Raw genomic sequence first — 72,089 nt, forward strand, 5'->3', positions numbered from 1 at the left:
GCTCAGAGTTGTCAGTAATAAATAGCAGTGTTTTTAAAGCACTTTGACAGGAACCTGAATTATGTGATAAAAATTTAAGAAGAGCTAATTAATTGTAGAAGGGCTTGCTTGATTAAGAGTAGAGATAGAAAGTCAGTCTTTCCACCATGACTTGTTTGTTGTAGAGAATCTCAACATAAGTGTGATAAAAACTGCGAGTACTTAAGAAAAATGGGGTGAGGATGTACTTCGATTAAGCTGAAATGATGCAGGCAGATGTAATTGAAAGATTGAATAGCCCATGGAGTATTCTGATAGTGTAAGTAGAAAAGAAGGATGGCAGTTGTAAAGTGTTGAAACATTATGTTGAACAAAGATGGCGGTAGTAAATCAAATCGGCAAAGAATCAATGTAGTCAATGTCTCAACACTTAACAGGTTATGTGCCATCGACTTTGCTTTGACGGATCTAAATTTGAATTGTGGCAAGTGAAATTCCTGGTGTATTTTAGATACGAAAACTACACAAACTTATTCAATCTTCACAAGAGAATCCTACTGACACTGAATTTATCAAAAAGTATGTGATTATTTTTGCAGAACTGATTCAATGCGTAGGCGACAGAAGTCTGTCTCTGATTATGAGAGATGCCTTGGATGATTGACCCAAAGCATTGAACATATCAAGAGAACATTATTTATCAAAAGGGAAACCAAAAATTATATCTCTATATAAAAAACTAACATCTCTAAAATGTATGGAAGATAAGACGATTACTATGTTAAAAGGGCAAAAACCTCAGCAAATGCATTAAAACTCTGAAATCGAATATTTTGCCACATTCTCACCAATGACAAATTTAACAAGAATTAGAATTTTATTGAAACTTGCCGCTCAATACAATTAAAAAATACATCAAATGGATGTAAAAAATGCTTATTTAAATGCTCTGATTGACTTTGAGATATATATTCCCTCCAGAGGGATTTAAAATGAAAAATAAAAATTTTGTATGGATACTGAATAAATCACTGTACAGTCTAAAAGAAAGCGCTCACAATTAAAATTTTACAATTAAAATTCAACACTCCATAATTATTTAATAGAACAAGAATTCAGGCAGTGTCCCATAGAGGTGTGCATGCATACCAAAAATATGTGTAATAAATACTTGATTTTGGTGTTTTGGGTTGACGATATATTACTCACAACAATTTTGAGACAACACTTCATAGTTCCTCATTATAAAGTTTACCTGTGAAAATGAAACTATAACAATGAACCATTCATTGTACATTGAAAAAATCCTGCTGAAGTTTGGAATGTGAAATTGCCAACCACTGCTATTAAGATTGATATAAATAAGAATATAGAGATCGAAACTAAATTAAGAGACGATACAGAGAAATTATTGGAAATCTAATTTATTTGATAACTGTCACTAGGCCTGATATATTTTACACTGTAACAAAGCTATCTCAAATCTTATCAAAACTGACAATTAAGGACTTAACTCATGCAAAACAAGTCCTTCATTATCCAAAAGGAACAAGCTTACCAGTCATTGATGCCATAGTTCAGGGTGAAAGATATCAGTGTGGCGTTTTAGGAGAAGTACAGAATTTGGGGTTCAAATTAGTGAATGGGGTATATAGCCAGAACTAGGCAAAGTTAAATCGATAAAATCCTAACTCCAACTCGTGTGAGAAAAGTCAGAGCTTGAATTGGTATGACGTCATATTATTTCATTGGTATGACGTCATATTATTTTCTTGGTATGACGTCATATTATAAAAACATTTTGAGATTGCCGATCTAATGATCTAATGATGAAATATGTGGAGTTTAAATGTGACGTCACATGTCATTTTGCCTTTAATAGCCTAAAACCAAAGCTCATAGATATGGTTATACTGGCTTATCTTGATCCTGAGAAGAATTACAGAATGTACACAGATGCCCCAATCATGCGATTGGAGCATGTTTGTCACAAATTTTGCGTCACAGATTTTATCGATTTGACTTTGTCAAATTCTGACTATATGTCCCATTAACAGGAGAGATGTTGCGAGCCTGTCTTTGTTTTATCGTTACTTCTATGGCAAGTGCTCGTCTGAGCTCCAATCCTTGGTCCCCCTCGCTGATCGTTCATGAAAAACACCTGTCTAAAACGTAAATTCCATGAGTAATGCTTCTTTCTTAGAAGTGCATGCCTGTGGAACTCTGTTCAGTCTGCCTGTTTCCCACCTGACTACAACATGGATGTCTTCAAGTGCAGCATAAACAAATTCCTGATGAACCGCCCCCTTAAGTAAGACACTTCATCAAATCTCAATACTAACATACTCTACACGCAATAATTCTTATCTCGAGTGGCTTTCGGGCCTTGATAAGTGGTGATCACCTTGTAAAAATGATCTTTGATCTGAGCGAGGGTAATGATGTTAAAAACAAATTTGCTTCTTATTTCATAAACTTAGTGATATGCAGACGAGATGGTACTTGAGAAGGAAGGACGCTGTGTGTGTGGACGTCTAGTCGAAAAAATGAGGATCCTGGTAGAAATAGATGATAAAAATTATTGAATCATTTTGTTTGAGCCAAACTATTGATAAGGTTATATGTACCGTCACACATTAAAAACAAGTGGTAGTATAATACCAGGACAATAACGGTCGTGGAAAAGACGTTTTATACCATTTAGCAAAAATATTTCTGGTGGTGTTTATTTAAGGAGGCGAATGAATATGTAGGAAATGTATCCTGTCCCAAACCAGAGATCTGATGAAGCAACAACCTCAAATGCAGAAGTGCAATCTGCCTCCTTTTCCTTTCATAAAACTAGCATTGGATATTTTCAGGCCCAAAGACACTTTTGGGTAACCAGTACATAGTGATTTTCATTGATATAGTATATTGGTTGGCTGGAGACTTTTGTGGTTTCTAATAAGAAACCAGAAACGGTGGTGCATCTGTTGTTGGATGAAATTCTCCTCAGATTTGGGCACCAATTAAGCTGTTAACAGATAATGTAAACTAAGTGATGAAGAAGGCATTGAAGGACCTCAACATAATCATGTAACAACATCAGTTTATCACAAGAAAGAAATTGAAAGATTTCATAGGATGATGCATGACAGTTAAGCAATATATATATATATATATATATATATATATATATATATATATATATATATATATATATATATAAACAAAATTTTGGCAGCTGTCAGATTTCATGTGAGCAAAATGATAAAATTATCAAAATTTTTACCATACTACTTGCTCTACAACAGAGACGTGATCCTGCCATTAGATAATACATTAATGCCTTGTAGAGTATACTATGGTGATGAGCAACACGACATCGTTCTAAAAGAGATGAACGGATCTTTTACTTTAGTAAGGGATAACATTCAGGAAGTTATGAAAAACTGATAGTGAACAAGAATAAGAAAATAAACTCAGTAGATTTTAAGATTGGAGATCTGCTTTATTATAAGAACCACAGAAGTTGCATGTGGAACATTTGTGGGCAATGTCACTTAAGGAAAGGTCAATGAGTCGGATAGTGATTGAGCCACAAAACCAGCTGATATCTCAATTTGGAGGAATCAACATCAACAGGAGAAGCCGTTAATGGATCATAGAATCATGACACATAGAATGACATCGAAAATTACAAATAATTTTGACACAAATTATCCGCTGTATCATCATTTGCGGACGTCAAAGACAGTAATAGGATCCATTTGAAATGGCCTAGAGTTGGTTCAGAGTTTGGAAGTGGAGAAAAGGAACCAGTGAGAGGGAATTCTTTAGGTTGGGTAGAATCTATATTCTGTGTTTAAAAGAATATTCCTTTCTCAGAGTTTGTTCTATACGTGACACTTTGGAAGATGATTTCGGTTAACCATTTTGACAGAATATGCGAAGCATTAGGAATGAGTTATGAAAGAAAAGATTATGAGAAAGACAAAAGAAATGATTTTTTCTTGTTTATAAACTCAAGCATGGAAGTCATCAAGTGTCATCTACCGATGTTAAGTTTAAATTATCAGATGATATTCATCATGCATTTAACAAAAGAAAAAAGAAACTTATTCTTGGAAAGAAAAAGTTGAGTTAACAAGACAATAACGTGTTTCTTTTTAAATATTAAGCAATGTAATTCCTTATGTTATGAATGGTGGCCACCACTGGATACATAAAGAATTACTTAGCTTAATATCCATACAACTACTTGTTTGCGGCAATTTTAAATGTGATATTCATTTTCAGCATACCTGAATACCGATAGAATTCGTCATGGTAAAGATGACTGTTAAGGTGGAAAGAAATTAACAATTAACCAAAACGGCTTTCAGGCAGCCCCTCCCCCAAATATTACCGTGTGTCCAGAAAGTGGGCGCTCATTTTACATTAAATTTATATAGAAAAGTGATCCTCACTTTTTGAAAAAATAATTTCTTCATGTCATAAAAACTAATTCTATGCATCACTTTTGAAGTATTTATTCATTTTCAGCATCCTTGAAAACCTATAAAAGTCGTCATTCTAAAGAATATTTGTAATTTTTAAAGATTTTAGACATTAACTTTTTTATGTTTAAGTCATTAGTGAAAAAAAAAGATTTTTTTAAACTTGTGAAACAGTTAAAAACATAAAATTTATAAATTTTTTTTTTTCTTTTTAGAAAACTATTGTTTGTATTGATTTTTTTAAATGATTAAGTCAATATTGAAAACAAAAATAATCGGCAGCAAAAAATTTTCAACGATAAACCAACATTTTCATTAGGATTATTCGCTTTTTTTTCTTCTGCTTTCATGTTTCAATAAAGACACAGGGACATTAAAGAACAATTCTGTACGTGAAAACACATTCATAATTGGCCACCACTGATAACATAAAGAATTACGTATTGACTTTTTTTATGTTTAAGTCAGTATTGAAAATAAAACCTGATAGATTAGTGACCATTCGATAATAATCCGATGAAAAAAAAGATGAAAATAAAAAATACACATACGTGCGCCATGTAGTAATACTTACGTTTTTGTTTTATAATCTGTTTTCGATTAACTTCATCTGCTTTTATAAAGGAAACAATTTTTCAAATGTGATTGACTTTACTAACTGAAGTTAACATTCAAGATGACGAACGGAAGAGCAAGTTCGCAGAAAACAAAATTGAAGAGGAAAAATAAAAAGAAATCATTTCGAAATAGAGCAGATTTGGTGAATATCACGGATAAAATTAGTATTATTTTATTTAAAATTCTAATATTTACATGAGAGAGAACAGATTACAAGTTTCATCTTTATTAATTCTCTAATTCGTTAATTGCGGAAACTGATGGGTGAACATATTAATTCTCTAATTCGATGCACGATAGTTTTTAAAGCCGCCTTTTCGTTTTTTTTTTTTTGTTTTAGATTCCTGTTTTTTTTAATTGTTTTTTTTAAACATTTAGGCCTAAAGTTAATCTGGTGCTTGTGCAGTTTACTAAACACATTAAAAATGAAGATATTGGTGAACATACTGAAAAAGAACCATAGTTAATATTTATACGGAAAAAATACACGTGAAATGTTTTTACGGCGTCGTTAGAAACTTAAAAATCGATACTAAATTCATGTAGTAATACTTACGTTTTTGCTTTATAATCTGCTTTCGATTAACTTTATCTGCTTTTATAAAGGAAACGATTTTTCAAATGTGATTGACTTTACAAGCTCAACTTAACATTGAAGATGACGAACGGAAGAGCAAGTTCGCAGAAAACAAAATTGAAGAGGAAAAATAAAAAAGAAATCATTTCGAAATAGAGCCGATCTATTTGGTGAATATCACAGATAAAATTAGTATTATTTTATTTCACATTTTAATATTTACATGAGAAAGAACAGATTACAAGTTTCATCTTTATTAATTCTCTAATTCGTTACACGTGCAATTTAATGCCGGAAACTGATACTACTTTTCGTGTTTTTTTTATTTTAGATTTCCGATTTTTTTTATTGTGATTAAAAAATTAAATTTAAAAAATTACACGCGAAAGAAAAAATTATAATAAAAAATATTGTCAGAGCAGCGTCAGAAACTGACAAATTCAACTAAATTTAGAAGTTAAATGAATTTCTTGTAAAAATCTCTCGAAAGTTCATTTTTTTTTTAATTAATGGGAGGAGGTGGGGCTTGCCAAGCTTTGCTCATTCATAAAATACGTTTAAATATAATATTTTAATTTGTTAAAACTTCCCATATATTTTTATAGAGTCGTGATGTCAGAAGTAATAAAAATAAGTATTTGGATGACATCAGCTACAATCGAAATCGAAAGCAAAATTGTAGCATTCAAAGCTGGTGACGTTACCACTGTGCAAACGTGGCACGCATGAATGTACAAAAGGTATAACGATTTTTTTTTTTTAATTCTGACCCTATACAACTCATGGAAGTGGTGCCAATTTGTAAAAACTGACCGTGGAGTCACTCACTTCTATGTGTGTGACTCTGTGTTCACCTATTCATAATCAGCATCTATCAATTTTTAGGACCGAGGTTGCAGGACTGCAGGAATCTCTTGAAGTCGAAGGTAGTAGAGCATCTGCAGGAACGGAAAAATTAAATTTAACAAGATCTCCGATTAATAGAAGGTTTCCACCAAGTCACATCCTCCCATACATAAAATAAAAATATAGAAATAACTCCGGAAAATTACGACACTTGACAAAGAAATCGACATCACTGTATTAAGATGAAATAACATTTATTTACGTGTTAGGAAATAGCTTTTTTATATAAAAACGTCGGTTATGCACTGTAATTCACTGATCTCAATGTTGTATGCATGCACAATAAACAAATCTACTCCTCTGTGAATGACGGTGCAACCCAGCAGAAATAAATCCACTTTTTTTTTTCACAATCAATAAATTAGTAATGTGTATGCGTGTAAATCAAAACAATTACGAATTTATTTTCTTTCTTGACACCAATGTTAAGAACGGCTTTCGGGGTAGACACCCCCAAACCCCCCCATGTTAAGAACGGCCTTCCTAATGGACACATTCAACTTCCCCATGTTAAGAACGGCTCTTAGAATGGACATCCTTAACCTCCCCATGTTAAGAACGGTTTTCGGAATAGACACCCCCAAACTCCCCATGTTAAATGCTTTATTTATTAAAAAAAAAAAAAAGCCAGAAATTCATGCGTTATCATTTTTTTTTTTTTTTTTTTTTACCTCAAAGGATCGGTTGATTTTTGAAGTGAAAAAAAAAATAATTCGGAGAAAATTGAAATTACCACACAAAATATTTTTTTCTAAAATTTGCATTTTTTTTTTAGCAATTGAATTTAAAAAGACAATAATTTGCGATTTTAGTCATCATATCGGTGTCACTGGACACATGTATCCATAAAAATAAAACTGAAGAAAAGGAAATAATAACATCCATTCAATAATTGATATTTTAAAGTTTATTATCCATTTTCACATTAAGTTAAATGAAATGACAAAAAACAAAATAAACCACGATAAAATATTTAGTTTAGAATACAAATAACGATTTACTAAACGACGTTTTATTTACTGGATATTTTTCCGGCATTCACCGGAAGTTATTATCTCCCTTAGTAAGTTCGATTTGTTTATATTTTAAATCCCTTTAATTAACACACGCACATAATCATTGTAATTTTTTAATATTTAAAAAAAAAAATTTTTTTATGTCTATCAAGTGAAGAGACGATTTGGTAAATAAACAATATTTCTAATTTAATGAATTTCGAAAACAACAATAGCAACAACAACAACAACAATAATAATAATACCGTTTATTTTCTGTTATTATATGTAGTCTTTTTGCATATATTTTAATAATAAAAAAAAAAACAACTCGCAGTAAAAGAACAACTAAATTTGCAGGTTTTCCATCATCGCTGAATAAACTGATCCCCAACTTATAAACAAATAATCCAATACAGTTATTTTTTGATGAACACTTATCCCCACCTTTTTTGTTTTGGCATTTTGAAAGTCAAATGTCATAGATTTGTATTTTTTATCAAGGCCCGGAAGCCACTCGAGAATAAGTGTTAATGTGGTCAAGGGGGAAATATCAGTCACCGTTAGGAGTGGAAATTTGGTAAATTGGATTACTTAAGGGTATGGCTCATCAAGAATTTGTTCACATTGGACTTGAAGACTACCATATTGTAGTAAGTTGGAAAGCAGGAAAACGGAACAGTTTCACATGTGTGCAGTTCTAAGAAAGAAGCTTTGTTCATAGAATGTATGTTTAGGTTTAAGCACAGATAAAGAGTGGGGGAAATTATTGATAGTGGTTTCAGCTAGACGAGTGCTGTTCGTGTGGGGACCATAGATTGGAGTTCAGAGGAGTACTTGCCATGAAAATAATTATAAAGCAGAGACAAGCTTGCAACGTCTCATCTATGGTCTATTTTGAACTCTGTCAAGGCAGGACAAGCTGCTTCTAGCAGCTCCAGTCCAGATGTGTCAACAATACTCCATCGTTGGACGCACTTGGCTCTTATACATGTAGAGAATTGCATCAGCAGTGAGACATCTGCTGGAACAGTGGAACGATCCCACCATTTTCCCAGCAGCCCTGGCAATGGATTTGATGTACGTGTTCCATCTCAGATCAGGAGTAAAGGTCAACCCCAGAAGTTTGTCAAAACATGGAGCCTCCTCAAGATGAGAGCCATTCATTTCAATTGATGTCAGACGGGGATCACAGCATTGATGATGGAAAGAAATAAGTTTGGTCTTAGATGCATTAAAATTAACTAGCCACCTAATTCCCCATTGCACCAAGTGCTCAATATCAAAGGAGAGAGAATCAGAGAACTTGGTCGTTTACGACCTTTGAAGTGTTTTCATAGATGGTAGTGTCGTCAGCATAAATGTCTACAAATGATCTTAGAATGGTATTTGGGAGATCATTGATGTAGATCAGAAAGGGAGTTGGGCCCCGGATGGATCATTGAGTGACTCCAACATTAATTCTGTGAGCTTCAGATTTTTGCCCATCAACCACTACTCTTATGAACCTATCAGAGAGAAATGATTTAATAATTGAAAAGACGTTTCCAGATACACTGTAGCTGGAGTTGTTGTGGAGTAGACCTCTATGCCACACCCTGTCAAAAGCCTTTGATATGTCAAGGGCAATTGCCTTAGAAAGGAAGCCTTCTTCTAGAGATTCACTAATCCTATTGTTACCGCAAATCTTTGCTGTCCTGTTTATTATTTAATTTATTACTATTATTATTATTTTATTTTATTTATTATTTTATTTATTACTATTATTATTATTATTATTATTTTATTTTATTTATTATTTTATTTATTACTATTATTATTATTAATATTTTAATTTATTATTTTATTTATTACTATTATTATTATTATTTTATTTATTATTTAATTTATTACTATTATTATTATTTTATTTAATTTATTATTTTATTTATTACTATTATTATTTTATTTTATTTTATTTATTATTATTATTATTTTATTTAATTCATTATTTTATTTATTACTATTTTTTTAATTTAATTTATTATTTTATTTATAACAATTATTATTTTATTTAATTCATTATTTTATTCATTACTATTATTATTATTTTATTTAATTTATTATTTTATTTATTACTATTATTATTTTATTTTATTATTATTATTTTATTTTATTTATTATTTTATTTATTACTATTGTTATTATTTTATTTAATGTATTATTTTATTTATTACTATTATTATTATTTTATTTAATTCATTATTTTATTCATTACTATTATTATTATTATTTTATTATTATTATTTTATTTTATTTATTATTTTATTTATTACTATTATTATTTTATTTTATTATTATTATTTTATTTTATTTATTAATTTATTACTATTGTTATTATTTTATTTAATTTATTATTTTATTCATTACTATTATTATTATTTCATTTTATTTATTATTTTGTTTATTACTATATTATTATATTAATTTATTATTTTATTACTTACTATTATTATTATTATTATTATTATTATTTAATTCATCATTTTATTTATTACTATTATTATTATTGAATTTATACTTTTATTTAATACTATTATTATTATTTAATTTATTATTTTATTTATTACTATTATTATTATTTTATTTATTACTATGATTATTTTATTTCATTCATTATTAAATTTATTACTATTATTATTATTTTATTTTTTATTTATTATTATTTTTTTAATTTATATTTTTATTTATTACTATTATTATTTTTTTATTTAATTCATTATTTAATTTATTATTTTACTTATTAATATTATTTTATTTTATTTATTATTTAATTTATTACTATTATTATTATTTTAACTTATTATTTTATCATTACTATTATTATTATTTTATTTAATTTATTAGTTTATTTACTATTATTATTAATTTATTTAATTTATTATTTTATTTATTATTATTATGGTATTTAATTTATTATTTTACTTATTTTAATTATTATTATTTTATTTAATTCATTATTTTATTTATTACTACTATTATTATTATTATTATTATTATTATTTTATTTTATTTATTATTTTATTCATTACTATTATTATTATTTTAATGTATTATTTTATTTATTACTATTATTATTATTTAATTCATCATTTTATTTATTACTATTATTATTATTGAATTTATAATTTTATTTAATACTATTATTATTATGTAATTTATTATTTTATTTATTATTATTATTATTTTATTTGATTCATTATTAAATTTATTACTATTATTATTATTTTATTTATTTTATTATTTTATTTATTATTATTATTTTTTTAAATGTATTATTTTATTTATTTCTATTATTATTGTATTTAATTTATTATTTTATTTATTATTAGTAGTATTTTATTTAATTTATTATTTTATTTATTCCTATTATTATTATTTTATTTAATTTATTATTTTATTTATTACTATTATTATTATTTTATTTTATTCATTTTTTTATTTATTACTATTATTATTTTATTATTTTATTTTTACTATTATTATTATTATTATTATTATTATTTAATTCATTATTTAATTTATTACTATTATTATTAATTAATTTAATTTATTTTTATTTATTACTCTTATTATTATTTTATTTTATTTATTATTTTATTTAATTCATTATTTTATTTATTATTATTATATTTAATTTATTTTCTTATTTATTACTATTATTATTATTTAATTTAATTTATTATTTTATTTATTACTATTATTATTAATTTATTAAATTTGTTATTTTATCATTACTATTATTATTATTTTATTTTATTTATTACTATTATTATTATTTTATTTAATTTATTATTTTACTTATTACTATTATTATTATTTTATTTTATTTATTATTTTATTTATTACTATTATTATTTTATTTTATTTATTATTTTATTTATTATTATTATTATTTTATTTTATTTATTATTTCAGTATTATTAAACATTTCTGTTTCTAATCGTTCGACTTTTACTTTTTCTTGTTACTATCTTTTTATGATTGTTTTTACTTTTACGGGTCTGTGTGTTCTTATCAATGTTCTTACTCATGTGTGTGTGAGTGTGTGTTCTTATCCTTACACCGTTTCTTGCCTTGATAGTCTCAAAGACGTGTATGTGCCATGTATAATGCATACATACCTGGTTCCCTTGGCCAGCCGATGATGCCGTCTGGTCGCTGGTTTGCCATCTCGTTGGGAAGTTGTCGCTGCAGACAGATGCATTAATGACAACAAGATGGACTGGAGCTTCACTCTTTTATTAAAAACAGGCCTATATCTCGGACCCTGGTTGTCAGAGAGCCGAATCTCCGATCTGCATTTCTGCTGCTCAAAACCAACTCTCAGCCCATGTCGTCATTAACCGGAAGCCTACGACCATAATTCCCATGTCACCCCTAATTTCCGGTGCATTCTCTCTTGGTTGATACCTGTCAAGCCTAGCCTTTTGTGACCCTTCCAACTTGCTGATGGGAAATCAAAATATACTCACATAATTTTCTATTTCTAAAACTATCTATATAGCAATTAAGCTGGGATTCCCAATGCTACACTATGAAATATAACTGTCAACACATCAGCTGTAGATCTAGCAGAACGGAAACCATATTGCATGACACTGAGGTGGTTGACTACTTAACACAAATTGTAGCAACTTACTCATGACGCACAGGAGACTCATTGGTCTGTATTGAAAGGGAGATGAGCGATAACCTGAATTTTAAATACGGGACCTACTGATGAGGTTTCCAGGGTGGTGGAAATCAATTCTCCTTAAAACAACGTTAAAATAACTTTGTAAGTATGGGAGCTAGTTCTGATTAAGGCTTTTTGAGCACTATAATAGGAATGCCGTCAGGGTATAATTAGCTGCAAAGGTTTTGGCAAAGAGTTTGGCTTTGTCCGATGCTGACGGGATTACTTCAGGTCCATTGATGATGGTTGGGACAGAGCACATGCTTCTATTCAGAACCGTATTATTTATTTGCCAAAATTGGTGGCAAACAAGCTGCTGTTCAGCTACTTAAGACTTTGATGGACTGAGCCTACAAGTCTCTCGCGTTCTTTATTACTTTTTTGCAGTGGTGGCTGGTAGTCCTAAACGTGACTTTAATCTCAGTACATCTATTACATTAGAAGCCATAGAAAAAGTTATTTCTATGCGCAATGGCAGCAGCACATTCTTCAGAAAACCACGGATGGCTGTTAGGTTTTTGCTGGAATTTCTTGGAGGGTATGAATCGGTCTATACCTACAATTAACCATTCAGTCAGGTCTGCTATTATGGAGGACACATTCTATTTAAACATGGACCGAAGAGGTAGATCTGATACAAATGTACGAAAGCTATCCCAGTCAGCCATAGAATATCGATACACTGTACCCCTTCATCACATTGTGAACATTGAAATCTCCACAGCCGTGAATATTAGCCGAAGAATGAGCAACAGGATGTGGTCTATTTTCTCAGATATGCTCTTAAATATACTAACTCCAAAGTTATGGGGTCAATAGAGGACAAATATAAACGCATCTAATCTTGGAGTCAGCCTTACCAATGCTTTTCTTTCGGATTTGATGGCTATGGGTCTTCTTATACTTAGTATACGTCTAAAACAATATTTGAGGGATATGAGTTTTCTTATACCTAATATAGATGTAAGAATATCTATATGGATAAATGCAAAATTGATAGAACAAAAGTTAAAATAAAAAGAAATTCTATGAAAAACAAAATGAAAATGTATAGAATCTTGTTTGTATTGGAGTAGATGGGAGGAAAAACAAAGACACACGACGAGGAATCAGTGGAGAAAAATGGGAGTAATACTCTGAAAAAAAGGAGCTGAACACCACTTTACAATCACAAAGGAGACATCAAAGGAGAGTGAATATTTGACACACAGGGTTCTTCCTGATATTGATGCAAATGTTAATGTTCTTGTGGAGTAAGTGGCTGATGGTTTACACAAGTTTAAAAGTGTAAGCACTATTAAGAAATAGCAATGTGAATACTGGCTGTGAAAGTGAACTTGGACTGGAGTTTCATTTTGGAATGAAAAATATGGATAGCCTTAGTTGTTACCAAAGATTCTCTAAGTAAGGTGAACCGTAGATTTGTATTGTGTAAAGTTGCGCCGTTAAACCAGCTAAGATGGATAACACTGACCATCATGCTCACGTGTCTATGTACTCCTGGGACATACCCACATAACCTTTCAACCAAACTATATAGTTTGATAAATTTTATTGTTAATGTTTATGACAGTTGTTGATTTGACATTAAAAAAGTAGGTAAAACTTGGTAAATTAATATTTATTCATGAAAAACTGGTTGAATTACTTGTGCCGATGTATTATAACATTTTAAAGATTCCTATTTCAAATATATTAAGGCAGTACAGATTATAGTTAAAACTTAAACTCGAATTATTTTTATTTTCTTTCAGAAGAGGAAAGCAAACCAAGAAGAAACAGAAAAAAATGTTCAGTGATCAACTTTAAAGTTTTACACTGGACAAATTTAATTGATTTGTCAGTAAATGTGAGTAAATGTGAGCCGCCAGTAACAGTAGACATTTCTGACAAACAAATAACGTTTAAAATTACTACGTAAATAACGTTTAAAATTAATATGTAAATAACGTTTAAAATTAATATGTAAATAACGTTTAAAATTAATATGTAAATAACGTTTAAAATTAATATGTAAATAACATCTAAAATTAATATGAAAATAACGTTTAAAATTACTACGTAAATAACGTTTAAAATTAATATGTAAATAACGTTTAAAATTAATATGTAAATAACGTTTAAAATTAATATGTAAATAACGTTTAAAATTAATATGTAAATAACGTTTAAAATTAATATGTAAATAACGTTTAAAATTAATATGTTAATAACGTTTAAAATTAATATGTTAATAACGTTTAAAATTAATATGTAAATAACGTTTAAAATTAATATGTAAATAACGTTTAAAATTAATATGTAAATAACGTTTAAAATTAATATGTTAATAACGTTTAAAATTAATATGTAAATAACGTTTAAAATTAATATGTTAATAACGTTTAAAATTAATATGTTAATAACGTTTAAAATTAATATGTAAATAACGTTTAAAATTAATATGTAAATAACATCTAAAATTAATATGAAAATAACGTTTAAAATTAATATGTAAATAACGTTTAACGTTTAAAATTAATATGTTAATAACGTTTAAAATTAATATGTTAATAACGTTTAAAATTAATATGTTAATAACGTTCAAAGTTAATATGTTAAAAACGTTTAAAATTAATATGTAAATAACGAATAAAAAACGGAGTTTCGTTTCGTTTCCGAAGGATAGGATTTCATGTTTTTTTTGTTGCTTCAAGTTCTGCTTCTTGATACAACTTTTAGACGAACTATATTACCTTTTATTTTATTAATTATCTTTGAAATAGTCACAGGAAACTAGTATTTATTTTTTAAGGGATTTTTTGGTTTTACAATGAATTTATTTAACTTCTTAATTTAGATGAATTTGTCAGTTTCTTCCAACGTGATAACAGTTTTCATTATAACTTTTTTTTTTCACGTTATAACTTTTTCCCCCTGTAATTTTTTTACATTTAATCTCTTTAATTAATTTTTTATCGTATAGATTAACTTTAGATTAATCTTTTGAAACAATCAAGAAATAAGCGGAAATCTGTATTAAAAAAAATAAATAAAAATACGAAAAGGCGGCTTTAAAAACTATTAGTTTCAACCAGTAAATTGCACATGCAACGAATTAGAGAATTAATAAAGATGAAACTTGTAACCTGTTCTCTCTCATGCAAATATTAAAATTTTAAATAAAATAATACTACGTTTATCCGTGATATTCACCAAATAGATCGGCTCTATTTCGAAATAATTTATTTTTTTTATTTTTCCTCTTTAATTTTGCTTTCTGCGAACTTGCTCTTCCGTTCGTCATCTTGAATGTTAAGTTGAGCTTGTAAAGTCAATCACATTTGAAAAATCGTTTCCTTTATAAAAGCAGATAAAGTTAATCGAAAGCAGATTATAAAACAAAAACGTAAGTATTACTACATGGCGCACGTGCACGTATGTGTATTTTTTATTTTCATCTTTTTTTCATCGGATTATTATCGTTGAAAATATTTCACTGTTGATTGTTTTTTGTGGTAAATTTTCAGATTAGGTCTACCTCCACAATTTTCTTTTAAATGATCACTTTTAAAGGTTTTCGGCCATGCTTAATACGAAAATCGCATTGAAATTTTGCAGAAATAATTAATTATCGAGATATAAAAAGTTGTATTATGCATTGTATTCTTTGGCGGCCATCTTTGGTACGCGTGTAGATTTGTTTATGGAGAGCGCGCACGTGCGTAAAAACGATGGCCGCCAAAGAATAGAATGCATAATACAACTTTTTATATCTCGATAACTACTTCTGCAAATTTTCAATGCGATTTCCTTATTCAGCATAGTAGAAAACTTATAAAAGTCGTCATTTAAAAGAAAATTGCGGAGGTGGACCTAATCTAAAAAATATACCTTTTTTTTGTTTTCAGTATTGACTTAAATATAAAAAAAATAACTTCTTATTGTTTAAAAAAAAAAAAAAAATAATAATAATTTTATAAATTTTTATATGTTTTTAACGTATAAAACCAAAACATAAGTATTACTACATGGCGAACGTATGTGTATTTTTTATTTTCATCTTATTTTCATTCTGTCATCAGATTATTATCGAATGGTCACTAATTTATCAGATTTTGTTTTCAATACTGACTTAAACATAAAAAAAGGTCAATACATAATTCTTTATGTTATCAGTGGTGGCCAATTCTGTATGCGTTTTCACGTACAGAATTGATAATATTTTTATTGATTTTTGTACTTTAATGTCCCTTTGTCTTTATTGAAAGGAAATCAGAAGGAAAAAAAAGCGAATAATCCTAATGAAAATGTTGATTTATCGTTGAAAATTTTTCAATGTCAATTGACTTAAACAAAAAAAAACTTCTTTATGATTTACAAAAAAAATTATAAATTTTATATGTTTTTAATGTTTCACATGTTAAAAAAAATCAGATTTTATTTTCACTATAGACTTTAACACAAAAAAGTTCAATTTCTAAAATCTTTAAAAATTACAAATATTCTTTACAATGACGACTTTTATAGGTTTTCAAGGATGCTGAAAATGAATAAATATTTTAAACGAGACGCAGAGAATTAGTTTTCATGACATGAGAAAATTATTTTTTTTCAAAAAGTAAGGATCACATTTCTATATAAATTTAATGCCAAATGAGCAACCACTTTCTGGCCACATGGTGATATTTGGGGGAGGGGCTGCCTGAAAGCCGTTTTGGTAAACTGTTAATTCCCTTCCACCTGAACAGTCATCTTTACCATGACGAAGGTTTTCCGGTATGCTGAAAACGAATATCACATTTAAAATTGCCGCAAACAAGTAGTTGTATGGATATTAAACTAAGTAATTCTTTATGTTATCAGTGGTGGCCACCATTCATAACATAAGAAATTACGTTGCTTGTATTTGGAAAACTCGTTATTGTCTTGTTAACTCAATTTTTTTCTTTCCAAGAATAAGTTTCTTTTTTCTTGTGTTAAATATCTTAATACGGAACACCTGATGCATGATGAATACCATCTGATAATTTAAAATGAACACCGGTAGATGAAACTCGGTGACTTCCATGCTTGAGTTTATAAACAAAAAAAATTAATTTCTTTTGTCTTTCTCATAATCTTTTCTTTCATAACTCATTACTAACGCTTCACATACTCTGTCAAAATAGTTAGCTGAAATCATTTTCCAAAGTGTCACGTATAAAACAAAACCCGAGAAAGGAATATTTTTTTAAAACAGAATATAGGTCTTACCCAACCTAAAGAATTCCCACTTCCAAACTCCAATAAATATTGAGATATCAGTTTGTTCTGTGGCACAATCACTATCCAACTCATTGGACTTTCCTCCATCAATGTTGCCAACAGATGTTCCACATGCGCCTTCATGTGGTTTTTATAAAATCTTAAAATCTACTGACTTTATTTTCTTATTCTTGTTCTCTATCAGTTTTTTCCTAACTTCCTGAATGTTATTCCTTACCAAAGTAAAAGATTGATGCATCTCTTTTAGAGCGATCTTGTGTTACTCATCACCATAGTATACTCTACAAGGCATTAATATATTATCTAATGACAAGATCACGTCTCTGTTGTATAGCAAGTAGTATAGTGATAATTTCATTGTTTCGCTCACATGAAATCTGACAGCTGCCAACATTTGATTAACGCATAAATCCCATGACAACTCATTGTTTCTGATGTTTTTTGCTTAACTGTCATGCATCATCGTATGAAATCTTTCCACTTCTTTCTTTGTTTGGTGATAAAATAACGTGGTCACATGATGTATGTTGAGGTCCTTCAACACCTTCTTCATGACTTTGTTAACATTTTCCGACCCATTGTCTTTTAACAGCTGGGGTGGTGCCTTGAATCTGAGGAGAATATCATCCAACAACGAATGCACCACGGTTCTTGCCTTTTTATTATTATTTTATTTGAACACCTGATACTGTATTTCTTGTTGTTATTATTTTATTTGAACACCTGATACTGTATTTCTAAAACATCATACAACATAGCTTTCAACCTGACTTGTACTCATGTAAACTGGCTAGTAGTACCCTATCTATGTGATCTAAGTGACTTTCCATAGTATCTTAGAATATTAAAATATCATCCAAATATGGTAATGCCCAATCTTTCTGTCTGTCTAGAACTATATAAATTTATTCCTGGAAGATCCCGGGGGCGTTTGTGAGACCAAACGGTATCAAGTTAAAGTGAAATAAACCCCAGTGGCAGGTGAATGAAGTTTCCTCTTTATCGTTCTTATTTAATGTAAACTGAGAGTACTTTGATGCACCACTGTTTCTGCCTTCTTATTAGGAACCAGAAAAGACTCGCCAACCACTATACATATCAATAAAAGTCACTGTGTATTAGTTACCCAAAAGTGTCTTTGGATCGCGCTCGAAAATATCAAATTTCAGTTTTATGAAAGGAAGTATTTTTGCTTAATGGTGTGAAATGCCTTTTCCACAACCATTATTGTTATGGTAATGTACTAACACTCTTTTTCTAAGATGCGACATTACATATAACCTTATCAATAGTTTGGTGACAAGTAATACACTATCTTGTCCATCATGATGAACATTTTTGTTCTGCATCCGCATTTTTAAATCATAATATTTCATTATCTTTCTCTTGATCTCTAATTTAATAAAAACCCAACAACGTAGGACGGTCGTTCACTACTAAGTAACTTTCCATAGTGTCTTAGAATATTAAAATATCAAATATGGTAATGCATAATCTTTCTGTCCCTCTAGAACTATGGACCTTCATTCCTGGAAGATCCTGGGAGCGTTTGTGAGACCAAACAGTATCAAGTTAAAGTGAAATAAATCCCAGTGGCAGGTGAATGAAGTTTCCTCTTTAATGTAACCTGAGAGTACCTTGACTTCAGATCTAAGTTTATGAAGTATTCTGCCGACCCAAGCAAGGCTAATATGTTATTAATGACAGGTAATGCTCAGGTAAACTTCTTCATGACTTTATTTAAAGCCTTAAAATGTATGCAAAATCTTTTACTACAATCCTTCTTTTCTACTTACAATATCAAAAAACTCCATGGACTATTCGATCTTTCAATTACATCTGCCTGCATCATTTCACCTAAATCGAAGTACATCTTTACCCCATTTTTCTTTAGCCATCATGGGTTTTATCACACTTGTGTTGAGATTCTCTGCAACAAAGAAGTCACGGTGCAAAAACTGACATTCTATTCCTCCTGTTAATCGAGCAAGCCATTTTACAATTAATGGGGAGTCATTAGCTGTTCTTGAACTTTTTTAAAACATAGTTCAGGTTCCTGTCTAAGTTCTTTAAAACACTATTTATTACTAACATCTCTGTTCTCCTATCCACCAGAGTTCTATAATTCTTTCCCTCAATTGTAATCAAAACAGAATTTGATATGCCCATGTTACCGACTATTTGCACTGGTATGCCGTTTTTTCATTCGTCGGGCATTGCAAGAATGGAGCATCCCTGGTTTCCCTGGATATGCTTCTTGCAGAATCTCTGTATGTTGCCCATTTTGACAAAATATTAACACTTAATTATCTATCTGCCTCCCTATTCTCTACATGGTTTCCTCTTTCACATTTGTCTACCTATCTTTGGGAACTATCTGGATTTATAGCCTCAACCTAAATCTGCCGTATCATGTGACAAAACTTCATGGGCTTGTCTTCATACTCCTGTCTTGCATTATGTCAGATCTTCCATTTAACTTTTGCTAGGGCTTTCTGATAAGCCGCTTGAACATCCTGTGGTTCATGTCTCATCACAACCATCTCCACCTTCCTGTGCCTGAGGCCCTCGATACAGAATCCCAATACCTGTTATTTGACTAGTCTGCTTCTCTGGTCTATCCCACTATAAACGCCTTATTCTAATCTAACTAACCTATGCATGTAGTCATGTCTCTCTTCTAATGTTCACTAATTCGACTTTGTTTGTTAGGGTTTGCAACAATTTCATAGTACCCCTCTAGGAATTTTTTTAATTCTGCCCATTTTTAACTTTCATTGTTTAATATGAGTCTGTTCATGAATTGTTAAGAGAGCTATCTGACATTTTTCCTCATCCACTGCTCCTGTTACCCTTAAATACTTCTCTACATCATCCAGCGACTTTACATTACGACTTCCTGAATTCTCTACATCATGCCAACCTCCCTCAATCTTTTAGATCATCTACCCACCCTCTCAATTCTGTACATAATCTACCCACCTCCCTCAATTCTCCACATCATCCACCCACCTCCCTCAATTCTCTACATCAGCTACCCACCTCCCTCAATTCTCTACATCATCTACCCACCTCCCTCAATTCTTTACATAATCAACCCAATTCCCTCAATTCTCTAAATTATCTACCCACCTCCCACAATTCTTTACATCATCTACCCACCTCCCTCAATTCTATACATCATCTACCCACCTCCCTCAATTCTTTACATCATCCACCCACCTCCCTCAATTCTTTACATCATCTACCCGCCTCCCTCAATTCTTTACATAATCCACCCACCTCCCTCAATTTTTTACATCATCTACCCACCTCCCTCAATTCTTTACATCATCTACCCACCTCCCTCAATTCTTTACATCATCTACCCACCTCCCTCAATTCTTTACATCATCTACCCACCTCCCTCAATTCTTTACATCATCCACCCACCTCCCTCAATTCTTTACATAATCTACCCACCTCCCTCAATTCTTTACATCATCTACCCACCTCCCTCAATTCTTTACATCATCCACCCACCTCCCTCAATTCTTTACATCATCTACCCACCTTCCTCAATTCTTTACATCATCCACCCACCTCCCTCAATTCTTTACATCATCCACCCACCTCCCTCAATTCTTTAAATCATCAACCCACCTCCCTCAATTCTTTACATCATCCACCCTCCTCCCTCAATTCTTTACATCATCTACCCACCTTCCTCAATTCTTTACATCATCCACCCACATCCCTCAATTCTTTACATAATCTACCCACCTCCCTCAATTCTTTACATCATCCACCCACCTCCCTCAATTCTTTACATCATCTACCCACCTTCCTCAATTCTTTACATCATCCACCCACCTCCCTCAATTCTTTACATAATCTACCCACCTCCCTCAATTCTTTACATAATCTACCCACCTCCCTCAATTCTTTACATAATCTACCCATCTCCCTCAATTCTTTACATCATCCACCCACCTCCCTCAATTCTTTACATAATCTACCCACCTCCCTCAATTCTTTACATAATCTACCCACCTCCCTCAATTCTTTACATAATCTACCCATCTCCCTCAATTCTTTACATCATCTTCCCACCTCCCTCAATTCTTTACATAATCTACCCACCTCCCTCAATTCTTTACATAATCTCCCCACCTCCCTCAATTCTTTACATTATCTACCCACCTCCCTCAATACTTTACATCATCTACCCACCTCCCTCAATTCTTTACATTATCTACACACCTCCCTCAATTCTTTACATCATCTACCCACCTCCCTCAATACTTTACATCATCTACCCACCTCCCTCAATTCTTTACATCATCTACCCACCTCCCTCAATACTTTACATCATCTACCCACCTCCCTCAATTCTTTACATCATCTACCCACCTCCCTCAATACTTTACATCATCTATCCACCTCCCTCAATTCTTTACATTATCTACCCACCTCCCTCAATTCTTTACATCATCTACGCACCTCCCTCAATTCTTTATATCATCTGCCCACCTCCCTCAATTCTTTACATAATCTACCCACCTCCCTCAGTTCTTTACATAATCTACCCACCTCCCTCAATTCTTTACATCATCTACCCACCTCCCTCAATTCTTTACATCATCTACTCACCTCCCTCAATTCTTTACATCATCTACCCACCTCCCTCAATTCTTTACATCATCTACCCACCTCCCTCAATTCTTTACATCATCTGCCCACCTCCCTCAATTCTTTACATCATCTACCCACCTCCCTCAATACTTTACATCATCTACCCACCTCCCTCAATTCTTTACATCATCTGCCCACCTCCCTCAATTCTTTACATAATCTACCCACCTCCCTCAATTCTTCACATCATCTACCCACCTCCCTCAATTCTTTACATCATCTACCCACCTCCCTCAATTCTTTACATAATCTACCCACCTCCCTCAATTCTTTACATAATCTACCCACCTCCCTCAATTCTTTACATCATCTACTCACCTCCCTCAATTCTTTACATCATCTACCCACCTCCCTCAATTCTTTACATCATCTACCCACCTCCCTCAATTCTTTACATCATCTACCCACCTCCCTCAATTCTTTACATCATCTACCCACCTCCCTCAATTCTTTACATCATCTACCCACCTCCCTCAATTCTTTACATAATCTACCCACCTCCCTCAATTCTTTACATCATCTACCCACCTCCCTCAATTCTTTACATCATCTACCCACCTTCCTCAATTCTTTACATCATCCACCCACCTCCCTCAATTCTTTACATCATCCACCCACCTCCCTCAATTCTTTAAATCATCAACCCACCTCCCTCAATTCTTTACATCATCCACCCTCCTCCCTCAATTCTTTACATCATCTACCCACCTTCCTCAATTCTTTACATCATCTACCCACCTCCCTCAATTATTTACATAATCTACCCACCTCCCTCAATTCTTTACATAATCCACCCACCTCCCTCAATTCTTTACATAATCTACCCACCTCCCTCAATTCTTTACATCATTTACCCACCTCCCTCAATTCTTTACATATTCTACCCACCTCCCTCAATTCTTTACATCATCTACCCACCTCCCTCAATTCTTTACATCATCTACCCACCTCCCTCAATTCTTTACATAATCTACCCACCTCCCTCAATTCTTTACATCCTCTACCCACCTCCCTCAATTCTTTACATAATCTACCCACCTCCCTCAATTCTTTACATCATCCACCCACCTCCCTCAATTCTTTACATTATCTACCCACCTCCCTCAATTCTTTACATTATCTACCCACCTCCCTCAATTCTTTACATCATTTACCCACCTCCCTCAATTCTTTACATAATCTACCCACCTCCCTCAATTCTTTACATATTCTACCCACCTCCCTCAATACTTTACATCATCTACCCACCTCCCTCAATTCTTTACATCATCTACCCACCTCCCTCAATTCTTTACATCATCTACCCACCTCCCTCAATTCTTTACATATTCTACCCACCTCCCTCAATTCTTTACATCATCCACCCACCTCCCTCAATTCTTTACATTATCTACCCACCTCCCTCAATTCTTTACATCATCTACTCACCTCCCTCAATTCTTTACATATTCTACTCACCTCCCTCAATTCTTTACATCATCCACCCACCTCCCTCAATTCTTTACATAATCTACCCACCTCCCTCAATTCTTTACATAATCTACCCACCTCCCTCAATTCTTTACATCATCCACCCACCTCCCTCAATTCTTTACATCATCTACCCACCTCCCTCAATTCTTTACATCATCTACCCACCTCCCTCAATTCTTTACATTATCTACCCACCTCCCTCAATTCTTTACATATTCTACCCACCGCCCTCAATTCTTTACATATTCTACCCACCTCCCTCAATTCTTTACATCATCCACCCACCTCCCTCAATTCTTTACATCATCTACCCACCTCCCTCAATTCTTTACATATTCTACCCACCTCCCTCAATTCTTTACATAATCTACCCACCTTCCTCAATTCTTTACATCATCTACCCACCTCCCTCAATTCTTTACATAATCTACCCACCTCCCTCAATTCTTTACATAATCAACCCACCTCCCTCAATTCTTTACATCATCTACCCACCTCCCTCTATTCTTTACATCATATACCCACCTCCCTCAATTCTTTACATAATCTACCCACCTCCCTCAATTCTTTACATAATCTACCCACCTCCCTCAATTCTTTACATCAACTACCCACCTCCCTCAATTCTTTACATAATCCACCCACCTCCCTCAATTCTCTACATCATCCACCCACCTCCCTCAATTCTTTACATCATCTACCCACCTCCCTCAATTCTTTACATCATCTACCCACCTCCCTCAATTCTTTACATCATCTACCCACCTCCCTCAATTCTTTACATCATCTACCCACCTCCCTCAATTCTTTACATAATCTACCCACCTCCCTCAATTCTTTACATCAACTACCCACCTCCCTCAATTCTTTACATAATCTACCCACCTCCCTCAATTCTTTACATCAACTACCCACCTCCCTCAATTCTTTACATCATCTACCCACCTCCCTCAATTCTTTACATCATCTACCCACCTCCCTCAATTCTTTACATCATCTACCCACCTCCCTCAATTCTTTACATAATCTACCCACCTCCCTCAATTCTTTACATTATCTACCCACCTCCCTCAATTCCCTACATTATCCACCCACCTCCCGCAGCCACCGTCTTTTCTAGTTAAAAATAGCTGCTTCTCCATTATAACAATGGCATACTACTGACGAAAAACAAGATAACAATACAACTCAAAATAAATTTTTGTTATGAAAAATGAAAAAGGGAGCAAAATATTAAGTCTAAAAAGTTTTAAACAAAAAACTCCAAAATATGTGATTCTCCCTTTATTTACAATTATGCGTGAACACGTTGAAAAACTTTAATTAAAGATAAAAATTGTTTCAGAATTTAATATAAAATGATTTCCCATCATTCAGTCAGATTTTCGGTTGTTCAAAGCTAAAAACACAATATTTAAAATTTTGACCGCTAGTCAAAGTTTTAAATATTTATATGCTTGATAAGAAAATAGCTCTAACTAAACATGAAAGAATTTTTTTTATAATCAGATTATCAATTACAAAAATCAATCTGGAATAAAAATCAACAACAAAACGTCCGTTTATCGTGGTTGCTGCTGGTTATGATGCTATTACTAATACTACTGCCTACACTCAAAATTAAAACGATTTTTTCCGGATATCATGTTTATATATTGCTATTTACTCCAATAGAAAAACACATATAATGATTATTTTAACAGATTAAAACAGGAAAAGATTATTTTATTTAACAGTGGTTGTTCAAATAAGACTTTTTAAAAAATTTCCCATACTCGTCATGTTGAAATCTTTTTTTAGACAACGGATAAACGAGTGCTCAAATCTATTTCAGACACCCGAAATTATTAAAAGTGATATCTTTTCTGCCAAGATTCTAAATCTCATGAAAATATTCTTCATACAAACACAGTATGAGTATTTGAAAATCTTACCGAAAACACCATCTTATGATGTTAACATTTTTATAACTTTATTTGCTTAAAACTCTAAAAATATATAATGTACGTTATTTATAAATTTATTTGAAAGTGTATTACTTTCCTAAACAAACGTTGGTATTTTGAGAACTTATAATTCTTTGGTTTGTAAAATATGACTGTTTTATCAGAATCCCCTTGGGATCTGTGATTATCCAAAGCATTTCATCGTGTATGTGTATTGCTACTAATAAAAATACATGTCAAAATAAGATGGAAAGTTTAAGAAAACAATACAACAGAGAGCTAGACACAATATAGTATTCAAGAGTGATTCGACTCTCCAGAAACATGTGCGTGTCAAACATCTTGACTAATAGATTTCATGTTAATGGGGGAAATTATACAAATGTGAGTCATGTCATTAACTAACAGACATAAATAAATGTTATTTAACACAAGAGACGTCACTCTAACAGAAAACGCAACGTTTGGAAAAGTATCAAGTATTTTTTACCCACCTATTTATATATTTTAAAAATAATTTTTTGTTAAATCTGTTCACAAATTTTGAATAAATTTGATTTTTATTTTTAATTACATTTCATGTCTTTTTCTGCGAAAATGTCCAAAATAGAGAAAGGGGTTGTACCACTCGTACATGTGAACCCCAAAAATAATTCAGTCACATTTTCGGTTGTTCAAACAAAAACCACAATATTTAAAAAAATTCTGATCACTAGTCAAAGTTTTTAAATATTCATATGCTTGATAACAAAACATGTAAGCAAATTTTTATAATCAGATTTACAATTAAAAAATGGATCTGGAATAAAAATCAACAACAAATAAACGTCTGTTTACAGTGGCCGTGTTATCGCTGCTGTAGGTGTATCAGAATTTTTGTAAGAATTTTTTACACCCCTAACACGAAACTGCGAATAAAATATAAAAAACTCGTAATTTCTCTTTTAAAAGTGGGTTGTTTATTTTTTTTATGGATTATACTTCCAAAATAAACTATAAAAGTTGTTTTAAAAGTAATAGAAATTTTTTTTTAAAACAGTAATGAATTTTACGAACTAAATATTTTTCAATTTTTAAACTTTAAAAATCTATCCAAATTTTTCTATTGATTCTATTTTTACGATATTTTCAGGGTCAATATGAAATTTTATGCTCTTTCCAATAAACTGAATATAATATTTTAGACAAACTTTTTTTAAAATTCACCCCCCATTTTCAAGTGTCTATTAAAAAGTAAATAATTGATTTACTCACCAAAGTTTTATATATCACAAATTCAAGAGAAAAGGTCAATAAATAATATATTCAAATTTCAAACAAAAAAGTAGTCTTTTTTTAGAAATTTACCTGTAAAGTTCGTAGTTTAAAACCTTTTTTAAACCATGTTGTTTTTTTTTATGAAACCTTGGTCCTTGCTCCTTTAATTGAAAAAAATAGGGCTTGAATTACATTTTTCGAGTAGTTATAAGCTTGGAAAAACAGGGGGTCGAATAATTCACGCCTCCCATTTTTAAATGTCTATTAAAAAGTAAATCATTAATTTACTCAGCAAAGTGTTATATATCACAAATTGAAGAGAAAAGGTCAATAAATAATATATTCAGATTTAAAACAAAAAAAGGTAGCGTTCTTTTAGAAATTTACCTATAAAGTCCGAAGTTTAAAACCTTTTTTAAAAAAAGAACAGGTTTTTTTTGTTTTTTCTTTTAATGAAACCTTGGTCCTTGTCCCTTTTATTGGAAAAAAATTAGGGCTTGAATTACATTTTTCGAGGAGTTATAAGCTTGAAAAGACGGGGTGGAATTATTCAATACTTTTCACGAAATTTCTGACACACCTATCGCTGCTGCTGGTTATGATGCTATTACTAATACTACAGTATACACTAAAAATCAAAAAGATTTTTTCTGGATATTATGTTTTATAATTGCTATTTACCACAAGAGAAAACAGATTAAAACAGTAAAAAGATTGTTTTATTTAACAGTGGTTGTTCAAATAAATTTTTTAAAAAAAATTCCATACTCGTCATGTGGAAATCTGTTTTTACACAACGGAAAAACGATTACTCAAATCTATTTCAGACCAGCGAAACTATTAAAAATGTCTTTTGAAAAATTTAAAATATATTATGTGCATTATTATTTATAAATGTATTTGTTTAAAACTCTTAAAATATATAATGTACATTATTATTTATAAATTTATTTGTTTAAAACTCTTAAAATATATACTGCACATTATTATTTATACATTCGTTTGAAAAAACAAAACAGTGGTATATTGACAACTTAAAATGCTTTTAAAATATGACTATTTTATCAGAATCCCCTTGAAATGTGTGATTATCCAAAGCACTTTATCGTTCATGTGTATTGCTACTGATAAAAATATCAAAATAAGGTGGAAAGTTTAAGAAAACAATACACCAGAGAGCTAGACATAATATAGTATTCAAGAGTGATTCGATTCTACAGAAACATGTTCATGGAAAGCCACTTATGAAAACAATCATGACTAAGAGATTCCACGTAAATGTGGAAAATTATACAAATATGAGTCATGTCATTCACTAACAGTAAGGTTATAAAATCATTGAAAAGCTGTAATATGTGGAGAGATTGAAAAATCTGTTATGGCAGAATATATATGGATGGAAAAGTGAAATCATCTACCATTATGGGATAAAGTAAATATTATAAATAGAGAAGAACAATGAAGAGTAAGCTAGGTTATATATTATTTAACACGATAAAGGAACCATTAATATATATATATATATATATATATATATATATGTATATATATATAGTAATATGTAATAAAAACTGTCTATGCATCTATCTATCTATATATATATATATATGTATATATATAGATATATGATATGAAGTAATAAATACTGATAACATGTAGAAATAAAATAGTTCTTCAAATTCATACTAGGATTGGTAAAATTTAGTTGTAGGTTACATACTACTGAACGCGAGAAGTTTTTATCCTCAGTGAGATTGAAAATAGAATTAAAAATTACTTCTGAATTTTTACCCAGTCATCACTACCAATACTAGAGTGTGCTAATCTCATGTACTAAATAAAACGTTCCAAATCTCGTGAAAAAATTAAAATATATAATGTACATGTATTTGTTTAAAACTGTTAAAATATATAATGTACATTATTATTTATAAATTTATTTGTTTAAAACTTAAAATATATAATGTACATTATTATTTATAAATTTATTTGTTTAAAACTGTTAAAATATATAATGTACATTATTATTTATAAATTTATTTGCTTAAAACTCTTAAAATATATAATGTACATTATTATTCAAAAATTTATTTGCATCAAACTCTTGAAATATATAATGTACATTATTTATAAATTTATTTGCTTAAAACTCTTAAAATATATAATGTGCATTATTATTTATAAATTCATTTGAAAACAATCGATCCAGATCTCTACAGACAGAATTTGATTTTAGTTAACCTTTGACAAGCCAAATAGAAAATTTACTAGCCAACTCAATGTAATGCAAAAATTTACTAGCTAAAACAATGTGATACTATTTTGCTGTTATGAAAAAACCAATAATATTAGGTGATGTTATTTTAAATTTTCGAATTATGAGATAGACAAAATGAAAAGGGTGAAATTCAGAAATTTTATTTAGTTTAAATTTTATCAAATAACTTGAATAAATAGCTTAATTCTTTTTGTTTTTAAATATTACTGCTCTGTTGATTTACAGTGTACATATATATGTATATATGTATATATATTGTGTATGTATATATATTGTGTATGTATATATATTGTGTGTGTATATATATATTGTGTGCATATATATTGTGTATATATATATTTTGTATATATATATATATATTATGTGTATGTATATATATTATGTGTATGTATATATATTGTGTATATATATTGTATATATATTCTGTGTATATATATATTGTGTATATATATTGTGTATATATATTGTGTATATATATTGTATATATATATATTGTATACATATATATTGTATACATATATATTGTATATATATTGTATACATATATATATATATATTGTATATATATTGTATAGATATATATATATATTGTATATATATATTGTATAGATATATATATATATTGTATATATATATTGTATACATATATATATATATATATTGTATATATATATATTGTATATATATATATATATATTGTATATATATTGTGGGTGTATATATATTGTATATATATATATTGTATATATATTGTGGGTGTATATATATTGTATATATATAGTATATATGTATTGTGTGTATATATATATTGTGTATATATATTGGGTATATATATATTGTATATCAATAGTGTACATATATAGTGTGTATATATATGTTGTGTATATATTGTGTATATCTATGGTATATATATATTGTGTATATATATATTAAGTGTATATATTTTGTGTGTAGATATATTGTATATATATATATTGTGTATACATATTGTGTATGTATATATGGTATATATATATTGTGTATATATATTGTGTTTATGCCTATATATATATATTGTGTATATATATTGTGCATATGCGTATATATTGTGTATATATATTGTGCATATGTATATATATTGTGTATATATATTGTTTATATGTGTATGAGTTGTGAAACAACGAAACAGGTCTGTATGTCGATGACTAAAAATATATTTTATATATTATATATTTATATATACATATTGTATATATATATATTTTCTGTATATATATTGTGTATATGTATATATATATATTGTATATATATATATATATTGTGTATATATTGTGTGTATATTGTGTATATATATATATATTGTGTATATATATATTGTGCGTATATATATTGTGTATATATATATTGTGTATATATATATTATATATGTATATATTATATACTAGCTGTACCTTGCCACGCGTTGCTGTGGCTCAATTTGGTGTAATGGAAAATTCTAATAAAAAGAGCAAATGCATGTTTCTTATATTCTTAGTACAGCAATCCACTCTTAAAAAAAATGAAAAAATGGTACTCTTGCAGAATTGGATCCTGATCCTCAGGATTACCGTCAATCATGGCTTGAGCTTGACCAACAATCAGTGGATAAAGCTAAGGTTGAAACGCTAAATGTTTTTTTTTTTCTTTTCACAAAATTGTGAGTTAGTAATTAATATTTGAGTGGTGGGGGGGTACTATACACAGATTTGAAAAAGTTGTCCAAAAAGAAATGAAAGCCAAGGTAAGGAAAGCAAAGGTAAGGTAAGTTACATTTCTACCTAACTGGATGATTGTTTAGTGTTTTTATGTCAGGTAAAATGTTTAATCGGCTGGAAAAACAGAAATGGTTGCAGACTGTTGAATACGTTAAGTTTGGGAAATTAAGTTGAAAACTAAAAACTATACAATACAGTGTCAAAACCCCACCGAATATGTTACCATGACATAGGCTGACATAATCGGTGGGTTTGTGACAGTATTTTGTATAGTTTTTTTTAGTTTTAACTCACTTTCTCAAACTTAACATAATCAACAGTGTCCGCCACCATTTGTATCTTTCAAATACACGATAAGCACTGTTTTTCGAGCTGACTAAACGTTACATTAAATGAAAAGGTTTTGTCTTAACAGATACAAAGAAGTTGTCAAAAAATTAATATATAACAAATAAATGTTATCAAAGGCAAGAAAAGTAAATGTTCTACCTAACTGGATAAGATTGTAGTGTTTTTATGTAATGTATAATGTTTAATCAGTTCAAAAACATGCAGTGTTTATCGGTATATTTGAAAAATACAAATGGCGGTGGACTGTATCGAACATGTTAATTTGGGGGAAATTTTGGGAAAATGAGTTTAAACTAAAAAACTATACAAAATACTGTTAGGAACTCACTCAATATATGTTACTGTGATGTAGGCTGACATATAATCAGTGGTTTTAAATTTTGATCGATACAGGTAACGACTTTTAAGAGTCTCTTTTAGTGATTACCTGGTTTGAGGATATTATACAACTAAATGGCAAATCTGCCCAAAAAATCCGGTATTATTTTACTTTAAGGCCCGTCTCATGTTCTTATATAACGAAATATTTTATTGTAGATTTTAGTGTACTAAAAACGAATCTTCAAATCGTTTCCGTCGCAAAAAGAAGTTTTCATGATATGAAGAAATTACTTTTTCGAAAAGTGGGTGATCACTTTTCAATTTAAATTTAACTTAGAATGAGCACCCACTTTCTGGCCACCTGAGAGAGGGGTATTTTTCTGTGTGTGGGGAGGGGTGTTTTGGCGGCCGACCCTCCTCCCCTCCAACCAATTTAAGCAGGTAATTTTAAAGGATTTTCCAAGGGTAGAAAGAAAGCCCCCACCCCAAAAATCGTGGCCACAAAGTGGGTGATCATTTTACGTTAAGTTATTATGGAAAAGTGATCCTTCACTTTTTTAAACTAACATTTTTTTTCATATCTTGGAAACTACTCGTTTGTCTTAATTATAAAGGTTATTTTCGTTTTCAGTGACCCCGAAAACCTGTAGGAATGGTAATTTTAAAGGAATTTTCGAGGGTGGAGTAATTCCTCATATTTACCTTTTTTTTTCCAATAACATAAGAAATTAAGAATTAGACAAATTTATGGTGCTAATGCACTTACCGATCCGTACTATTTTTTAAATCGTATTTCCAAGTTTAATTAAAGTTTTTTTTTATTCAATTGTATTCTCCATAATGTTAATACTGTTCCTTGTCTGCTTAAGTTTAATTTTTGTTTATTAAATTGTAAGGTGAAAGTCCAGAATAGTTACAAAACACCCTCTTCTCCCCATGTTAAGAATGGCTTTTTAAATAATAACGTTATTATTTCAGCATAGATCAATACGTGCATGAGTACCCAATTTCTTTAATAAAGAAAAAGCATTCATATTTTAGAATAGATGCAAAACTCCCTCCCCATGTTAAGAATAGCTTTCTAAATAACGGTATTATTTCAGCACGGTACCTTCTCTGCATAAGTACTATCTTTTGTTTATTAAATTGTTAGGTGAAAATATAAAATAGTTACAGAACACTCTCCCTTTCCCATGTTAAGAATGACTTTCTTAATAGCGTTATTTCAGCATGGTACCTTCTCTGCATAAGTACCATCTTTTGTTTATTAAATTGTTAGGTGAAAGTATAGAATAGTAACAAAACGTCCTCCCCATGTTAAGAATGGCATTCTAAATAACGTTATTATTCTATTATTCTATTATTATGGTACTTTCTCTGCATAAGTACCATGTTTTGTTTATTAAATTGTTAGGTGAAAGTACAGTACTCATGCAGAGAGTGATCCGTGTTGAAATAATAACGTTATTATTTAAAAAGCCATTCTTAACATGGGGATGGGAAGGTGTTTTGTACCTAATCTGTATTTTAACCTTACAATTGAATAAAAAAACATAATAAAACTTTAATTAAACCTGGAAATACGATTTAAAAAATAGCGCGGACCACTCCTTGCATTTAGGCACCGCCAAAACTGGGGGGGGGGGGCAGGTCAGTACTTTTTGACGGACCGTCTTTTTAAAAATCTACCAAAAATCAGGTAATTATCCGATCAATACGAAATTTTCAGCGATTATTAAGAGAAGAATGAACTTTAAAACAGTATACTTATTTTTCATAAACGATATTTATATATATATTTTTTGCTTACGACCCCCCCTTTTTTTGAGGGGGTACAACTATGCTTAAAATAATCATCTGAAACTGAACACAACATATTGTGTTGTTGTAATGGACAGAATTATAGATTAAAAAAAATTGTTTGCATACCTTATTTTGACGTCTGAATATCAGAACTTCGATTGTGTTTAATTATCCCGCTTTTGAGTTTTGAAGTGTGAAATTCGGTGAATATGTTAAGTAAAATGATTAATTTAAGTTAAGCAAAACAAAAATTTTTTTTTTAATATTTATACGAAAAAAGCCATTTTAAAATCTTTGATAAATAAATTAACAATTTTTTTTTAGCGAGCCGAACAATGCATGACCATTATTAAACAGGGCATGCTTTGAAGAATCGATACAAAAAAAAAATTCGATAAATATTGTGCCCTTTGTGTTAAAAATAGCACCATTTTTTCATTGAAAACGTTTGCCGCCTTTCAACTACGGTGGACCAAACGCGCTGAAATATTTTTTTTATTCTGCTTTAAATTGCCCCCCCATTTTGGGGAGCCTGGCCCCCACACACATACACATTAAAAACCAAACTCATACAAATGGTAACACATCTGGTACTGGCCAGCCTCAGCGTTAATAATACACTGAAATTTTCGTCACTGAAAAATAAGTTTTTTTTGGCCTGTTTGGTCTTCCATATTTTGTTAATACAAACGTAAACATTATCGATCTAGACTGTAGATCGACGCGAAGTAACTGGTTGCCTATATTAATAAGTGGAATTATTTGAGATCCAGATATTATATTATAATATTTTTGCATATTCTCATAGAAAATCATCCTAAATCTTAGTTAGAAAACAAATAAATAAATTAATTAGTTCAAAAACCTTCTTTTTTTTTAAAAATATTTATGTACGTTTTTTGTGCAAGACAAAAAATGTCAATTGTTAAATTTTGGGGGAAATTTAACATTTAAAATTTAATTAAAAATAGTAGAAAGAGTTTTACATTATTCTGTTTTCTATATGATAAAATTCAGGGTTTTATCTTTCTGGAAAAAAAAAGTTACTCAGAAATAATGGATTTTAATAAATGTAATTTCGTTTTAAAAAACAACTTGATTTTCGGGCCATTTTTGGCGGTGCCTTACTGCCTTACCAACCAATCTTATACCTAAAAACAAAAAAAAAACTCAAAAAGCAAGCGACAAACTTTTTTTGGCCTTTGAAAAAATGTGTGAATTAAAAAATTTGGAAGATAAACAAATGAATTATGTTTTTTTTTGTTTTTTTTACTTATCGATTTAACAAAATGAAATCTTTCGTCAATTCGTGCCTGTGAAATGAATCGAACCGGAAGTTCAGTTTTATAAACAGAACAGATTCGCAGTAACGGCTTACGAAAATATATTTATTTTATTTAATATTTTAATAATTCGCGAGGCAAATTTGTTTTAATAACATAAAAACATACCTCGACTCTAAAGATGGGTTGTCTGAAAATTTCGAATAAATTGGTAACGTAGAAATATGCTTTTATTCATTTGTAACGAACCAAATTTACATTTATATATATATATATAGATATATACTAGCTGTACCCGGCCATGCGTTGCTGTGGCTCAGTTTGTTAAAATGGAACCCATGTGAAAGTAGAGAAAAGTTTGATTCTTTTTTTCAAAAGAATGTACAAATTATTTATTTTTTTTAACAGATGTTAAGAAAATAAACAGAAAAATACTTCCATCATTAATCATGCAAAAAATAAATAAAATGTTGATTTAGTGTTTCAATATGCTTATAAATTACGATAAAACTTGCTGAGTATGCACTGTTTTACGGTTGTTGTAAAAATGGAACGCAAACTTAAATTTCGCTTCATTTTAATCTTTCTTAATTTTTTAATTGTGCCCCCCCAAACGAATATAATCAAAACAGTAACATTCAACAATTGTACTTTATGTATATAAAACACAAAATGGGTGTTTGTATTACTGTACACATAGATTCGAAAAAGTTGTCAAAAACAAATATATAACAAATAAATGTTATCAAAGGCAAGATAAGTTACTTTTCTGCCAAACTGGATATATGTTTTGTGTTTTTATTCAATGTAACATATTTATTCAGCTCGAAAAACATACAGTGTTTACCGATGTATTGAAAATTCAAGATGGCGTCTCACACCCTCTTTAACACCGTAAATATGGAAAAAGGTGTTATAAATAAAAAAACTATACAAAATACTATTAAAAACCCGCCGAATATATGTCAACCTATGTCACGGTAACATATATTGAGCGAGTTTTTAACAGTATTTTATCCGGTTTTTTATTTATAACATCTTTTCCCACACTTACCGTGTTAAAGAGAGAATCAGACGCCATCTTGAATGTTCCAATACATCGGTAAACACTGTATGGTTTTCGAGCTGAATAAAAGTTACATTGAATAAAAACACGAAAAATATATCCAGTTTGGTAGAAAAGTAACTTGCCTTTGATAACATTTATTTGTTATATATTTCTTTTTGGACAACTTTTTCGAATCTATGTGTACAGTAATACAAACCCCACAAAATATTTATTAAAAAAAAAGAAAAAGTTAACGAAAGGGAAATAATTCCATTTTTAAACGAAAAAGTCAGTTTACCTAACTTACTGTATTAATGCTATTTTTTTAAGCAAGAAAAAAAGAGTAAATATCCAGATACGCTACTACAGAACACCGACCACTCTAATTTGTTTTTTTATAGGTAATTGCGGTCGCTGACAACGAATCTGATAGTCAAACTTGGGGCAAATTTACCGTTTGCATGGTATTTACCCCTGAACCCACGAACTTCTTTCCACCATTTTGCAGCATCCGTTTATGCTATGCACATGCACGCTGTAGCATAAACGACGGCTTCACCAAGCAAACTATATTGGGGGAGGGGATTTTTTCCAGGACATAGAATTTTCTAATTTTCAAAAATACCTTATAACGCTTTTTGGGTGAAAAATTTAAAATTAGCTGAAAAAGAAATAAAATAAGAAAAGGAAAGCACACCAAGTTGGAGTAGGGGGTAATTTATCTGTTTTTTTTTTTTACCTGGAACATCAAATTTTCAAATTTTCCATAAGTAACGCACAGACATTTACCAATTAGAACACCATTTAACATTTTCCGAAGATTTTACTTTGTACATTGGGGGCGCGAGCGGGGGGGGCGGATGTGATGTTGGCACGTGCGCGCCCCAACATCACATCTCCCCCCCCCCAAACAAATTAGAGTGGTCGGTGTTCTGTAGTAGCGTATCTGGATATTTATAAAAAAAATATTTAGGTTTGGCTATAAATTCCTAAACTCATTTCACCCTAAATAATTTAGGTGACTGAAATAGGAATCTAATTGAATCTTTAATTTCCTGAATAGTATCCGATAATTCATTTTTCTTCGAGTTATATCGAATACATTAATTCGGACTTTAGGAGCTTTTCTCGTAATGTTACTGTAAAAATTATTTTTTATTGTTACAAATTACGATTCTTTAAAAAAAGCAAAAATAAATTCTTGTATTTTTTATTTACTACTGAAAACCATAACTTTAGTAAAGGTATTTTTTGTTTAAACAAAATAAAACATTTTCACCAAGAGTTAAGTAAAAATAATTAGTTCATTATATTCTGCGATCATTATTTGAAAAATACTGCAATTTTCATTAAAATTCGTTAATTTCCTGATTTTTGGTGAATTTTTAAGTAAAGGGAGGAATCAAAATGTGTATACACTTTGAGCGTCGGCATTCATTTTTCGACCACGTATGGTTAATTTAAATTAAAGTTCAATCACATGGTTACATTATCAATAAACCCATTGAAAATTTACCGATATTGTAAACACATTCTGTTTACATTAAGCCTGTGGTGTTTTTTTAGTGATGCAATGTTGTCAACTGAGATTTAAAAAAAAACCCGCGAGGTCAGGAGAAAGAAATGTCCAGAAAATCGCTAGCCAGTTTGGCAGAAAAGTAACTTATCTTGCCTTTGATAAGATTTTTGTTATATATTTGTTTTTTGACAACTTTTTCGAATCTATTTGTACAGTAATACAAACCCGTGTACAGTAATACAAATCCCTTCGGGGAGATTGGAATGCCCCCCACCTAAAATGTACTCGGAAAAATCGATTTTATAGTGACATTTAAGAATGGTTAGTCGAAAAAAGGTGAAAAACAAAACAAATAATCAATAAATAATTGTTACCAAAGGCAATAAATGCTACTTTTTTTTACTTACATGAATGAGTTTATTTTATGTTTTAAAGTATTTTCAAGCAATCTAATGCGGGTGTCTGGGTGCCAAATACCTCCAGATTTTCTAGAATTTCCCGCTAGATTGTAAACGAAATCTCCAGATCTAGCAGGAAAACCGCTAAATTGTAACACTGGTCATGTGACAGGAAGCGGTAATAAATAATTGTCCCTAAATAAAAAAATGGCCTCTCGGTAAAAAGAAATTCACCTATTTATCATAGAAAAATTAAGTATAATCTTATAATTAAAAAGGAATATATAAAAACACACATGGATATAGTAAACATGTTATACCAAAACGTGGAAGCCATCTGTCCAGTGGTTTTTTAGACAATTAACTCCGAACGAACCAACATTTACATTTTTATATATATAGATTATATATATATATGTTGTGCATAAGTAAATTCTTGGTACAGCAAAATGGAAGGAGAAATTTCAGAGGAAACATAATTTAATTTAAATCAAAAAGATCAAAGAAACAAAAAAACGGGCAAGTGGAATTGTTAAAATTTTTCCTTAAGGCCTTATCGTCTGACCCTCTAAGAGGAAACGTCAGAATGATAAATTAAAAGCTAAGAATCGAATGAGGAAAGAGGGAAATTGGTTTCAGTTGGAAAACCAGTGAGAGAAAAAAAATATAATTCTCACTGTTCAGGTGGTTTTAAATCAGTAAATATTTCTAACTGATGTTTGAAAATCTTTTGTCTACACAGGCTAGGTCGAGAGTTATTAATGACTAACTCCTCAATGATATTGAGATGATAGTTCGACCTAGCACTGTATAAAACATGGTTGGTTTTCTGTTTTATACAGTGCTAGCTCGAACTATCATCTCAATATTTTAATTTATCATTCTGACGTTTCCTCTTAGAGGGTCAGACGATAAGGCCTTAAGGAAAAGTTTTAACAATTCCACCTGCCCGTTTTTTTGTTTCTTTGATCTTTTTGATTTAAATATATATATATATATATATATGATCCTTTCTCATTTTTCACAGTTAAAAAATTAAATATCATCAAATGATTTCAAAAGTACAAAAGTTTTCAATAAAAATCAGTAAAAAAGATTTTTCAATGACTAAGTAATTTTTTTAAGAGTTTATAATATTCTAAAAAAATTTTTTTGAATTAAAACTTAAAAATTACATAATATATAATAAATAAATTCTATTTCCGACTATTTTCACACCTTATTTCAGCCGAAAAAAACCTCTATGACTGTTATCCCTCTATGGCTGTTATCCCTCTATGGCTATTACTCGGGCGGACCACATCCCCGCCCCCACCGCCTTAGCTACGCTAGTGGGTAAGAACCTCTGAACCCTCAGACTATTTTCGGCCATTTTACAGCTTTCGTTAAGGTACGCTCGAGCGCACAGCAAGGCTAATCATGTCCCATATGTGCATGCACACGCGTATTAAAGTGACTTATCACATAGGATAGTAATCTTTCGCGGACAATTTAAAATTAAATGGAATTGAATTTTTTAAAAATTGTTGATAATTTCGAAAAGACAATTGTTTTTTGTTTTTTGTTGGTGAATGTCGATAATACACTACTGCAGCACTTGTCCGGCAAATAGTTTTTAAGCATCAACATGTGTTTTTTTTTTTATAAAATTCATGGGTTTTTTTTTTGCTTCATTAGCTGAATATTTTAATAGAATGTAAATTTTTTAAAGAAAAAAATATTTGAAAATTTACTTACCACAGTGCGCAGTAGTAGCTTAGATTAAATATAATGCTGTATTTAAGAGATAGCAAAATAATTGTTTTGTTTTTTTAATTTTCTAAAGACCTTAACCGCAAACCACCACTTAGCAAGCATAGTTCTAATGTTATTCCAATGATATTCTTTTAAAAACTTCAAAAGAAGCCGAGTACTGTCAAAGTTTTGCGAAATAATACCACGTGATCAATTTCATTTTAGAGATTTTTTTCAAAAGCCTTTGTTTAAAAAAGAAAATATATATATATATATATATATATATATATATATATTATTCAATTTTCACCCCAAACAAGGCACAGTGCCACTTTGAAGCAGGGGGCTACTATTAGGGAATTAATTAGCGGGGTCATTATGAAGGGAGAAGAGTAGAAAGATGTTTGTTAACATTACACTTGAACTTCTGCATATCATTGCAGTTGGGAAAGCAGAATCTCAGAAGGGAGTTCCAAAGACCCACAGTTCTGGGGAAGAAACTATTGGAGTAAAAGGCTTTCTTGCAACTAGGGATCTCTACTGTAAAGGGATGAGACTTAGTAGCTTGTCGAGTTTGTCGGGGGTAGTTACGTCGGGGAGGTACAAGTGTTTGCAGTTCGTCAGAGCATTCACCATTAAAGTATTTGTAGAACAGGCAGAGGGATGCAACACCTCGTCGATGTTCTACTACTTTTCTACTGTTTATATAATTTGACTTTGCTCGTTTTATTTTAAGAAAATATAAGTTGAAAAACATTTTTCATTCACTATTAGAATAGTTGTCAGTAAAAAAACAGTCGCCAAAAAGATAAGCGTTTTTTATTTTTAGTCGCCAACTGGAAAAATCACTCGTAAATGCGAGTGATTTACTCGCAATGTAGATCCCTGCTATGAGAGAGCTAGACATAATATAGTATTCAAGAGTAAGCTAAGTTATATATTATTTAACACGATAAAGGAACCATTAATAATAATATATATATATATACATATAGTAATATGTAATAAAAACTTTCTATACATCCATATATATATATATATATATATATATATACATGAAGTAATGAATACTGATATAACATCTAGAAACAAAATACTAGGATTGTCTGCTAGGACCTGTAATGCTAATATATGTTGCTATGATTAGAGTACTTGGTAAAATTCAGTTGTAGGTTACATACTACTGAACGCAAGAATTTTTTTTATCCCAAGTGAGATTGAAAATAGAATTAAAAATTACTTACGAATTTTTACCCAGCCATCGCTTCCAATACGAGAGTGTGCTAATCCCATGTACTAAATAAAACGTTCCATTCAGAATTATGTAAAGATTTTTGAGTTCAAGAGAAAGGTTCTCAAGTTCGACAAAATACACCTGAATAAGATCGGAGGTAACATAGAAACATTGTGAAAATAACACCCAAGTGGAGAACAGTATTCTGAAGAATCAAATAATATGAAGACTCAACCCTTATCTATAAAATAAAAAAATGTGATTATTTTCAGTTGGAAAAATAAAAACACATTAATTTTGTAAACAAACCTTTATTGAATAAAACTATACTCATTTTATATTTTAATTTCATTATTAATAGATGTTTGGATATTTTTAATAACTACCAACATAATAAATTGGATTTTACAACATGAAATGTACTTTTTCAAATTTATTTTATACTTTCAGAATTTGCAACAATGAAAAGAAATTCATTAATGGAAGAGAAGCACCTTTCTGCATTGTTGATTTAAAAATCGTTTAAAATAATTATGAATTTCTTCATATTAATTTTCCAAAGTTGAAATTTATTAGCGTGCCTATCATCACACACTTCATTACATTCCTACTTTTTGTGGAATCAGATGCAAGCAAACATGAGTTACAAACACCATTCTTGTGATGTATGTGGTTCTTTTTTTGCACGGAAGTCACATTTATTGCGTCATATGAAAACACATACAGGCGGGAAACCACATTCTTGTGAAGTATGTGGTACTTCTTTTGCATGGAAATCAAGTTTGTTGAGTCATATGAAAACACATACGGGAGAGAAACCATATTCTTGTGAAGTATGTGGTTCTTCTTTTGCACAGAGGTCACATTTATTTAGGCATATGACAACACATACAGGAGAGAAACCACATTCTTGTGAAGTATGTGGTTATTCTTCTGCATTGAAGTCAAATTTGTTGAGTCATATGAAAACACATACGGGAGAGAAACTACATTCTTGTGAAGTATGTGGTTCTTCTTTTGCACAGAGGTCAAATTTATTGCGTCATATGAAAACACATTCGAGAGAGAAACCACATTCTTGTGAAGTGTGTGGTTCTTCGTTTGCATATAAGTCAAGTTTGTTGAGTCATATGAAAACACATACGGGAGAGAAGCCTTATTCTTGTAAAGTATGTGATTCTTCTTTTGCATGGAAGCCAAATTTGTTGAGTCATATGAAAACACATACGGGAGAGAAACCACATTCTTGTGAAGTATGTGGTTCTTCTTTTGCATGGAAGTTAAGTTTGTTGAGGCATATGAAAACCCATACGGGAGAGCAACCACATTCTTGTGAAGTATGTAATTCTTCTTTTGCACGAAGGTCACATTTGTTGAGTCATATGAAAACACATGCAGGAGAGAAACCACATTCTTGTTAAGTGTGTGGTTCTATTTTTGCATCGGATTGAAATTTGTGGAGGCATATGAAAATACATACAGAGCGTTCCTAATGATGCTGGACTTTACAGAGCCACTACAGAAATCAAAATAGTTGTTAAAAATACTTCACACATTGTATTTCAAAAATTGAAACATGTGCCAAACAATAATTTGCTAAGTTTTTTCTGGAATTATTATTATTATATAAGTAAAGGAGGTTTTATCGTCTGGCTTAAAAGAGGATTTCTTCACTATGATCAGGATAGAATTATAATGACTGCTCACAGTGAAAGCTTGATATACACTGCTTTTTTAAGAAGATAGAAAAATAGCTGGAATTTTTGGAAAATTTCTATTTCAGTAATTATAAGAGCAACTGAATTAGACAAAAGAATTTTAAAAACTGACAAATATATTTGGTGAAATGATTTCTCGGTTGAAATGTATGAGAAATTGAAATATATTAAATTAAAAAAGAGACAAACAACATTCTGGTTCTTTGAATAAAAAAATATTTATTTTAGGTAGGGAGCCCCTTGATTTCTGAGAACTTTGAAGAAAATTGAAACAAAAGAAAAAACTATATGAAATCTACAAGCTAGCCTCATGAAAAATCCTTAGAAACATTTTAACACAATGCTTAGAACGCTAAACTTTTACAACAAAGCAGTAACGAGGATAATATCCGCATATAAATTTGCCCTTGGCTATGAATTCATATCGTAATAAAACAACGTGTAAATTCCCAGAGGATCTCTTCAAACTTACTAAAGTATATGGTTTAACTAACAATTTATCAGGTCAATTCGAGATTCTGTTGTGAAAACTTCCCACTGCCAAACTCCAAACTCTCTTGTCAAAACATCCAAATTCAAAACACGACAGTATTTCAAGTTGACTTACACGCAACTACACACATAGCAAACCTTGTTCTAACTCGTCCTCTGTTTACATTTTTTATTCACCTCTATCAATTGCATAAGAATGTGACAATCTACGTCGCTTAAGTGACCATCTAACATAAAACCCTTTGGAGAACTGTTTTAGTCATTTTTATGACAAAGTAAAATAAGAAAAATCGAAAATCCATATTTCTGTAATGTATGTGGCTTTGCTCTAACGAGACAAAATAAAATAATCCTTTTATTATGTTAATAATTTTCTTCAAATAAATAAAGTTTTTATTCTCAAAGTTTCATGATATGAAATTTACAAACAGTCTACTGTTGTATGTATATCCCTGTTAGAGGAAATGATGACATTAAGTTTTCACAAATCTTGCAGGGAGATGGTGGCGTCATTTTACACATGGCATCTGCTATTCCTAAATAGTCACTGCTCTCTTAGTGACCAGACTCAACGTTGCTTAACTTATATAATGAGGACTGGTGTGCGACGTGATTATGACATGTGTCGATTGCTCTAGAATGAATTTGGAGATGTGCTAAGAATGTGAGTCAAAAGTTTTCAAAAGAATGATTCAGAGACCAAAGCCCAGTTAATGCGTTGGAAACCCTTAGATCGACAACATCCAAAAAATGCAAGGCCACCTGCCTACAAGATTTGTGAAAACCTAATGTCATAATTTCCACTGATATTTGTCATGTCTAAATCATGTGAACGTACGCATCCAAGTCACCAGTAATATTTATTCTTTCTTTTGTTGGAGGAGCGAAAACGTGAAATGAAGTTTAAAAAATATTCGAATTGATTCTTTTATTAATTTGACTTTTGATTAAATATTTTATTCTGCATTTTTTATTTCCATATATTCACGTAATTTGGCATAAAATATGTTTTTTCTTTCAAGATTCTTTCCAGATTCAGATTGGAAACTCTTTTCTATCCTCAAACACATGAGATACTTCTTTGCCATATCATGTGACACATTTCTTATATGTTTATCTAGGGAAACTTTTAATCATGCCACCTGCAGCATATTTCTGGTTAATGACAGGTTATCGTGAGATGTACGACTGTAACCCTCACCAAAATCATACGAATTAACAAAATTGTTACAGGCATACGTTCTCAATATATAAGATTAAGAGTGTTGTTTTTCTAGTTTGAAACAATTGTCGACGATTATGAATATTTTGAGTTAATACGTTCTTGTAAGAACTAACTTGCATTTGGAAATGACGAAAGGAATTAATCACTAATACAAAGTATGCATAAGTACTATACTAAGTTGTTTATTCTGAAATCCTCAATTATAGCACACTCATCCAAACACACACAAAAAAAAAATTTAATCACCTTAAGAAACCTCTTGTCATAATTTTGTGATTGAATGTGATTCATCATGGTATATAGTAAATATATAGTTAAAACCTTTTGCACAAACAACATACAACAATTTAATTCTATTTCAAAATCTACATTTGTTAACATGCCTCACAGAGTTGCATATTCATTTTATAATTGGAATCTATCTTTCCGAAAATTGAATGAATGCTGTAATAGAAAAATCATACATTACGAGGGTTTACCTGCGAGCAGATCCTTCTAGGACAGAACAAACACTACATTGAAATAATACCACGAAAGTCTGATTTGTTCATATGCTTTCTATGGCTTAAGTTAGACACAAGGTCAATTCATATACAGAATTAACCTCTTAGAAATAAATTAATTCAGCTGTAAACAACATTCTTTGTACCCTCGTTATACTTCACAGAGTAATAATATGAAATTTGTCATCCAAAATAAGTAGATAATGCCTGGGATAATGGATTCATGAAACAAAACATGTACTTGACTTTTACCATCACCAATTGCTTATTATAATTATTGCTAATACCTTGAAATAACTTCCACCGTTAAATTCGAACGGGGCTTCACAGGCGTGTTTTTAAGATTAGCGTGCTCTTCCATATGTTTTGCGCGTTCTCTTCAAATCCCTCTTTCTGAATCATTCATTCAACTGTCTCTCACAAGCATTTTTTGTGCAATCGGTAGAGAGCTATGTGCCAACAACTGCAGTTTCGCTCTTTAATCTATGTACGCTTAGCCACACATAAGAGTTAAAGATGACGAAACATGTGTCCATGATGATCTAAAAGAATAAATACATTTAATCGAAATGAAAAGACAAATTCCATTAAAATATAATAATGTTACAAATGAATTCCTTTCTTTGATCCTTGTTTATTTTTTAGTTTCTTCTCTTAATACAATTATTTTTTTCGATTGAAAAAAATAAATACTTATTTCGATTTTCTAATTATTTTTATAACCTTATTACATTTATATTTCTAATTATTTTTATAATCTTATTCAATTTATATTTCTAATTATTTTTATAAACTTATTCAATTTATATTTATAATAATTTTTATAATCTTATTCAATTTATATTTATAATTATTTTATAATCTTATTCAATTTATATTTATAATTATTTTATAATCTTATTAAATTTATATTTATAATAATTTTTATAATCTTATTCAATTTATATTTCTAATTATTTTATAATCTTATTCAATTTATATTTATAATTATTTTATAATCTTATTCAATTTATATTTATAATTATTTTATAAACTTATTCAATTCATATTTCTAATTATTTTTATAAACTTATTCAATTTATATTTCTAATTATTTTTATAAACTTATTCAATTTATATTTATAATTATTTTTATAATCTTATTCAATTTATATTTCTAATTATTTTTATAAACTTATTCAATTTATATTTATAATTATTTTTATAATCTTATTCAATTTATATTAATAATTATTTTATAATCTTATTAAATTTATACTTCTAATTATTTTTATAATCTCATTCAATTTATATTTCTAATTATTTTATAAAAATATTCAATTTATATTTATAATTATTTTATAATCTTATTCAATTTATATTTATAATTATTTTATAAACTTATTCAATTTATATTTCTAATTATTTTTATAATCTTATTCAATTTATATTTCTAATTATTTTTATAATCTTATTCAATTTATATTTCTAATTATTTTATAATCTTATTCAATTTATATTTATAATTATTTTATAATCTTATTCAATTTATATTTATAATTATTTTACTAATTTATTCAATTTATATTTCTAATTATTTTTATAATCTTATTCAATTTATATTTATAATTATTTTTATAAACTTATTCAATTTATATTTCTAATTATTTTTATAATCTTATTCAATTTATATTTCTAATTATTTTATAATCTTATTCAATTTATATTTCTAATTATTTTTATAATCTTATTCAATTTATATTTCTAATTATTTTTATAATCTTATTCAATTTATATTTATAATTATTTTTATAACCTTATTCAAGTTATATTTCTAATTATTTTTATAAACCTATTCAATGTATATTTCTAATTATTATTATAATCTTATTCAATTTATATTTATAACTGTTTTTATAACCTTATTACATTTATAATTATAATTATTTTATAATCTTATTCAATTTATATTTATAATTATTTTTATAAACTTATTCAATTTATATTTCTAATTATTTTATAATCTTATTCAATTTATATTTCTAATTATTTTATAAACTTACTCAATTTATATTTCTAATTATTTTTATAAACTTATTCAATTTATATTTATAATTATTTTTATAATCTTATTCAATTTATATTTCTAATTATTTTATAATCTTATTCAATTTATATTTCTAATTATTTTATAATCTTATTCTTTTATATTTATAATTATTTTTATAAACTTATTCAATTTATATTTATAATTATTTTTATAATCTTATTCAATTCATATTTATAATTATTTTTATAATCTTATCCAATTTATATTTATAATTATTTTTATACTCTTATTCAATTTATATTTCTAATTATTTTTATAATCTTATTCAATTTATATTTCTAATAATTTTATAATCTTATTCAATTAATATTTCTAATTATTTTTATAATCTTATTCAATTTATATTTATAATTGTTTTTATAACCTTATTCAATATATATTTATAATTATTTTATAATCTTATTCAATTTATATTTATAATTATTTTCATAAACTTATTCAATTTATATTTCTAATTATTTTATAATCTTTTTCAATTTATATTTCTAATTATTTTATAAACTTATTCAATTTATATTTCTAATTATTTTTATAATCTTATTCAATTTATATTTATAATTATTTTTATAATCTTATTCAATTTATATTTATAATTATTTTATAATCTTATTCAATTTATATTTATAATTATTTTATAATCTTATTCATTTTATATTTATAATTATTTTTATAAACTTATTCAATTTATATTTATAATTATTTTTATAATCTTATTCAATTCATATTTATAATTATTTTTATAATCTTATCCAATTTATATTTATAATTATTTCTATAACCTTATTCAATTTATATTTCTAATTATTTTTATAATCTTATTCAATTTATATTTCTAATTATTTTTATAATCTTATTCCATTTATATTTCTAATTATTTTATAATCTTATTGAATTTATATTTCTAATTATTTTTATAATCTTATTCAATTTATATTTCTAATTATTTTATAATCTTATTCAATTTAAATTTCTAATTATTTTATAACCTTATTCAATTTATATTTATAATTATTTTATAAACTTATTCAATTTATATTTCTAATTATTTTTATAATCTTATTCAATTTATATTTCTAATTATTTTTATAAACTTATTCAATTTATATTTATAATTATTTTTATAATCTTATTCAATTTATATTTCTAATTATTTTATAATCTTATTCAATTTATATTTATAATTGTTTTTATAATCTTATTGAATTTATATTTATAATTATTTTATAATCTTATTCAATTTATATTTATAATTATTTTTATAAACTTATTCAATTTATATTTATAATTATTTTATAAACTTATTCAATTTATATTTCTAATTATTTTTATAATCTTATTCAATTTATATTTATAATTATTTTTATAACCTTATTCAAGTTATATTTCTAATTATTTTTATAAACCTATTCAATGTATATTTCTAATTATTTTTATAATCTTATTCAATTTATATTTATAACTGTTTTTATAACCTTATTACATTTATAATTATAATTATTTTATAATCTTATTCAATTTATATTTATAATTATTTTTATAAACTTATTCAATTTATATTTCTAATTATTTTATAATCTTATTCAATTTATATTTCTAATTATTTTATAAACTTATTCAATTTATATTTCTAATTATTTTTATAAACTTATTCAATTTATATTTATAATTATTTTTATAATCTTATTCAATTTATATTTCTAATTATTTTATAATCTTATTCAATTTATATTTCTAATTATTTTATAATCTTATTCTTTTATATTTATAATTATTTTTATAAACTTATTCAATTTATATTTATAATTATTTTTATAATCTTATTCAATTCATATTTATAATTATTTTTATAATCTTATCCAATTTATATTTCTAATTATTTTTATACCCTTATTCAATTTATATTTCTAATTATTTTTATAATCTTATTCAATTTATATTTCTAATAATTTTATAATCTTATTCAATTAATATTTCTTATTATTTTTATTATCTTATTCAATTTATATTTATAATTGTTTTTATAACCTTATTCAATATATATTTATAATTATTTTATAATCTTATTCAATTTATATTTCTAATTATTTTTATAAACTTATTCAATTTATATTTATAATTATTTTTATAATCTTATTCAATTTATATTTCTAATTATTTTATAATCTTATTCAATTTATATTTATAATTGTTTTTATAATCTTATTGAATTTATATTTATAATTATTTTATAATCTTATTCAATTTATATTTATAATTATTTTTATAAACTTATTCAATTTATATTTATAATTATTTTATAAACTTATTCAATTTATATTTCTAATTATTTTATAAACTTATTCAATTTATATTTCTAATTATTTTTATAATCTTATTCAATTTATATTTATAATTATTTTTATAACCTTATTCAAGTTATATTTCTAATTATTTTTATAAACCTATTCAATGTATATTTCTAATTATTTTTGTAATCTTATTCAATTTATATTTATAAGTGTTTTTATAACCTTATTACATTTATAATTATAATTATTTTATAATCTTATTCAATTTATATTTATAATTATTTTTATAAACTTATTCAATTTATATTTCTAATTATTTTATAATCTTATTCAATTTATATTTCTAATAATTTTATAAACTTATTCAATTTATATTTCTAATTATTTTTATAAACTTATTCAATTTATATTTATAATTATTTTTATAATCTTATTCAATTTATATTTCTAATTATTTTATAATCTTATTCAATTTATATTTCTAATTATTTTATAATCTTATTCTTTTATATTTATAATTATTTTTATAAACTTATTCAATTTATATTTATAATTATTTTTATAATCTTATTCAATTCATATTTATAATTATTTTTATAATCTTATCCAATTTATATTTCTAATTATTTTTATACCCTTATTCAATTTATATTTCTAATTATTTTTATAATCTTATTCAATTTATATTTCTAATAATTTTATAATCTTATTCAATTAATATTTCTAATTATTTTTATAATCTTATTCAATTTATATTTATAATTGTTTTTATAACCTTATTCAATATATATTTATAATTATTTTATAATCTTATTCAATTTATATTTATAATTATTTTCATAAACTTATTCAATTTATATTTCTACTTATTTTATAATCTATTTCAATTTATATTTCTAATTATTTTATAAACTTATTCAATTTATATTTCTAATTATTTTTATAATCTTATTCAATTTATATTTATAATTATTTTTATAATCTTATTCAATTTATATTTATAATTATTTTATAATCTTATTCAATTTATATTTACAATTATTTTATAATCTTATTCATTTTATATTTATAATTATTTTTATAAACTTATTCAATTTATATTTATAATTATTTTTATAATCTTATTCAATTCATATTTATAATTATTTTTATAATCTTATCCAATTTATATTTATAATTATTTTTATAACCTTATTCAATTTATATTTCTAATTATTTTTATAATCTTATTCAATTTATATTTCTAATTATTTTTATAATCTTATTCAATTTATATTTCTAATAATTTTATAATCTTATTCAATTAATATTTCTAATTGTTTTTATTATCTTATTCAATTTATATTTATAATTGTTTTTATAACCTTATTCAATATATATTTCTAATTATTTTATAATCTTATTCAATTTATATTTCTTATTATTTTTATAAACTTATTCAATTTATATTTCTAATTATTTTATAATCTTATTCAATTTATATTTATAATTGTTTTTATAATCTTATTGAATTTATATTTATAATTATTTTATAATCTTATTCAATTTATATTTATAATTATTTTTATAAACTTATTCAATTTATATTTATAATTATTTAATAAACTTATTCAATTTATATTTCTAATTATTTTATAAACTTATTCAATTTATATTTCTAATTATTGTTATAAACTTATTCAATTTATATTTATAATTATTTTATAAACTTATTCAATTTATATTTCTAATTATTTTATAAACTTATTCAATTTATATTTCTAATTATTTTTATAATCTTATTCAATTTATATTTATAATTATTTTTATAACCTTATTCAAGTTATATTTCTAATTATTTTTATAAACCTATTCAATGTATATTTCTAATTATTTTTATAATCTTATTCAATTTATATTTATAACTGTTTTTATAACCTTATTACATTTATAATTATAATTATTTTATAATCTTATTCAATTTATATTTATAATTATTTTTATAAACTTATTCAATTTATATTTCTAATTATTTTATAATCTTATTCAATTTATATTTCTAATTATTTTATAATCTTATTCAATTTATATTTCTAATTATTTTTATAATCTTATTCAATTTATATTTATAATTATTTTTATAACCTTATTCAAGTTATATTTCTAATTATTTTTATAAACCTATTCAATGTATATTTCTAATTATTATTATAATCTTATTCAATTTATATTTATAACTGTTTTTATAACCTTATTACATTTTTAATTATAATTATTTTATAATCTTATTCAATTTATATTTATCATTATTTTTATACACTTATTCAATTTATATTTCTAATTATTTTATAATCTTATTCAATTTATATTTCTAATTATTTTATAAACTTATTCAATTTATATTTCTAATTATTTTTATAAACTTATTCAATTTATATTTATAATTATTTTTATAATCTTATTCAATTTATATTTCTAATTATTTTATAATCTTATTCAATTTATATTTCTAATTATTTTATAATCTTATTCTTTTATATTTATAATTATTTTTATAAACTTATTCAATTTATATTTATAATTATTTTTATAATCTTATTCAATTCATATTTATAATTATTTTTATAATCTTATCCAATTTATATTTATAATTATTTTTATACCCTTATTCAATTTATATTTCTAATTATTTTTATAATCTTATTCAATTTATATTTCTAATAATTTTATAATCTTATTCAATTAATATTTCTAATTATTTTTATAATCTTATTCAATTTATATTTATAATTGTTTTTATAACCTTATTCAATATATATTTATAATTATTTTATAATCTTATTCAATTTATATTTATAATTATTTTCATAAACTTATTCAATTTATATTTCTAATTATTTTATAATCTTTTTCAATTTATATTTCTAATTATTTTATAAACTTATTCAATTTATATTTCTAATTATTTTTATAATCTTATTCAATTTATATTTATAATTATTTTTATAATCTTATTCAATTTATATTTATAATTATTTTATAATCTTATTCAATTTATATTAATAATTATTTTATAATCTTATTCATTTTATATTTATAATTATTTTTATAAACTTATTCAATTTATATTTATAATTATTTTTATAATCTTATTCAATTCATATTTATAATTATTTTTATAATCTTATCCAATTTATATTTATAATTATTTCTATAACCTTATTCAATTTATATTTCTAATTATTTTTATAATCTTATTCAATTTATATTTCTAATTATTTTTATAATCTTATTCCATTTATATTTCTAATTATTTTATAATCTTATTGAGTTTATATTTCTAATTATTTTTATAATCTTATTCAATTTATATTTCTAATTATTTTATAATCTTATTCAATTTAAATTTCTAATTATTTTATAACCTTATTCAATTTATATTTATAATTATTTTATAAACTTATTCAATTTATATTTCTAATTATTTTTATAATCTTATTCAATTTATATTTCTAATTATTTTTATAAACTTATTCAATTTATATTTATAATTATTTTTATAATCTTATTCAATTTATATTTCTAATTATTTTATAATCTTATTCAATTTATATTTATAATTGTTTTTATAATCTTATTGAATTTATATTTATAATTATTTTATAATCTTGTTCAATTTATATTTATAATTATTTTTATAAACTTATTCAATTTATATTTATAATTATTTTATAAACTTATTCAATTTATATTTCTAATTATTTTTATAATCTTATTCAATTTATATTTATAATTATTTTTATAACCTTATTCAAGTTATATTTCTAATTATTTTTATAAACCTATTCAATGTATATTTCTAATTATTTTTATAATCTTATTCAATTTATATTTATAACTGTTTTTATAACCTTATTACATTTATAATTATAATTATTTTATAATCTTATTCAATTTATATTTATAATTATTTTTATAAACTTATTCAATTTATATTTCTAATTATTTTATAATCTTATTCAATTTATATTTCTAATTATTTTATAAACTTATTCAATTTATATTTCTAATTATTTTTATAAACTTATTCAATTTATATTTATAATTATTTTTATAATCTTATTCAATTTATATTTCTAATTATTTTATAATCTTATTCAATTTATATTTCTAATTATTTTATAATCTTATTCTTTTATATTTATAATTATTTTTATAAACTTATTCAATTTATATTTATAATTATTTTTATAATCTTATTCAATTCATATTTATAATTATTTTTATAATTTTATCCAATTTATATTTCTAATTATTTTTATACCCTTATTCAATTTATATTTCTAATTATTTTTATAATCTTAGTCAATTTATATTTCTAATAATTTTATAATCTTATTCAATTAATATTTCTAATTATTTTTATTATCTTATTCAATTTATATTTATAATTGTTTTTATAACCTTATTCAATATATATTTATAATTATTTTATAATCTTATTCAATTTATATTTCTAATTATTTTTATAAACTTATTCAATTTATATTTATAATTATTTTTATAATCTTATTCAATTTATATTTCTAATTATTTTATAATCTTATTCAATTTATATTTATAATTGTTTTTATAATCTTATTGAATTTATATTTATAATTATTTTATAATCTTATTCAATTTATATTTATAATTATTTTTATAAACTTATTCAATTTATATTTATAATTATTTTATAAACTTATTCAATTTATATTTCTAATTATTTTATAAACTTATTCAATTTATATTTCTAATTATTTTTATAATCTTATTCAATTTATATTTATAATTATTTTTATAACCTTATTCAAGTTATATTTCTAATTATTTTTATAAACCTATTCAATGTATATTTCTAATTATTTTTGTAATCTTATTTAATTTATATTTATAAGTGTTTTTATAACCTTATTACATTTATAATTATAATTATTTTATAATCTTATTCAATTTATATTTATAATTATTTTTATAAACTTATTCAATTTATATTTCTAATTATTTTATAATCTTATTCAATTTATATTTCTAATAATTTTATAAACTTATTCAATTTATATTTCTAATTATTTTTATAAACTTATTCAATTTATATTTATAATTATTTTTATAATCTTATTCAATTTATATTTCTAATTATTTTATAATCTTATTCAATTTATATTTCTAATTATTTTATAATCTTATTCTTTTATATTTATAATTATTTTTATAAACTTATTCAATTTATATTTATAATTATTTTTATAATCTTATTCAATTCATATTTATAATTATTTTTATAATCTTATCCAATTTATATTTCTAATTATTTTTATACCCTTATTCAATTTATATTTCTAATTATTTTTATAATCTTATTCAATTTATATTTCTAATAATTTTATAATCTTATTCAATTAATATTTCTAATTATTTTTATAATCTTATTCAATTTATATTTATAATTGTTTTTATAACCTTATTCAATATATATTTATAATTATTTTATAATCTTATTCAATTTATATTTATAATTATTTTTATAACCTTATTCAATTTATATTTCTACTTATTTTATAATCTATTTCAATTTATATTTCTAATTATTTTATAAACTTATTCAATTTATATTTCTAATTATTTTTATAATCTTATTCAATTTATATTTATAATTATTTTTATAATCTTATTCAATTTATATTTATAATTATTTTATAATCTTATTCAATTTATATTTACAATTATTTTATAATCTTATTCATTTTATATTTATAATTATTTTTATAAACTTATTCAATTTATATTTATAATTATTTTTATAATCTTATTCAATTCATATTTATAATTATTTTTATAATCTTATCCAATTTATATTTATAATTATTTTTATAACCTTATTCAATTTATATTTCTAATTATTTTTATAATCTTATTCAATTTATATTTCTAATTATTTTTATAATCTTATTCAATTTATATTTCTAATAATTTTATAATCTTATTCAATTAATATTTCTAATTATTTTTATTATCTTATTCAATTTATATTTATAATTGTTTTTATAACCTTATTCAATATATATTTCTAATTATTTTATAATCTTATTCAATTTATATTTCTTATTATTTTTATAAACTTATTCAATTTATATTTCTAATTATTTTATAATCTTATTCAATTTATATTTATAATTGTTTTTATAATCTTATTGAATTTATATTTATAATTATTTTATAATCTTATTCAATTTATATTTATAATTATTTTTATAAACTTATTCAATTTATATTTATAATTATTTAATAAACTTATTCAATTTATATTTCTAATTATTTTATAAACTTATTCAATTTATATTTCTAATTATTGTTATAAACTTATTCAATTTATATTTATAATTATTTTATAAACTTATTCAATTTATATTTCTAATTATTTTATAAACTTATTCAATTTATATTTCTAATTATTTTTATAATCTTATTCAATTTATATTTATAATTATTTTTATAACCTTATTCAAGTTATATTTCTAATTATTTTTATAAACCTATTCAATGTATATTTCTAATTATTTTTATAATCTTATTCAATTTATATTTATAACTGTTTTTATAACCTTATTACATTTATAATTATAATTATTTTATAATCTTATTCAATTTATATTTATAATTATTTTTATAAACTTATTCAATTTATATTTCTAATTATTTTATAATCTTATTCAATTTATATTTCTAATTATTTTATAAACTTATTCAATTTATATTTCTAATTATTTTTATAAACTTATTCAATTTATATTTATAATTATTTTTATAATCTTATTCAATTTATATTTCTAATTATTTTATAATCTTATTCAATTTATATTTCTAATTATTTTATAATCTTATTCTTTTATATTTATAATTATTTTTATAAACTTATTCAATTTATATTTATAATTATTTTTATAATCTTATTCAATTCATATTTATAATTATTTTTATAATCTTATCCAATTTATATTTCTAATTATTTTTATACCCTTATTCAATTTATATTTCTAATTATTTTTATAATCTTATTCAATTTATATTTCTAATAATTTTATAATCTTATTCAATTAATATTTCTAATTATTTTTATAATCTTATTCAATTTATATTTATAATTGTTTTTATAACCTTATTCAATATATATTTATAATTATTTTATAATCTTATTCAATTTATATTTATAATTATTTTCATAAACTTATTCAATTTATATTTCTACTTATTTTATAATCTTATTCAATTTATATTTCTAATTATTTTATAAACTTATTCAATTTATATTTCTAATTATTTTTATAATCTTATTCAATTTATATTTATAATTATTTTTATAATCTTATTCAATTTATATTTATAATTATTTTATAATCTTATTCAATTTATATTTATAATTATTTTATAATCTTATTCATTTTATATTTATAATTATTTTTATAAACTTATTCAATTTATATTTATAATTATTTTTATAATCTTATTCAATTCATATTTATAATTATTTTTATAATCTTATCCAATTTATATTTATAATTATTTTGATAACCTTATTCAATTTATATTTCTAATTATTTTTATAATCTTATTCAATTTATATTTCTAATTATTTTTATAATCTTATTCAATTTATATTGCTAATTATTTTATAACCTTATTGAATTTATATTTCTAATTATTTTTATAATCTTATTCAATTTATATTTCTAATTATTTTATAATCTTATTCAATTTATATTTCTAATTATTTTATAACCTTATTCAATTTATATTTATAATTATTTTATAAACTTATTCAATTTATATTTCTAATTATTTTTATAATCTTATTCAATTTATATTTCTAATTATTTTTATAAACTTATTCAATTTATATTTATAATTATTTTTATAATCTTATTCAATTTATATTTCTAATTATTTTATAATCTTATTCAATTTATATTTATAATTGTTTTTATAATCTTATTGAATTTATATTTATAATTATTTTATAATCTTATTCAATTTATATTTATAATTATTTTTATAAACTTATTCAATTTATATTTATAATTATTTTATAAACTTATTCAATTTATATTTCTGATTATTTTATAAACTTATTCAATTTATATTTCTAATTATTTTTATAATCTTATTCAATTTATATTTATAATTATATTTATAATCTTATTCAATTTATATTTCTAATTATTTTATAATCTTATTCAATTTATATTTATAATTATTTTATAATCTTGTTCATTTTATATTTATAATTATTTTTATAAACTTATTCAATTTATATTTATAATTATTGTTATAATCTTATTCAATTCATATTTATAATTATTTTTAAAATCTTATCCAATTTATATTTATTATTATTTTTATAATCTTATTCAATTTATATTTCTAATTATTTTTATAATCTTATTCAATTTATATTTCTAATAATTTTATAATCTTATTCAATTTATATTTCTAATTATTTTTGTAATCTTATTCAATTTATATTTCTAATTATTTTATAATCTTATTCAATTTATATTTCTAATTATTTTTATAATCTTATTCAATTTATATTTCTTATTATTTTTATAATCTTATTCAATTTATATTTCTAATAATTTTTTTAATCTTATTGAATTTATATTTCTAATTATTTTTATAATCTTATTCAATTTATATTTCTAATTATTTTTATAATCTTATTCAATTTATATTTCTAATTATTTTTATAACCTTATTCAATTTATATTTCTAATTATTTTTATAATCTTATTCAATTTATATTTCTAATAATTTTATAATCTTATTCAATTTATATTTCTAATTATTTTTATAATCTTATTCAATTTATATTTCTAATTATTTTATAATCTTATTGAATTTATATTTGTAATTATTTTTATAATCTTATTCAATTTATATTTCTAATTATTTTTATAATCTTATTCAATTAATATTTCTAATTATTTTTATAATCTTATTCAATTTATATTTCTAATTATTTTATAATCTTATTCAATTTATATTTCTAATTATTTTTATAATCTTATTCAATTTATATTTCTAATAATTTTATAATCTTATTCAATTTATATTTCTAAGTATTTTTGTAATCTTATTCAATTTATATTTCTAATTATTTTATAATCTTATTCAATTTATATTTCTAATTATTTTTATAATCTTATTCAATTTATATTTCTTATTATTTTTATAATCTTATTCAATTTATATTTCTAATAATTTTTATAATCTTATTGAATTTATATTTCTAATTATTTTTATAATCTTATTCAATTTATATTTCTAATTATTTTTATAATCTTATTCAATTTATATTTCTAATTATTTTTATAACCTTATTCAATTTATATTTCTAATTATTTTTATAATCTTATTCAATTTATATTTCTAATAATTTTATAATCTTATTCAATTTATATTTCTAATTATTTTTATAATCTTATTCAATTTATATTTCTAATTATTTTATAATCTTATTGAATTTATATTTGTAATTATTTTTATAATCTTATTCAATTTATATTTCTAATTATTTTTATAATCTTATTCAATTAATATTTCTAATTATTTTTATAATCTTATTCAATTTATATTTCTAATTATTTTATAATCTTATTCAATTTATATTTCTAATTATTTTTATAATCTTATTCAATTTATATTTCTAATTATTTTATAATCTTATTCAATTTATATTTCTAATTATTTTATAAACTTATTCAATTTATATTTCTAATTATTTTTATAAACTTATTAAATTTATATTTATAATTATTTTTATAATCTTATTCAATTTATATTTCTAATTATTTTATAATCTTATTCAATTTATATTTCTAATTATTTTATAATCTTATTCTTTTATATTTATAATTATTTTTATAAACTTATTCAATTTATATTTATAATTATTTTTATAATCTTATTCAATTCATATTTATAATTATTTTTATAATCTTATCCAATTTATATTTCTAATTATTTTTATACCCTTATTCAATTTATATTTCTAATTATTTTTATAATCTTATTTAATTTATATTTCTAATAATTTTATAATCTTATTCAATTAATATTTCTAATTATTTTTATAATCTTATTCAATTTATATTTATAATTGTTTTTATAACCTTATTCAATATATATTTATAATTATTTTATAATCTTATTCAATTTATATTTATAATTATTTTCAGAAACTTATTCAATTTATATTTCTAATTATTTTATAATCTTTTTCAATTTATATTTCTAATTATTTTATAAACTTATTCAATTTATATTTCTAATTATTTTTATAATCTTATTCAATTTATATTTATAATTATTTTTATAATCTTATTCAATTTATATTTATAATTATTTTATAATCTTATTCAATTTATATTTATAATTATTTTATAATCTTATTCATTTTATATTTATAATTATTTTTATAAACTTATTCAATTTATATTTATAATTATTTTTATAATCTTATTCAATTCATATTTATAATTATTTTTATAATCTTATCCAATTTTTATTTATAATTATTTTTATAACCTTATTCAATTTATATTTCTAATTATTTTTATAATCTTATTCAATTTATATTTCTAATTATTTTTATAATCTTATTCAATTTATATTTCTAATTATTTTATAATCTTATTGAATTTATATTTCTAATTATTTTTATAATCTTATTCAATTTATATTTCTAATTATTTTTATAATCTTATTCAATTTATATTTCTAATTATTTTATAACCTTATTAAATTTATATTTATAATTATTTTATAAACTTATTCAATTTATACTTCTAATTATTTTTATAATCTTATTCAATTTATATTTATAATTATTTTTATAACCTTAATCAAGTTATATTTCTAATTATTTTTATAAACCTATTCAATGTATATTTCTAATTATTTTTATAATCTTATTCAATTTATATTTATAACTGTTTTTATAACCTTATTACATTTATAATTATAATTATTTTATAATCTTATTCAATTTATATTTATAATTATTTTTATAAAATTATTCAATTTATATTTCTAATTATTTTATAATCTTATTCAATTTATATTTCTAATTATTTTATAAACTTATTCAATTTATATTTCTAATTATTTTTATAAACTTATTCAATTTATATTTATAATTATTTTTATAATCTTATTCAATTTATATTTCTAATTATTTTATAATCTTATTCAATTTATATTTCTAATTATTTTATAATCTTATTCTTTTATATTTATAATTATTTTTATAAACTTATTCAATTTATATTTATAATTATTTTTATAATCTTATTCAATTCATATTTATAATTATTTTTATAATCTTATCCAATTTATATTTCTAATTATTTTTATACCCTTATTCAATTTATATTTCTAATTATTTTTATAATCTTATTCAATTTATATTTCTAATAATTTTATAATCTTATTCAATTAATATTTCTAATTATTTTTATTATCTTATTCAATTTATATTTATAATTGTTTTTATAACCTTATTCAATATATATTTATAATTATTTTATAATTATATTCAATTTATATTTATAATTATTTTCATAAACTTATTCAATTTATATTTCTAATTATTTTATAATCTTTTTCAATTTATATTAATGATTATTTTATAAACTTATTCAATTTATATTTCTAATTATTTTTATAATCTTATTCAATTTATATTTATAATTATTTTTATAATCTTATTCAATTCATATTTATAATTATTTTATAATCTTATTCAATTTATATTTATAATTATTTTATAATCTTATTCAAATTATATTTATAATTATATTATAATCTTATTCATTTTATATTTATAATTATTTTTATAAACTTATTCAATTTATATTTATAATTATTTTTATAATCTTATTCAATTCATATTTATAATTATTTTTATAATCTTATCCAATTTATATTTATAATTATTTTTATAACCTTATTCAATTTATATTTCTAATTATTTTTATAATCTTATTCAATTTATATTTCTAATTATTTTTATAATCTTATTCAATTTATATTTCTAATTATTTTATAATCCTATTGAATTTATATTTCTAATTATTTTTATAATCTTATTCAATTTATATTTCTAATTATTTTATAATCTTATTCAATTTATATTTCTAATTATTTTATAACCTTATTCAATTTATATTTATAATTATTTTATAAACTTATTCAATTTATATTTCTAATTATTTTTATAATCTTATTCAATTTATATTTCTAATTATTTTTATAATCTTATTCAATTTATATTTCTAATTATTTTATAACCTTATTGAATTTATATTTCTAATTATTTTTATAATCTTATTCAATTTATATTTCTAATTATTTTATAATCTTATTCAATTTATATTTCTAATTATTTTATAACCTTATTCAATTTATATTTATAATTATTTTATAAACTTATTCAATTTATATTTCTAATTATTTTTATAATCTTATTCAATTTATATTTCTAATTATTTTTATAAACTTATTCAATTTATATTTATAATTATTTTTATAATCTTATTCAATTTATATTTCTAATTATTTTATAATCTTATTCAATTTATATTTATAATTGTTTTTATAATCTTATTGAATTTATATTTATAATTATTTTATAATCTTATTCAATTTATATTTATAATTATTTTTATAAACTTATTCAATTTATATTTATAATTATTTTATAAACTTATTCAATTTATATTTCTGATTATTTTATAAACTTATTCAATTTATATTTCTAATTATTTTTATAATCTTATTCAATTTATATTTATAATTATATTTATAATCTTATTCAATTTATATTTCTAATTATTTTATAATCTTATTCAATTTATATTTATAATTATTTTATAATCTTGTTCATTTTATATTTATAATTATTTTTATAAACTTATTCAATTTATATTTATAATTATTGTTATAATCTTATTCAATTCATATTTATAATTATTTTTAAAATCTTATCCAATTTATATTTATTATTATTTTTATAATCTTATTCAATTTATATTTCTAATTATTTTTATAATCTTATTCAATTTATATTTCTAATAATTTTATAATCTTATTCAATTTATATTTCTAATTATTTTTGTAATCTTATTCAATTTATATTAATAATTATTTTATAATCTTATTAAATTTATACTTCTAATTATTTTTATAATCTCATTCAATTTATATTTCTAATTATTTTATAATCTTATTCAATTTATATTTATAATTATTTTATAATCTTATTCAATTTATATTTATAATTATTTTATAAACTTATTCAATTTATATTTCTAATTATTTTTATAATCTTATTCAATTTATATTTCTAATTATTTTTATAATCTTATTCAATTTATATTTCTAATTATTTTATAATCTTATTCAATTTATATTTATAATTATTTTATAATCTTATTCAATTTATATTTATAATTATTTTACTAATCTTATTCAATTTATATTTCTAATTATTTTTATAATCTTATTCAATTTATATTTATAATTATTTTTATAAACTTATTCAATTTATATTTCTAATTATTTTTATAATCTTATTCAATTTATATTTCTAATTATTTTATAATCTTATTCAATTTATATTTCTAATTATTTTTATAATCTTATTCAATTTATATTTCTAATTATTTTTATAATCTTATTCAATTTATATTTATAATTATTTTTATAACCTTATTCAAGTTATATTTCTAATTATTTTTATAAACCTATTCAATGTATATTTCTAATTATTATTATAATCTTATTCAATTTATATTTATAACTGTTTTTATAACCTTATTACATTTATAATTATAATTATTTTATAATCTTATTCAATTTATATTTATAATTATTTTTATAAACTTATTCAATTTATATTTCTAATTATTTTATAATCTTATTCAATTTATATTTCTAATTATTTTATAAACTTACTCAATTTATATTTCTAATTATTTTTATAAACTTATTCAATTTATATTTATAATTATTTTTATAATCTTATTCAATTTATATTTCTAATTATTTTATAATCTTATTCAATTTATATTTCTAATTATTTTATAATCTTATTCTTTTATATTTATAATTATTTTTATAAACTTATTCAATTTATATTTATAATTATTTTTATAATCTTATTCAATTCATATTTATAATTATTTTTATAATCTTATCCAATTTATATTTATAATTATTTTTATACTCTTATTCAATTTATATTTCTAATTATTTTTATAATCTTATTCAATTTATATTTCTAATAATTTTATAATCTTATTCAATTAATATTTCTAATTATTTTTATAATCTTATTCAATTTATATTTATAATTGTTTTTATAACCTTATTCAATATATATTTATAATTATTTTATAATCTTATTCAATTTATATTTATAATTATTTTCATAAACTTATTCAATTTATATTTCTAATTATTTTATAATCTTTTTCAATTTATATTTCTAATTATTTTATAAACTTATTCAATTTATATTTCTAATTATTTTTATAATCTTATTCAATTTATATTTATAATTATTTTTATAATCTTATTCAATTTATATTTATAATTATTTTATAATCTTATTCAATTTATATTTATAATTATTTTATAATCTTATTCATTTTATATTTATAATTATTTTTATAAACTTATTCAATTTATATTTATAATTATTTTTATAATCTTATTCAATTCATATTTATAATTATTTTTATAATCTTATCCAATTTATATTTATAATTATTTCTATAACCTTATTCAATTTATATTTCTAATTATTTTTATAATCTTATTCAATTTATATTTCTAATTATTTTTATAATCTTATTCCATTTATATTTCTAATTATTTTATAATCTTATTGAATTTATATTTCTAATTATTTTTATAATCTTATTCAATTTATATTTCTAATTATTTTATAATCTTATTCAATTTAAATTTCTAATTATTTTATAACCTTATTCAATTTATATTTATAATTATTTTATAAACTTATTCAATTTATATTTCTAATTATTTTTATAATCTTATTCAATTTATATTTCTAATTATTTTTATAAACTTATTCAATTTATATTTATAATTATTTTTATAATCTTATTCAATTTATATTTCTAATTATTTTATAATCTTATTCAATTTATATTTATAATTGTTTTTATAATCTTATTGAATTTATATTTATAATTATTTTATAATCTTATTCAATTTATATTTATAATTATTTTTATAAACTTATTCAATTTATATTTATAATTATTTTATAAACTTATTCAATTTATATTTCTAATTATTTTTATAATCTTATTCAATTTATATTTATAATTATTTTTATAACCTTATTCAAGTTATATTTCTAATTATTTTTATAAACCTATTCAATGTATATTTCTAATTATTTTTATAATCTTATTCAATTTATATTTATAACTGTTTTTATAACCTTATTACATTTATAATTATAATTATTTTATAATCTTATTCAATTTATATTTATAATTATTTTTATAAACTTATTCAATTTATATTTCTAATTATTTTATAATCTTATTCAATTTATATTTCTAATTATTTTATAAACTTATTCAATTTATATTTCTAATTATTTTTATAAACTTATTCAATTTATATTTATAATTATTTTTATAATCTTATTCAATTTATATTTCTAATTATTTTATAATCTTATTCAATTTATATTTCTAATTATTTTATAATCTTATTCTTTTATATTTATAATTATTTTTATAAACTTATTCAATTTATATTTATAATTATTTTTATAATCTTATTCAATTCATATTTATAATTATTTTTATAATCTTATCCAATTTATATTTCTAATTATTTTTATACCCTTATTCAATTTATATTTCTAATTATTTTTATAATCTTATTCAATTTATATTTCTAATAATTTTATAATCTTATTCAATTAATATTTCTTATTATTTTTATTATCTTATTCAATTTATATTTATAATTGTTTTTATAACCTTATTCAATATATATTTATAATTATTTTATAATCTTATTCAATTTATATTTCTAATTATTTTTATAAACTTATTCAATTTATATTTATAATTATTTTTATAATCTTATTCAATTTATATTTCTAATTATTTTATAATCTTATTCAATTTATATTTATAATTGTTTTTATAATCTTATTGAATTTATATTTATAATTATTTTATAATCTTATTCAATTTATATTTATAATTATTTTTATAAACTTATTCAATTTATATTTATAATTATTTTATAAACTTATTCAATTTATATTTCTAATTATTTTATAAACTTATTCAATTTATATTTCTAATTATTTTTATAATCTTATTCAATTTATATTTATAATTATTTTTATAACCTTATTCAAGTTATATTTCTAATTATTTTTATAAACCTATTCAATGTATATTTCTAATTATTTTTGTAATCTTATTCAATTTATATTTATAAGTGTTTTTATAACCTTATTACATTTATAATTATAATTATTTTATAATCTTATTCAATTTATATTTATAATTATTTTTATAAACTTATTCAATTTATATTTCTAATTATTTTATAATCTTATTCAATTTATATTTCTAATAATTTTATAAACTTATTCAATTTATATTTCTAATTATTTTTATAAACTTATTCAATTTATATTTATAATTATTTTTATAATCTTATTCAATTTATATTTCTAATTATTTTATAATCTTATTCAATTTATATTTCTAATTATTTTATAATCTTATTCTTTTATATTTATAATTATTTTTATAAACTTATTCAATTTATATTTATAATTATTTTTATAATCTTATTCAATTCATATTTATAATAATTTTTATAATCTTATCCAATTTATATTTCTAATTATTTTTATACCCTTATTCAATTTATATTTCTAATTATTTTTATAATCTTATTCAATTTATATTTCTAATAATTTTATAATCTTATTCAATTAATATTTCTAATTATTTTTATAATCTTATTCAATTTATATTTATAATTGTTTTTATAACCTTATTCAATATATATTTATAATTATTTTATAATCTTATTCAATTTATATTTATAATTATTTTCATAAACTTATTCAATTTATATTTCTACTTATTTTATAATCTATTTCAATTTATATTTCTAATTATTTTATAAACTTATTCAATTTATATTTCTAATTATTTTTATAATCTTATTCAATTTATATTTATAATTATTTTTATAATCTTATTCAATTTATATTTATAATTATTTTATAATCTTATTCAATTTATATTTACAATTATTTTATAATCTTATTCATTTTATATTTATAATTATTTTTATAAACTTATTCAATTTATATTTATAATTATTTTTATAATCTTATTCAATTCATATTTATAATTATTTTTATAATCTTATCCAATTTATATTTATAATTATTTTTATAACCTTATTCAATTTATATTTCTAATTATTTTTATAATCTTATTCAATTTATATTTCTAATTATTTTTATAATCTTATTCAATTTATATTTCTAATAATTTTATAATCTTATTCAATTAATATTTCTAATTGTTTTTATTATCTTATTCAATTTATATTTATAATTGTTTTTATAACCTTATTCAATATATATTTCTAATTATTTTATAATCTTATTCAATTTATATTTCTTATTATTTTTATAAACTTATTCAATTTATATTTCTAATTATTTTATAATCTTATTCAATTTATATTTATAATTGTTTTTATAATCTTATTGAATTTATATTTATAATTATTTTATAATCTTATTCAATTTATATTTATAATTATTTTTATAAACTTATTCAATTTATATTTATAATTATTTAATAAACTTATTCAATTTATATTTCTAATTATTTTATAAACTTATTCAATTTATATTTCTAATTATTTTTATAATCTTATTCAATTTATATTTATAATTATTTTTATAACCTTATTCAAGTTATATTTCTAATTATTTTTATAAACCTATTCAATGTATATTTCTAATTATTTTTATAATCTTATTCAATTTATATTTATAACTGTTTTTATAACCTTATTACATTTATAATTATAATTATTTTATAATCTTATTCAATTTATATTTATAATTATTTTTATAAACTTATTCAATTTATATTTCTAATTATTTTATAATCTTATTCAATTTATATTTCTAATTATTTTATAATCTTATTCAATTTATATTTCTAATTATTTTTATAATCTTATTCAATTTATATTTATAATTATTTTTATAACCTTATTCAAGTTATATTTCTAATTATTTTTATAAACCTATTCAATGTATATTTCTAATTATTATTATAATCTTATTCAATTTATATTTATAACTGTTTTTATAACCTTATTACATTTTTAATTATAATTATTTTATAATCTTATTCAATTTATATTTATAATTATTTTTATACACTTATTCAATTTATATTTCTAATTATTTTATAATCTTATTCAATTTATATTTCTAATTATTTTATAAACTTATTCAATTTATATTTCTAATTATTTTTATAAACTTATTCAATTTATATTTATAATTATTTTTATAATCTTATTCAATTTATATTTCTAATTATTTTATAATCTTATTCAATTTATATTTCTAATTATTTTATAATCTTATTCTTTTATATTTATAATTATTTTTATAAACTTATTCAATTTATATTTATAATTATTTTTATAATCTTATTCAATTCATATTTATAATTATTTTTATAATCTTATCCAATTTATATTTATAATTATTTTTATACCCTTATTCAATTTATATTTCTAATTATTTTTATAATCTTATTCAATTTATATTTCTAATAATTTTATAATCTTATTCAATTAATATTTCTAATTATTTTTATAATCTTATTCAATTTATATTTATAATTGTTTTTATAACCTTATTCAATATATATTTATAATTATTTTATAATCTTATTCAATTTATATTTATAATTATTTTCATAAACTTATTCAATTTATATTTCTAATTATTTTATAATCTTTTTCAATTTATATTTCTAATTATTTTATAAACTTATTCAATTTATATTTCTAATTATTTTTATAATCTTATTCAATTTATATTTATAATTATTTTTATAATCTTATTCAATTTATATTTATAATTATTTTATAATCTTATTCAATTTATATTTATAATTATTTTATAATCTTATTCATTTTATATTTATAATTATTTTTATAAACTTATTCAATTTATATTTATAATTATTTTTATAATCTTATTCAATTCATATTTATAATTATTTTTATAATCTTATCCAATTTATATTTATAATTATTTCTATAACCTTATTCAATTTATATTTCTAATTATTTTTATAATCTTATTCAATTTATATTTCTAATTATTTTTATAATCTTATTCCATTTATATTTCTAATTATTTTATAATCTTATTGAGTTTATATTTCTAATTATTTTTATAATCTTATTCAATTTATATTTCTAATTATTTTATAATCTTATTCAATTTAAATTTCTAATTATTTTATAACCTTATTCAATTTATATTTATAATTATTTTATAAACTTATTCAATTTATATTTCTAATTATTTTTATAATCTTATTCAATTTATATTTCTAATTATTTTTATAAACTTATTCAATTTATATTTATAATTATTTTTATAATCTTATTCAATTTATATTTCTAATTATTTTATAATCTTATTCAATTTATATTTATAATTGTTTTTATAATCTTATTGAATTTATATTTATAATTATTTTATAATCTTATTCAATTTATATTTATAATTATTTTTATAAACTTATTCAATTTATATTTATAATTATTTTATAAACTTATTCAATTTATATTTCTTATTATTTTTATAATCTTATTCAATTTATATTTATAATTATTTTTATAACCGTATTCAAGTTATATTTCTAATTATTTTTATAAACCTATTCAATGTATATTTCTAATTATTTTTATAATCTTATTCAATTTATATTTATAACTGTTTTTATAACCTTATTACATTTATAATTATAATTATTTTATAATCTTATTCAATTTATATTTATAATTATTTTTATAAACTTATTCAATTTATATTTCTAATTATTTTATAATCTTATTCAATTTATATTTCTAATTATTTTATAAACTTATTCAATTTATATTTCTAATTATTTTTATAAACTTATTCAATTTATATTTATAATTATTTTTATAATCTTATTCAATTTATATTTCTAATTATTTTATAATCTTATTCAATTTATATTTCTAATTATTTTATAATCTTATTCTTTTATATTTATAATTATTTTTATAAACTTATTCAATTTATATTTATAATTATTTTTATAATCTTATTCAATTCATATTTATAATTATTTTTATAATTTTATCCAATTTATATTTCTAATTATTTTTATACCCTTATTCAATTTATATTTCTAATTATTTTTATAATCTTATTCAATTTATATTTCTAATAATTTTATAATCTTATTCAATTAATATTTCTAATTATTTTTATTATCTTATTCAATTTATATTTATAATTGTTTTTATAACCTTATTCAATATATATTTATAATTATTTTATAATCTTATTCAATTTATATTTCTAATTATTTTTATAAACTTATTCAATTTATATTTATAATTATTTTTATAATCTTATTCAATTTATATTTCTAATTATTTTATAATCTTATTCAATTTATATTTATAATTGTTTTTATAATCTTATTGAATTTATATTTATAATTATTTTATAATCTTATTCAATTTATATTTATAATTATTTTTATAAACTTATTCAATTTATATTTATAATTATTTTATAAACTTATTCAATTTATATTTCTAATTATTTTATAAACTTATTCAATTTATATTTCTAATTATTTTTATAATCTTATTCAATTTATATTTATAATTATTTTTATAACCTTATTCAAGTTATATTTCTAATTATTTTTATAAACCTATTCAATGTATATTTCTAATTATTTTTGTAATCTTATTTAATTTATATTTATAAGTGTTTTTATAACCTTATTACATTTATAATTATAATTATTTTATAATCTTATTCAATTTATATTTATAATTATTTTTATAAACTTATTCAATTTATATTTCTAATTATTTTATAATCTTATTCAATTTATATTTCTAATAATTTTATAAACTTATTCAATTTATATTTCTAATTATTTTTATAAACTTATTCAATTTATATTTATAATTATTTTTATAATCTTATTCAATTTATATTTCTAATTATTTTATAATCTTATTCAATTTATATTTCTAATTATTTTATAATCTTATTCTTTTATATTTATAATTATTTTTATAAACTTATTCAATTTATATTTATAATTATTTTTATAATCTTATTCAATTCATATTTATAATTATTTTTATAATCTTATCCAATTTATATTTCTAATTATTTTTATACCCTTATTCAATTTATATTTCTAATTATTTTTATAATCTTATTCAATTTATATTTCTAATAATTTTATAATCTTATTCAATTAATATTTCTAATTATTTTTATAATCTTATTCAATTTATATTTATAATTGTTTTTATAACCTTATTCAATATATATTTATAATTATTTTATAATCTTATTCAATTTATATTTATAATTATTTTTATAACCTTATTCAATTTATATTTCTACTTATTTTATAATCTATTTCAATTTATATTTCTAATTATTTTATAAACTTATTCAATTTATATTTCTAATTATTTTTATAATCTTATTCAATTTATATTTATAATTATTTTTATAATCTTATTCAATTTATATTTATAATTATTTTATAATCTTATTCAATTTATATTTACAATTATTTTATAATCTTATTCATTTTATATTTATAATTATTTTTATAAACTTATTCAATTTATATTTATAATTATTTTTATAATCTTATTCAATTCATATTTATAATTATTTTTATAATCTTATCCAATTTATATTTATAATTATTTTTATAACCTTATTCAATTTATATTTCTAATTATTTTTATAATCTTATTCAATTTATATTTCTAATTATTTTTATAATCTTATTCAATTTATATTTCTAATAATTTTATAATCTTATTCAATTAATATTTCTAATTATTTTTATTATCTTATTCAATTTATATTTATAATTGTTTTTATAACCTTATTCAATATATATTTCTAATTATTTTATAATCTTATTCAATTTATATTTCTTATTATTTTTATAAACTTATTCAATTTATATTTCTAATTATTTTATAATCTTATTCAATTTATATTTATAATTGTTTTTATAATCTTATTGAAGTTATATTTATAATTATTTTATAATCTTATTCAATTTATATTTATAATTATTTTTATAAACTTATTCAATTTATATTTATAATTATTTAATAAACTTATTCAATTTATATTTCTAATTATTTTATAAACTTATTCAATTTATATTTCTAATTATTGTTATAAACTTATTCAATTTATATTTATAATTATTTTATAAACTTATTCAATTTATATTTCTAATTATTTTATAAACTTATTCAATTTATATTTCTAATTATTTTTATAATCTTATTCAATTTATATTTATAATTATTTTTATAACCTTATTCAAGTTATATTTCTAATTATTTTTATAAACCTATTCAATGTATATTTCTAATTATTTTTATAATCTTATTCAATTTATATTTATAACTGTTTTTATAACCTTATTACATTTATAATTATAATTATTTTATAATCTTATTCAATTTATATTTATAATTATTTTTATAAACTTATTCAATTTATATTTCTAATTATTTTATAATCTTATTCAATTTATATTTCTAATTATTTTATAAACTTATTCAATTTATATTTCTAATTATTTTTATAAACTTATTCAATTTATATTTATAATTATTTTTATAATCTTATTCAATTTATATTTCTAATTATTTTATAATCTTATTCAATTTATATTTCTAATTATTTTATAATCTTATTCTTTTATATTTATAATTATTTTTATAAACTTA

The 72,089-nt window shown here is 22.3% G+C and overlaps 1 long non-coding RNA gene across 1 annotated transcript; it reads left to right on the forward strand.

The window, feature by feature from the left end:
• The first annotated feature begins 15,292 nt into the window (after positions 1 to 15,292).
• Positions 15,293 to 43,210, forward strand: LOC145270846 (uncharacterized). The gene is made up of 2 exons (XR_013865597.1): positions 15,293 to 15,661; positions 41,023 to 43,210. It is a non-coding gene; the product is annotated as an uncharacterized LOC145270846 (long non-coding RNA).
• The last annotated feature ends 28,879 nt before the right edge of the window (positions 43,211 to 72,089 follow it).

This window comes from Euprymna scolopes, chromosome 46, assembly GCF_053919585.1.
Source record: "Euprymna scolopes isolate OS-2025 chromosome 46, ASM5391958v1, whole genome shotgun sequence".
Classification (NCBI taxonomy): Eukaryota; Metazoa; Mollusca; class Cephalopoda; order Sepiida; family Sepiolidae; genus Euprymna; species Euprymna scolopes.